At 37.1% G+C, this 72089-nt stretch overlaps 1 protein-coding gene across 1 annotated transcript; it reads right to left on the reverse strand.

The window, feature by feature from the left end:
- Positions 1-7947: 7947 nt before the first annotated feature.
- FTMT (ferritin mitochondrial) lies at positions 7948-42127 on the reverse strand. The gene has a single exon (XM_082456269.1). It carries the CDS (start codon positions 37087-37089, stop codon positions 36361-36363), a length of 729 nt encoding a protein of 242 aa, XP_082312395.1. The 5' UTR covers positions 37090-42127; the 3' UTR covers positions 7948-36360.
- Positions 42128-72089: the final 29962 nt, after the last annotated feature.

Here is a 72089-nt window from a genome sequence, read left to right on the forward strand (position 1 = left end):
CTAGATATCAATTACAGGAAAAAAACTGTAAAAAATACAAACACATGGAGGCTAAACAGCACACTACTAAATAACCAAGAGATCACTGAAGAAATCAGAGAGGAAATCAAAAACTACATAGAGAAAAATGGCAATGAAAACACGCCGACCCAAAACCTATGGGATGCAACAAAAGCTGTTCTAAGAGGAAAGTTTATAGTAATACAATCCTACCTCAAGAAACAAGAAACATCTCAAATAAACAACCTAACTTTACACCTAAAGCAATTACAGAAAGAAGAACAAAAAAAAATCCCCAAAGTTAGCAGAAGGAAAGAAATCATAAAGATCAGATCAGAAATAAATGAAAAAGAAATGAAGGAAACAGTAGCAAAGTTAATAAAACTAAAAGCTGGTTCTTTTAGAAGATAAACAAAACTGATAAACCATTAGCTAGACTCATTAAGAAAAAAAGGGAGAAGATTCAAATTAACAGAATTAGAAATGAAAAAGGAGAAGTAACTGACACTGCAGAAATAAAAAGGATCATGAGAGATTACTATAAGCAACTATATGCCAATAAAATGGACAACCTGGAAGAAATGGACAAATTCTTAGAAAAGTACAACCTTCCAAGAATGAACCAGGAAGAAATAGAAAACTAAACACAGACCAATCACAAGCATTTAAATTGAAACTGATTTAAGATTTTTTTAATTAAAAATCTTCCAACAAACAGAAGCTCAGGACAGGATGGCTTCACAGCTGAATTCTATCAAACATTTAGAGAAGAGCTAACAACTATCCTTCTCAAACTCTTCCAAAATGTATCAGAGGGAGGAACACTCCCAAACTCATTCTATGAGGCCACCATCACCCTGATACCAAAACCAGACAAGGATGTCACAAAAAAGTAAACTACAGGCCAATATCACTGATGATCATAGACGCAAAAATCCTCAACAAAATACTAGCAAACAGAATCCAACAGCACATTAAAAGGATCATACACCATGATCAAGTGGGGTTTATTGAAGGAATGCAAGGATTCTTCAATATACACAAATCAATCAGTGTGATACACCATTTTAACAAATCAAAGGGTAAAAAGTATATGATCATCTCAATAGATGCAGAAAAAGCTTTTGACAAAATTCAACACCAATTTATGATAAAAAGTCTCCAGAAAGTAGGAATAGAGGGAACCTACCTCAAAATAATAAAGGCCATATATGACAAACCCACAACCAACATCGTTCTCAATGGTGAAAAACTGAAACCATTTCCTCTAAGATCAAGAACAAGACAAGGTTGCCCACTCTCACCACTATTATTCAACGTAGTTTTGGAAGTTTTAGCCACAGCAATCAGAGAAGAAAAAGAAATAAAAGGAATCCAAATCAGAAAAGAAGAAGTAAAACTGTCACTGTGTGCAGATCACAAGACACTATACATAGAGAATCCTAAAGATGCTACCAGAAAACTACTAGGGCTAATCAATGAATTTGGTAAAGTAGCAGGATACAAAATTAATGCACAGAAATCTCTTGCATTCCTATACACAAACGATGAAAAATCTGAAAGAGAAATTAAGGAAACACTCCCATTTACCATTGCAACAAAAAGAATAAAATACCTAGGGATAAACCCACCTAAGGAGACAAAAGACCTGTGTGCAGAAAACTGTAAGACACTGATGAAAGAAATTAGGGACGATAGAAACAGATGGAGAGATATACCATGTTCTTGTATTAGAAGAGTCAACATTGTGAAAATGACTGTACTACCCAAAGCAATCTACACATTCAATGTCATCTGTATCAAATTACCACTGGCATTTTTCACAGAACTAGAATGAAAAATTTCACAATTTGTATGGAAACACAAGAGAACCCAAATAGCCAAAGCAATCTTGAGAAAGAAAAACAGAGCTGGAGGAATCAGGCTCCCTAACTTCAGACTATACTACAAAGCTACAGTAATCAAGACAGAATGGTACTGGCACAAAAACAGAAATATAGATCAATGGAACAGGATAGAAAGCCCAGACATCAACCCATACACATATGGTCACCTTATCTTTGATAAAGGAGGCAAGAATATACAATGGAGAAAAGACAACCTCTCAATAAGTAGTGGTGGGAAAACTGGACAGCTACATGTAAAAGAATGACATTAGAACGCTCCCTAACACCATATACAGAAATAAACTCAAAATGGATTAAAGACCTAAATGTGAGGCCAGGCACTATAAACCTCTTAGAGGAAAACATAGGCAGAACACTCTATGACATAAATCACAGCAAGATCCTTTTTGACCCACCTCCTAGAGAAATAGAAATGAGAACAAAAATAAACAAATGGGACCTAATGAAACTTAAAAGCTTTTGCACAGCGAAGGAATCCATAAACAAGACGAAAAGATAACCTTCAGAATGGGAGAAAATATTTGCAAATGAAGCAACTGACAAAGGATTAATCTCCAAAATATGCAAGCAGAACATGCAGCTCAATATCAAAAAAACAAACAACCCAATCCAAAAATGGGCAGAAGACCTAAATAGACATTTCTCCAAAGAAGATATACAGATTGCCAACAAACACATGAAAGGATGCTCAACATCACTAATGATTAGAGAAATGTAAATCAAAACTACAATGAGGTATCACCTCACACCAGTCAGACTGACCATCATCAAAAAATCTACAAACAATAAATGCTGGAGAGGATGTGGAGAAAAGGACACCCTCTTGCACTGTTGGTGGGAATGAAAATTGATACAGCCACTACGGAGAACAGTATGGAGGTTTCTTAAAAAACTAAAAATGGAACTACCATATGACCCAGCAATCCCACTACTGGGTATATACCCTGAGGAAACCATAATTGAAAAAGAGACATGTATCACAATGTTCATTGCAGCACTATTTACAACAGCTAGGACATGGAAGCAACCTAAGTGTCCATCGACAGATGAATGGATAAAGAAGATGTGGCACATATATATACAATGGAATATTACTCAGCCATAAAAAGAAATGAAATTGAGTTATTTGTAGTGAGGTGGATGGACCTAGAGTCTGTCATACAGAGTGAAGTAAGTCAGAAAGAGAAAAACAAATACCGTATGCTAATACATATATATGAAATCTACACACACACAAAAAAAAGGTTTCTATGAACCTAGTGGCCAGACAGGAGTAAAGACGCAGATGTAGAGAATGGACTTGAGGACATGGGGTGGGGGGAAGGGGAAGCTGGTACGAAGTGAAAGAGTAGCATTGACAAATATATACTACCAACTGTAAAATAGATAGCTAGTGGGAAGCAGCTGCATAGCACAGGGAGATCAGCTCCATACTTTGTGACCACCTAGAGGGGTGGAATAGCGAGGGTGGGAGGGAGATGCAAGAGGGAGGGGATATGGGGATGTATGTATATATATAGCCAATTCACTTTGTTATAAAACAGAAACTAACACACCATTGTAAAGCAATTATACTCCAGTAAAGATGTTAAAAAATAAATAAGAAGATTCCACAAAAAAAAAAACCCAATAAAAATACAAATTAACTCTGTGAGTACACTTCTGAGGAATTGTTTTTGAATAGTAATTATCTTAAGCTATATTTTATTTAAAGGAATTAAATTAGATAAATTTCAGGTTGGTTTCAGGTCGTTCAGTGAGCTGAGGTCCATGTCATGTCGTTATATCATAATTTATTCTTTTTCAAAACCATCATCCTCACCTCCTTCAGGACACTCCTCCATATTCAGAAAAGATTTTGGCAGTTAAGACAAGATTTTCCTTTTCATTCCGTCCTCTGCCTTTGCTTGGATCATTTGACGTGTTTCACCTTCTCAAAACCCTAGCCTTATGGTCCTTTGACTTTAGTTTAAAAATCTTAGAAATCTGATCAAGTTCAGCAATTCCCACTCAACATTTGAAACTTTTCATCACCTACAACTGCTGAACTTGAAAGATCTCATGTCTTTGATCTCAAACTTTCATTCTTTTATTTCTGCCACAGAACTTGTTCTTTTCCTTTGCCTGACCATCAGTTGCTTCACTGCATTACTAATCTCCTAGTCCTCCAGGCATTTCTAGATTTCACCTGTGTCTCTATTCAACATAGACTCTTCTAGCAACTGGATCATATTCTCTCACTCTTATAAACTTTTGGTGTTCCTGCTTTGTCAATATCCAAACATATTATTTGTTTGTACCTGCATTCTAGACTTATTTTGTGGCCAAAAGTCACATGACTTGATAAATTATCTCTAGCACAAACCCCATAATTTCCAAATAAGAGTATTATAAAAGGAATAGAGACTTGAAAATGGATTTTTTTTTTCAGAGAAGTGTGAGTTGTTCAGCTTGACAAGTTTGGTGGAGAATGAAAAAGAATGTTACTGAAATGGTGAATTAGACCTAAGTCATAGAAGGGTCTAAAGTATCATGCTAAGGAGTTGAAATTCATCCCATAAGTAGTAGGGAGTAGTTGAAAAACATCTAAGTGGATTAATAATATTCCTAGAGCTGCATTTTTAGAAATAAAATGGTGGCAATAGTGTAGGTGATTACTGTCCTGTGAAGAATAATTGAAAGCCATCAGACTAGTTTGGAGGCTATTGAGATTGTGCAATCATGAAGCTTTATGGCCTGAACTGGGAAGCTGGAATAGGAATGAAGAACTGTTTCTCCTTCACTGTGTTCTTCAGCAAATTAGTATCTTGCATAATATTTGTAATGGTCTATAGCTCTATATGAGACCTTCAGAAAAATCTCTGGCTCTTTAACAACATGACATGTCAGTTCATTTTTTTCATAGGAAACAAATGAGTTTACCATACTATCTTCCCTGGGTAAAACCTGCTATGTATCTTTCCATAGATGGAATTATTATACATACTGCAACAAGAGGATTTAACAGGTAATGCTTGTAAAATTTTTTGAGAAGTATTTTATTGTGCAGAAGTTATGCCAGCTTGCTATTTAATTTCTATTATAGAAGAGACATGGTCTTTCCCCTCGGTGTTCTAAATGAGGTAAGACCATTGAACCGACCTGAAACGATTTAAGAGGGTTATAATTGAATTGTCACCAAGATCATGCAATCTCTGCCAGGGAGCTAATAAAAACGTTTGGAAATACTTTCTACTTTTAAAGCAGCCACTGAACTTGAACATAGAGCCCGGCTAGGGGTTGTTGGCAGACCTCTCTGTGTTGCTCCTATGACCCCAGTGAGCTAGGCAAGTTAAGAGTCCTAGATAACCCTGGATGAAAACTCACAACTGTAGAAGAAAGATGGCAGCAGAAAGAATAGACAGAATGTTCCTTGGCATTGCCTTGGATAGGAAATAAATGTATAGTATAAGTTCTTTTGTGTGTCTCCTCTCTATCTTTTGTTACCCTGAACTTTCCAACTTACTGTAAAAGAAAAAAAAATATTCTAAGGTCTGAGCTGAAAAGAAGAGAAATTTCTAATTTTGTCAATACTGTCAGGTGCTACTTTTGTCATTGCTTATAGTCAAATGTTTTTTCCCTAATTTAAGATGATTTCTTGTCTGCACTGGTAGAATAGAAGTGGCTAGAATCTTTCAAATGGCAGCCTATTTTGAAAAATAATAACAATAAATCAAAATTGTATTCTGACTACTCTGACTCAAGTTCCTTGCTACATGACTTTAGTTTTATATTTTTCCATACTTTTGAGGATTTTAGGAGGGTGCATAAGTAAGTTTTTGTGTCCGTTAGCCATTATGGAGCAGAAAATCAATCCACTGATCTTTAACAAAGTCCGTGAAGCAGACATTTACTAAAATCAGCCTGCTCTAATTTGATGAAATTGATGCTTTATATAAAACTTTATTTATCTCTTATTGTACAATAATTCTCTTTTTCTCCCTTCTATTATGGTTTGTGTATACTTGCTATATTCTTCCCAGCCTTCTGCCATGCTAGTTGTTGGAAAGCAGGGATTGAATCTCTCATTTTTGAATCAGTGCAGCCTCTACACAGTATCACCACCTTTTTGTCATTTAATAGGATCAAAATAGTGTAAAATCTATCTCAATAGTGCAACTGTTATCCCAGGTAAAAAAGCATTTTTATTAATATGTTAAGTCACTTGGAGTTATGTCAACATGGTCATGTAAATATTTACAGGGCATCTTGTAAATTTCATTTTATTCAACAACACTGTCTTGAGCACTTATATTTCAAATTTTTTGTTAGGAACTTGAAATGCAAAGAGAGAGAAAATGAAGTCCTGGTTGTCTAGTAAAAGTAATACTTAATTAGGAATTGGAAATCCATTTAGTTTTTCTCAAAAATAATCTTTGAATTCTTCCTTGACTAGCTTCCTATTGCATGACATTAGGTACTTACTCTATAGAGGACTTCAGCATGATAGAAATACAATAATTAATTCTTGCATAGTGGACTGTGTGGAAAATAAGTTAGTCTATCTGAGTAGGGAAGAGTTATGAGTTCTGATAGTTTTCAGTATTTCAGAGCTTTTATTCCTTATCTCACACACACATACACACATAAACCCATACAAAAATGGCTTTATATATATGTATATATGTACACACATTTATATATATATATGCTTATATGTATATATATGCATGTATATGCTTACATGTATCTATGTATATGTGTATATGTGTATATGTAATATGTATATATGTATGTATATGTATATGTGTGTATATGTATGCTTTTGACCAAAGCTATTTCCTTTCTAGCATTATCATTGGAGTTGGGAGGAATATGAAAAGAAGAATGTGTGTTTTTCTTTCCAACAACAAATTCAACTAAAGGATGTATGAAATCCTAGGTACTATACAAGTCAAAATAAGATCTACTGGAAATAAAGGAAACATCCGTTGAAGTTTTTTATGATTTCAATTAATGAGATAGTGGGAATGAATATTTGTGGTTGAATTGGCCTCAAAGAACATGAACTATAGTCATAGCTTAGCTCATTTTGGGTTTGGATGCTTCACATTTTTTATTTCAACAATTTTCTATGGGTCTCATGCATTTCTACATGTCTTATGAAACAAGGCACTGTCTGCCTTATCTTAGACTATCTGTTTAAGGATTTTGTATAGCAAACATAGTAATGTTCATTGAACATTAGGTGAGGATTAAAAGAAAAATACTGTACGTTTTAAGTGTAGTGTGTGTGTGTGTGTGTGTGTGTGTGTGTGTTATGAACCCATATAGGAAGCTTGCAATGATTTCCCCAGGTCTATTATCAACACCTCTCTTTATAAAGAGAGTTCTTGACAGACAAATGCGTGAAAAAATACAATTATTTTGCTCTTTGTTTTCTCTGCATTGTCATTGACTATGGGCTGTTCACTGACACATTTTTAAAGTAAGCCTGTGAATCACATAGTGGGCTAAAGCAATTTTTTGGTGTGTAATTTGGTTCTGTGCCAATATCAATTTTTCTTTAGACCAGTAACTTTTTGAGGGCAGAGCCTCTGCCTTATTTATCTTTGAATTTCTACCCTTGACTCCATTGGCTCTGGATCATAGCATGTGCTCAGTGAGTGTTTGTTTAAATTAATGGAAAAAAATGTATTAAAAAATAATAAATGGGCATATTTTCAGATGAATTATTGCCAAGAGAGAATTAAGAAAATGGTTTACTTCTGGCAGAATAACGCCTCTCGTTTCAAATATCCAGTAATGTTTTAAAAATGTGGCTTCAATAATCTTCATCTGTTGTTTTTATAATCGTTTAATTTTTCCTCATTATAATGTGTCAACAACAAATAATTATAGCAAAAACTAACTGAGAACTTACCAAGTGCCAGGTATTGCTCTAAGCTGTCTCCATATTACCTCATTTACCCATCAAAAAGCTAATAGAACTATTATTTTTATCTCTATTGTGCAAATGAGGAAACGGGTTATAGGGAGGATAGATAATTTGCCCAAGGGCACACAACTAGTTTTCAAGACAATATGGAGTCAAAGGAAAACTTGATTCTCGGTTGGTGTCTTAATCCATACTGCCTCTTAGAGAAAGGTGGATGTACAAGTGCATACATTAAAGATCATCCACATTTGCAGGAACTAGCCAGAAGAGGTTAAAAAGAAACTGAAATGCGAACTATTTTGCAACTTCATTTTCTGTTGTAGCAAACTAGAATTTGGCTTTAAAATCATTCTTGTTTCTTCATTCTTGGCAAAAGTTTACTTTCCAGAGAATCTGGCTGGAGCCCATTAAACCTGTATACTGGTAGGGAGAAAAAGCACACATTGTACTTAACCCGAGATGGAACTTTATAAAGATCATGCCAGGGCTTCACTGTTGGCACAGTGGTTAAGAATCTGCCCGCCAATGCAGGGGACACGGGTTTGAGTCCTGGTCCAGGAAGATCCCACATGCTGTGGAGCAACTAAGCCTGTGCGCCACAACTACTGCGCCTGCGCTCTACAGCCCACGTGCCACAGCTACTGAAGCCCGTGTGCCTAGAGCCCGTGCTCCACAACAAGAGAGGCCACTGCAATGAGAAGCCCACGCACCACAACGAAGAGTAGCCCCCACTCGCCACAACTAGAGAAAGCCCATGCACAGCAACGAAGACCCAATGCAGCCAAAAATAAATAAATAAAATAAATTTAAAAAAAATCATGCCACATAACAGGTGTACAATAAATGCTTTTATGGTAGACCGAGGATGGTATTAGATTCTAAATTGCTATCTCATTTTAAACTAATTAGTTTAAACTGATTCCAGTTTACAGACTATCTCATTCTCATTACTGCTTTGTGGGAGCATATATCGAGATCTTAGGTTAGAATACAACATTGATTCTGCAGTAAATATTATGTGTCATTTGTATGGTATCATAGTCAATTAAGTAACTGGCAAATATTTTCTGATGGTGATTCAATTTACTGACATTTTAGAGTAATTCTATATGTGTATAAATATACAGGCTAAAAAATAAATAGGTCAAGAATCAGAAGTCCTAGAGTTTGGTGAGAATTTTATAATATTATGTAAGGAGATAATTTTGGGTCATCCAGAGGACAACTTATAACCTGAAACAAGATGTGACAGTTGGCAGTTCGCTTTTACCTTGAGTGGGTTTTTCAACTTCCACACTACCAACACTTTGGACTAGATGGCTCTTTGTTGTGGATCTGCCCTATGTGTTTTACGATGTTCATCTAGACACCAGGGACCAGAATCCCTGGTGTCTAGATGATAGTAGCCCCCCTTCCAGTTGTGACAATCAAAAATGTCTCCAGATGTTGCCAAATGTGCCCTAGAGGGCAAAATTGCCCTAATGGAGAACCACTGTTAATTGGTGTCTAACAATGTGTTTAAGCGAAGAGGTACTTTCTTTTCTTTTCTTTTTTCTTTTTTAATTTAAGTATAGTTAATTTAAATTATCATATTAGTCTCAGGTATACAGCATAGTGATTCAGTTTTTTTTTACAGATTATACTCAATTAAAATTTTTACAGGATGATGGGTATAATTCCCTGTGCTATTCAATATATCCTTGTTGCTCATCTATTTTATACATAGTAGTTTGTGCCTCTTAATCCCATACCCCTATCTTGCCCGTCCTCTCTTCCCTCTCCCACTGGTAACCACTGTATTGTTTTCTATATCTGTGAGTATGTTTCTGTTTTGCTATATACTTTATTTTTTAGATTCCACATATCACTGATATACATTATTTGTCTTTGTCTGATTTATTTCACTGAGCATAATATTCTCTAGGTCCATCCACATTGCGGCAACTGGCAGAATTTCATTCATTTTTAAGGCTGAGTAATATTCCATTGTGTGTGTATATATACACCACATCTTTATCCATTTGTCTGTTGATGGACACATGGATTACGTCCATATCTTGGCTATGGTAAATAGTGCTGCTATTGAACATTATGGTGCATGTATCTTTCTGAATGAGTGTTTCTGGTTTTTCTGGATTTATACCCAGGAGTGGAATTGTTGCATCATATGGTAGTTCTGTTTTTAGTTTTTTGAGGAAACTCCATACTGTTTTCCATAGTGGCTGCAACAATTTACATTACCACCAAAGTGTAAAAGCGTTCGTTTTTCTCCACATCCTTGTCAACACTTGTTATTTGTAGACTTTTTTTTTTTTTTTTTAGGTAAGAAATGGATTTATTTAGATACACATTCTATAGACAGAGTGCAGTCTGTCTCAAAAGGCAAGAATGAACGCCCTGGGAGAAACACACTCCACAGACAGAGTGTGGGCCATCTCAGAAGGAGAGCATCCCCAAAATATGGGGTAGTTAGTTTTTATAGGCTGGGTAATTTCATAGGCTAACAAGGGGGAGGATTATTCCAACTATTTTGGGGAAGGGGTGGAGGTTTCCAGGAATTGGGCCACTGCCCACTTTTTGACCTTTTAAGGTTAGCCTCAGACTGTGTCATGGCACCTGTAGGTGTATCTTTTAGATGCTAATGTATTACAGTGAGTGTATAATGAGGCTATAATGAGGTTCCCTAGAAGTCTAATCTTTCAACATCTTGGACCTTGTTGGTTCTAACCAGTTTATGTCATATCCTCAAGGGCTATGTCATTCTTTTAGAGGTTGTGCCCTGCCCCTTTTCCTCCTATTTCATTCCCCCCTTAGAGATTTTACTCCCATATTCTTATGGGAAACAGAGGGGTGACTTTTTGACAATAGCATTCTGGCATATGTGAGGTGATATCTCACTGTGGTTTTGATTTGCATTTCTCTGATGATTAACAATGAACAATGTTGAGCATCTTTTCATGTGCCTGTTAGCCAACTGTATGTCTTCTTTGGAAAAATGTCTATTCAGGCCTCCCTGAATGTTTTCAGGGAGAATATTTTCTCCCATTCAGTAGGTTGTCTTTTCCTTTTGTTGATGGTTTCCTTTGATGTGCAAAAGCTTTAAGTTTAATTAGGTCCTGTTTGTTTATATTTGCTTTCATTTATTTTACCTTAGGAGACAGATCCAAAAAAATTGCTATTATTTTTGTCAGAGAGTGTTCTGCCTATATTCTCTCCTCGGAGTTTTATGATTTCAGGTCTTATATTTAGGTCTTTAAACCATTTTGAGTTTATTTTTGTATGTGATGTGAGGAAATGTTCTAGTATCATCTTTTTACATGTAGCTTTCCAGTTTTCCCAGCACCACTTATTGAAGACACCATCTTTTCTCCATTGCATATTCTTGCCTCTTTGTCATAGATTAATTGACCATAGGTGCATGGATTTATTTCTGGGCTCTCTATTCTGTTCCATTGATCTATGTGTCTGTTTTGTGCCAGTACCATGCTGTTTTGATGACTGTAGCTTTGTGGTATAGTCTGAAGTCTGGGAGGGTGATTTCTCCAGTTTTGTTCTTTTTCCACAAGATAGCTTTGGAAATCAGTCTTTTGTGGTTCCATATGAATTTTAGGACTATTTGTTCTAGTTCTGTGAAAAATGTCATGGGTATTTTGGTTGGAATTGCATTAAATCTGTAGATTGCTTTGGGTAGTATGGTCAATTTAATAATTTTAGTTCTTTCAATCCAAGAGCATGGGTTATCTTTCCATTTCTTTGAATTATCTTCAATTCCCTTCATCAATGTTTTATAGTTTTCAGAGTATAGGTCTTTCACCTTCTTGGTTAAGTTTATTCCTAGGTATTTTATTATTTTTTATGTGATTTTAAACAGGAATTTTTAAACTTTCTCTTTCTGATAGTTCATTATTAATGTATAGAAAAACAACAGATTTCTGTATGTTAATCTTATATCCTGCAACTTAGCTGAATTCATTTATTATTTCTAATAGTTTTTGGGTGAGGACTTTAGGGTTTTCTATGTAAAGTATTATGCCATCTGCAATGAGTGACAAGGTAAGTCTTACTTACCTCTTTCCTTAAAATTTGGATTCCTTTTATTTCTTTTTATTGTCTGATCACTGTGACTAGAACTTCCAATACTATGTTAAATAGAAGAGGCAAGAGTGGACATCTTTGTCTTGTCCCTGATTTTAGAGGAAAGGCTTTCAGCTTTTCACCATGGAGAATTATGTTGGCTGTAGGTTTGTCATAAATGATTTTTATTATGTCGAGATATTCCCCTCTATACCCACTTTCATGACAGTTTTTATCATGAATTGATGTTGAATTTTGTCAAATTCTTTGTCTGCTTGTATTGAGATGATCATGTGATTTTTTTATCCTTCCTTTTGCTAATGTTCTGTATTACATTGATTGATTTGTAAATATTGAACCATCCTTATGTTCCTGGAATAAATCCAACTCCACCATGGTGTATGATTCTTTTTATATATTGTTGGATTCAATTTGCTAATATTTTGTTGAGGATTTTTGCATCTCTATTCAGCAAAGATATTGGCCTGTAATTTTCTTCTGTTGCAGTCTGTTTCTGATTTTGATATGAGGGTAATGCTGGTAATCCATCCTTGTAGAATGGATTTAGGAGTGTTCTGTCCTCTTCAATTTTTTAGAATAGGTATTAGCTCTTCTTTATACGTTTGGTAGAATTCCCCTGTGAAGCCATCTGGTCCTGGACTATTATTAGCTGGGAGTTTTCTAAATTACTAATTCAATTTCACTGCTAACAATTGTGTATGTCCTCCAGGAGTGGAGTCTCTGTCTCCCCCAGTCCTGTGGCATTCCTACAATCAAGACCCACTGGCCTTCAAAGCCAAATACTCTGGGGGCTCCTCCACCCGATGCCGGACCCCCAAGCTGGGGAGCCTGACGTGGGGCTCAGAACTCTCACTCCCATGGGGGAACTTCTGCTATATAATTACTCTCCAGTTTGTAGGTCACCCACCCGGCGGGTATGGGATTTGATTATGTCACAAGTGCACCCTTCCTACTGTCTTGTTGTGATTTCTTCTTTGTCTTTGGATGTAGAATATCTTTTTTGATAGGTTCCAGTATTTTTTATTGTTGGTTGTTCAGCAGTTAGTTGTGATTTTGGTGTTCTCGTGGGAGAAGGTGAACTCAAGGTCTTTTACTCCACCATCTTGTCTTCTCTCCCCATCATATTTCTGGAAGAAAGAGGAGCTGATTTGTTAGGATCCTTTGCTCCAGCTCTGAGGAATTTAGGGCTCAGTTGAAGGGGCCTGAATCATGGGAGGTGAGGCTCACAATGGTTTTAATAGAGAAAAATCTTAGAACACTTGAGTCATCAGATATCACAGGATAGTATAAGCATTCTGAAATAAGGTGACAAACCTGTACTGAAGCAGTTAAGTATTATATTTACATTTCATTGCAGTGTAATAACTTCATCTATCATACTAAATTAATGTTGTTAATTTGAATTTTATTGCTTTCATAATTTTGTTTGTATACATTGTTAACTCATTTCGGTTGTAGAATTAAAGCTCTAAGCATAAGGAGTTTATACTTAGTTTTGTGTTTATGCATATTTAACCACCATAATAGTAAAAATAATTTGTCAACACCAGAAAGCCTCAAAAATGATTTTTTTCCACTAGAAGGGATTAGTGCACTTCTGAAGTTTGAGAAATGCTGGATTTGAGGTATCAGAGGTTGAATGGAGGGAGGGGTAGCAGACCAATGGGAGGAGGTCAGTGTTGATAAATTTGGGGAAAACTCCAGACTTAGATGCTGAACTTATGCCACATCATTTTAACTTGTGCCAAGTACATAAGAAATAAAAATCAGTGTTCTCTTTTTATAACTAGCTCACAAAATTACAGAGACTGCTAACTGAGGTATTCTATGTTCTTCCTTTTGACAATATTAAAAAGTTTATAAACACACTCTTGCCTTGTGTAAACTGCAATGTGGAAAGAATGATTATTCAAGCAAGATAGCTTCAATTTTGATCACAATTGAAGACATCAGAATCAGAGATAGAATTGGGTATGTTTTCAGGTCATTTTGACAATTTATTGTGTCACACTGTACAAAAAAAATCACCCCTTGTGATTTTAGAGGTAGTGTAATGGCCTCACAGGCTGAAGAACATGCTTCCTTTATCTGATACACTCCCATTCTTTTCGGGTTTTGTTACTTTACTCCTCCGTTGTACTGATTTGCTTGAAGAATCATTGAGACTTCACTGCTCTATATACCAAAGGAACTGGAAAACCTTCCACTTCCAGCCATAATCCTTTGCCTCTTTTTTCTTTTATTATCTTCCCTTGGAGAGTGTTTTGGACTGGTGGTCAATAAAGTACAAGCGTAAAATTGATCATAAACTGGTCATGGTTTCAATGGTTGACGTGGAAGAGCCCAGTCCTTCCTACCGAACCCATCTCTCTCCATTCCCAGAGAGGGGAGATCCCTGGAATGACTGAGTCCTCCAGCTCCAGAAGAGCTGTAGATTATACTCTTCCCTGGGCTGCAGGACAAGAGAATGTGGAAAAGTAATTAGGTATCAGATAACATTTCTTAGCTTCCTGGGAGGAGGAGCCTTCCTTTTAACCTGTGTACCATGGAGATGATGGGCCGAGGGGTCCAGCAACAGGCTGGACATCTACATTGCCATAAAAACAGCCAAGCCAGAATTTCTTAGTTTTAATCTAAGCTCTAATGAAGCAACACTGGTTTTGAAGACTAAAGAGAAAAAACCCTGAAAGAAAGAGAAGGGGATTTCTGAGGAGAGAGTTTTGGAGAGTGTTTGCAGTACATTGGGAAGCTTTTTGTCCTTTCTCCCTTTAGGGGGCAGTAAGATGATCACTTGTTTCATGTGTCTTCATGGAATTTGGGGCCATCTGAAGATTTGTGTTGTATTGCATCTCTAAAAAGACCCAATAAAAATACAAGCAATAAATCAAACAAAAATTTTACTACATCATTAGGATGGCCCTCAGCTAATTAGGCTCACTCCTTCAAAAAAGTTAGATGACTCAGTTTACATTTTAGATGCAACTTTTTGGAAAGAAACATTCTTTGGTACTTAATTTGACATTATTATCACAAAGTCTTAATGAAAAGAAGACAGTTTATGAAGGAAGTTTTATCTGTCACTGTATAAGCTCTAATGTATAGTATTCATACTTTGAGGTCCTGATGTTTGAAAAAGGAAATTGCTGTGATTTTGGAATCAAGTCTCTCACTCTTATAAATAAACTAGCAGCATTATTTGATAGAAAAATTTGAGTCACTGTTTCATAATGTCAGACTCCAGTAAGACAAGTGAAAATGTAGGCCTAGTTTCTTGTAGGCACAGTTGTCTTGTAAACGCCAACATATTTGATGGGTGTAACTTGTACTGAGTTTGTTAAAGCTATAGAAAGAATCCCTGAGAAACAGGAATAGAGACTTTAACCTTCTGAAAGTTCATAAGCTCATTGAAAATTTTTTGGACTCCTGATTATCTTTGTAAAAGAAACAAGGTCTTATTTCTTCCAAAGGCCAGTCTTCCAGGAGATGCACAAGTGTGCTTTATATATTGACATATTTCTCAGAACTTTAAACTGTTAACACCAAGTTTATCTGAAATTTTATGAAACAACTTATCTCTTGACTATTTTATTTGTTGTCTCTTGAACTTTATGTATATTATAAGGGAACAGGCTGTCATGGTTACATTATGGGTAAATCTGGTTCTATAGGGATAAGAAATAAAGTTAAATGATGCAAAATTCACTCCCCTTAAAGATGCAAAAATCCCTCCTTTTAAACATATTTTTATTTTATGTTTTAAATAGAAGTAACTTCTAAATAGAATGCTTCCAGGTATGTGCATTACAAGCTACCTATTATTCTGTATCCTTGAGGAAGAATTCTTTTCTAAGAAGATAATGCTCATGACTGTGGGCATTAAAAACTGACATTTCAGGTATCAGAGAAGAAAAAATACTTTCAAGTCTTTGATCTGGAATAAAGAGCCATCTGAACAAAGCAGAGAATGATCCTTCATCAACCACAGAGTATCTAGACAACCCGAGCACCTTTTTTGTTCTATTGTAACTGATGTTCATGTTATGCATGTTTTCCAAATACAGACTAAAATACCATGTTGTTCTATTTCATCTCTGCACCAGAGAGGAGTACCTAAGGAATATGGAAATATATTTTCACAGCTAAGTTTTGAGACATATACTTCCTTTCTCCTCTAATCTTCTCCACTTTCTTACCTTTCTCCTCAATTTGGGGAGATTTCTCCATCAGTTATAGAATTAACTTTGTGTGTAAAGGAGGGCAAATGTTGTCTCAGTTGCTAATGAAGTTTAATTTCCACTGAAGCATTTTTCATAAGTACTTGAAACATTAAAGAGAGATCTCAATAATCCTGTCAGAGAGGGAATTATAACTTTCATGAACTTGGCATTCATTCATTCAACAACTACTTCCTGTATGCCTGAGATGTACAGGGAACAGTGTACAGGTCCATATATTAATTAGAAATTGTCCATGCCTTCTTGTAGGAGGAATAAATACTTAACTGAAATTAGAATTATGTAAAAGTATCATAAACCCATTTGAAGAGCCAAGGACACTTCCTAGAAAATAAATGGCATTTGAGCTGGATCTAATATATAAAAAACAATCTTACCATGGAAAATAGAGGAAAGGACAACCCAAGAAGAGAGAAGAATGTATTCAAATGCAGAATACATTTGAATGTATTCAAATTCAAATTAGTATCGGGAAATATCAAGAAGGGTGGTAGATTATATATTTAAACTTTTTTTTTCAGCTCAAGACAAATCTTATCACTGACGTTTTCCACTCTTAACCAACCATCTGTATCCTGTTATGGCCAGCTTCTCCCAGACCTACCTAGTCACCCCAGCTGAAAGACCTGGTGCAGCTTTGCCTAGCCCTTGGTACATTCCTGACTAGAGTTGAAAGTTTTATTGACTTCTTTGGTCCCAGCAACAGGGGAAGTCTGGAATCAATCCTGTTATCCTGAATCCAGGCTCAGCTGTACTAGGGTGAGCTCTTACAGTTAAGGGGACCCTGAGCTACATACCACCTCTACCCAATTCTTTGGTCCCTTGTGCTGAACTTCCACCCATGAGATCACTAATACACTGCCAGTCTCTTCCTCTAGCTAGGGGTCCTACTCCCAACATCCTTGTTCCTGGATGCCCTACTATTTTGAAGGGATTGATTGGTCCATACTGACAATACGATTGCTTATGTAAAAGTATAGTTCCTGCTATTTGTTCTCCTCCTAATGTGCATTTTTCCCTGCAGTGAATCTCCTTTGATGTCAAACCTTGACATAACCAAGACTGACGAGGCCTCATCACTTTGATACTACTCTTGGAACACTGACTTTGTCTATCAGCATCTCTTCTCCCTACTTCGAGGTCAGTTCTGGATGCAGGCCAACTTCTCAGTGAAACACTTAGGCTATTTGGATAATAGTAACAGAAACTTATTTGAGCTAATCTAAGAGTGAGACTAAGAAACATTTATTGGAAGAATATGGGAGTTTCTCACACACAGACAAAAAAGCTACAGGATTCGGTCTTTAGAAAGGTAATACTGAAGCTAGAGGCAGCAGGAAATGATGGGCTGTTTGTTCAGGATGCCATCACCATGGGGACGAAATCAGCTGCACATCTTTTCTCTTGAAATCCTGAGCTCAATTACAGGGAGTTAAATTCCTTAGAGTAATTGTGTATGGTTGAAGGGCCTAGATTAATCTATATTTTCCCCTCCCCTTTGGGCCCCTTAATTGACATCCTACCAAGATCACAGTCAGTGGGAACAGAGTAAGCCTCTAAACAAACTGATAGTGCTGCATACAAATGGAGTTGTAATGGAGATTGGGCGAACAATACCAATACAGTCAACTGTACTCAGCCTCTCTTTTTGTATCTGGTCTAAGTTGTTTCCTCCTCACTGGGTGACACTATTTGGGTCCAGATGCATCAAGACTAAGCTCTCCCAATTTATGACAGTATTGGAATCTCTAACATTACTTTTTTCTTTATAAGGCCTCTTGGAGGATTCTTTTAAAGTTTGGTCAGACTTGGGTTGCTTGCCTAATGAATCAGAATCCAAAATTCTCTAGTCAAGGGATCACATTTACTTTACTTCTGTTAGATTTGAGAGGAATAACAAGTTGTGATATCATATCTATCTGTAATTACAAAACTGCAATCAGGTTTTAAAACTCTTAGTTTCTGAAGCACAGTATCAAGATTTTCTAAGCCTCTAAATTTAGATTGGGTTAAAATTAATTACAACTAATTCGGATAATATCTACTGAAGCCTGAAATTGAAGAAAGTAATTTTAATACAAATTGCATTTGTGCTTGTTGTAGTTTAATATATTTTGCAACTAGTAACTGTATTTAATAAGATTTGATGTTTCTTCTTATTGACTTGAAAATCCAATACATATTTTCACAAATTCTTTTTCTTAAACAATAAAATTGTAACATTTTAAATATAGGAAGTCCTTGTTAAAAAAAGTTATTTCTCATACTTGTCCTAAAGCAGTTCTCCCTCTTCTCAATTTGATCAGTCATGAATTTATTTATTCTTTTATTTCACTCGAACAAAAGCTGAGTGGTTAACATATTAGGACAAGATGATATTTAAAGACATTTTCAGTTAAAATAGTCAGTGACTCTATGACTCTTCAGTATGTTGCTGGGCTTTTATCTTCTCCTGTTGTGATGATCATCTTCCTACACATAAAAGCGTGCTTGATTTAATAAATTATAGCCAACTTTGTCTCCTAATTTAGTTCAAATGTGATGCTAAGTAGGTCAAAATGATTAACTTTAACATTTTGTAAACCAAGTACTTTTGCAGAGAACTTCTTTCTCCTTTGATTACTCACCAATTACATATTGCCCCTCAACCACTTTCTATGTGTCAATGTGTGTATCCTGGCACCAGGAGAAGGAGTATCAGGTGGGTGAACAACTCAGCATAACCCATAACCAGGACTGGAGAAAAAGCAACTTAGACTTACTTTTTTCTAACAATAGTCTTGTAATATTATCTCAGCTGTTGGATTGTGGTGTACATGTGAAATGGCAGAATTGTCAGATTATAAGAACCTCAATTAAAAAATAAACAGCAGCAAGAAGACATTTTTAATTTATTTCTTTTATTGTAACTACTATTGATAGCAATAATCATCTGGTACTCTTTTTTTTAATCCCATTTTATTTATTTATTTATTTTAACATCTTTATTGGAGTATAATTCCTTTACAATGGTGTGTTAGTTTCTGCTTTAAAACAAAGTGAGTCAGCTATATATATACTTATATCCTCATATCTCCTCCCTCTTGCATCTCCCTCCCACCCTCCCTATCCCACCCCTCTAGGTGGTCGCAAAGCACAGAGCTGATCTCCCTGTGCTATGCAGCTGCTTCCCACTAGCTATCTATTTTACATTTGGTAGTATATATATATGTCAATGTTACTCTCTTACTTCATCCCAGCTTACACTTCCCCATCCCTGTGTCCTCGAGTTCATTCTCTACGTCTGCATCTTTATTCCTGTCCTGCCCCTAGGTTCATCAGAACCTTTTTTTTTTTTTTTTTAGATTCCATATATATGTGTTAGCATACGGTACTTGTTTTTCTCTTTCTGACTTACTTCAATCTATAAGATAGACTCTATGTCCATCCACCTCACTACAAATAACTCAATTTCATTTCTTTTTATGGCTGAGTAATATTCCATTGTATATATATGTGCCACATCTTCTTTATCCCTCTGTCGATGGACACTTCGGTTGCTTCCATGTCCTGGCTATTGTAAATAGTGCTGCAATGAACATTGTGGTACGTGACTCTTTTTGAATTATGGTTTTCTCAGTGTATATGCCCAGTAGTGGGATTGCTGGGTCATATGGTAGTTCTATTTTTAGCTTTTTAAGGAACCTCCAAACTGTTCTCTATAGTGGCTGTATCAATTTACATTCCCATCATCTGGTACTCTTGGCTAGAACTTAGCTTTCTGTGTAACACATTTCAGAAATATTTCATGAAAATTAGAAAAGATATTATATTGTCTTGGGTTAAAGACAGTGTACATGTTGTAAGGAGGCAGAAGGTGAAAGACGATCCTGATATTAAATATTATAAGTTTTATGACTGTACTTCTTAGAAAGCAATGGAGCATTCTTAATCTGGGCTCAGCTCCATTGCTTTCAATGAAGAATTCTTACTATAAATGTACTGGATCAATCTGGATTCAGTTGCAAGCAATAATGTAATATGCAAAATGTTTCTCTCAAATCTTTGCTGCCAGTGAATCAGCTCATAATAGAATGCACCATTGATTTCAATTAAAAAGTTGTTAAGTTGTTAAGTTGCATAGTGTGAGTATGTAAAAGCATAATTAAAAAGTAGCTTAACCAAGCAGCAAAAATGCTAATATTTGAAATTATTGAAAGATGTATATTAGGAATTACCTTAAAATATGACCTTCTGAAAAACATTCTTTTGCTATGAGACATAGTATAGAGATATGTTAACACAGGAAGAAGGAAATCTAAAATTGTCATGAAAGCAGTAGGTTCATGGAAAGTCCTTATGAAATCCACAAATCTATATTAAATATCTATTATAACTCAACATTGTGCTAACATGCTAGGATAATGATTTTCAAAGGGTAGGGGTGGGGACATAATAGAATTTCTCATTGATTTTTCAAATACACCTATTTTGGAAAATAATTTGGAACTATATTCCTGTATATTACCTTCAGTATTTTTGTGAATAATGTGAATCCAGTTGTGACTGAGAAAAATATGAAATGAAATATAATCCAAATGAGTTCAAATATTATGCATGTAGCAAATCCTTCAGTCTGAATATGAAAAAATATGTTTATACTTCTATGAACATGAAAAAATCAGGTTTTCTCCCTCCAAGGTAAATGCTAAATTTATATTTAAGGGCTATGGGTTTGATGGAATCCTAGGTTTTTAGTTTGCTTGGAGTGTCTTGATTTGACCCCAACTTATAAACGTGGAATCAAATCTAGTATAAAATGGCTTAGTACAGTCATTACTCATTGTGATGGATAAGGAAGAATTAAGGGAAATGTTGAGAATTGAGCTGACCCTTAAAGGGAGTTCAGAAATTGATTTAGAAAAGAAAAAAAAGGTGATGAGGGGCATGTTGACTTATTTCCTGAGACTTCTTTTTGTCCATTTATGAAATGCTTTTGTTTTAGTTGACTGCATTTTTAGTTCAATAAATCTATAGTCACATATGTGGCTGCAAACAATGCATTATCAAATTTCCAAAATAGCCAATTGGCTTTTTTGCTTTTTAAAGGATTGTATAGCAAGAGAGAGACTAAGAGTTATCTTTATATTGCTCTGTTTCCTTCACCAAGATATCTGATCACTTTTGTGACTAAGCTATTTGAACAGTCTGCAGTTTGCTGAACCTTGACCCCATATTAACTGAAGCAGTTTCAAATCCATTACAGGGAAGGTAAGTCACCTTTGTAAGTCAAAGATTCTCATAAATTATTTTCATTATAGACTAATGGTCTGTGGAGATTCAAATCTATCCAAGAGTTGAATGTACTGTTTTCTGTGTACTGTGGTGCAGTAGGGAAATTACAAATTGTTTTAAAGCTTCAGCCCTTTAGAGAAAATCAATTCAGACTCCATCAAAGTACCATTTAAGTCTTCTTCTGACCAGATATTTTGTGGGCATTAGTGCAGAACAGCATTATTTCTTTTACAAATATTGTGAATGATGGATATTTCATGCTCTGGTTTATTTTCAAGTTGGGAAAGAGGTCAAATTAAATAATATCCATTTATAATAATTATGAGAAACTATTATTTTTTGCCATATCCTACTTGACACACTCCAATCACTGTGATAAATGTGTTACACACTTTAAAGTAGCACTCTTCAGAACCCTTTCAGGAAAATTAGAAAACCAAGGGAGAGAAAGCTCAATAACTTACCCAAAGTAATCCAGCTGGTAAGTGAAGAAGTCAGATTTCAAACCCAGACCTGAATTTTTAATCCCTTCTCCATTAAATGGGTGTAATTTCTTTCCCTAAGTCACATGGCTGGTGTTTTGGCCAAGATGGTTTATTGCAAGTAATATACCCCGCTCAAAAAACCTTATGAAAAGGAAAAAAGAAAATGTGTTGGGAGCATATAGGGATGATCAGCAAAATTTTAAAAAGTGCCGAAGAAACCAGTTATTTCAGAGTTCAGGAACTGGAACCAGGAATAAAATCAGATCCATTCCTCTTTTCATTTCCTATATTATGGTAGGCTCAGAAATTTGACACATACTGTTTTATATCTTTGCAAGTATTGTTTGGTTAAGCTGCCATTATTCCTTTTGACAGCTGTGATAACTAAGACATAATATGTGAATTGATTTGTCCAAGGTGGGTGGCTGATTAGTTCCAGAGGTAGTGCCCAGCCCTCCAGACATTGTACTGTGCTCTGCTAATTTATTTCTCTTTTATAAAGCCCTAATGTATCAGTATTCCTGTAAGTATTAAAGACTTTGTAATTTTAGAGAGACTAATGGAAATATTAGTACATTTTAAAGAGAAAACCAATTTGATATTTGAGATTCTCATATAGCTCATACATCCTTATCGATATTGACCATATGAAACCCAGGGCAATTAATCTATAACTTAAAAAAAAAGTGTTTGGCACTAAATTATAGTATTAAATGAAAAGTTACCTTCACTAATATGGATTTCATTAATTCTCTGGAAAAATTTTTCATTAAAATGCTTTTCTAACAGATAGCTATTCTGAAATATAACATTTATTTTGCAGCTGATGCACAGTGGGAAAAAAGCTCTTTTGATAAAAATTATTCCGTATTCTTTTCTTAACCTTTACCTTATGTAGACATGCTAATAAAATAAAGGTGAAGCTATGGATTAGTTTCTATGATACTTAGAACATTTTTTACCTTTTGCTTTGCAAGTGATTTCACATAGACATGTTTCCAAATTAGATGCCTTACCCACAAGATGGTGTCCTAACATTAACAACCAGTAGGTTGAGCTTACAAATAGTATTGACTTTACTTGACAAAAATGTTTTTCAAGTTGAAAATGCCAAGTGCCCATGCATAAAAATAATTACTCCTCAGCCTGTGGTTTTGTGCAAAATGTACTTGGGAAAATGTATTGTTCAACTCAATTTGATTAACTCTCGTCATAGATTTGTATTTATTTACATTAATGCTACACTGGAATATTCAGTTCATTAACTTCTAATTTAGCTAAAACAAAGAGGAAAACTGTTTTCCTTGCAAATCTTGACAAATTTTCAAATGGCACAATAGTTGAGGTTTGTGTAATGTACATTTTATTTTGTCATGAGAAATACACTTAAGAACTTAATATTTTTATCATGTTTTTTAAAATTTCCATAATGGTTTGCTTTTGAAATCATGGATGGTCACATTTAGTTAATCTTGCACTTGAGTGCATTTAAAATTTGAATATGGTAAGTTGTATGTTGTTTTCTGCTTTTAAAAACCAACATTTATTTCCAGGATCCTGAGAAATCCCTGGTTCTAATAATTTGTACTGGTTATCCTGACTTTTGAATACATATAAACACTTTCTAATACCAATTCTTGGGGGAAAAGAGGTTGAATGCATTCTACTGCTTTTAAGAGCGTTTGAATAAAAAAAAGAAATTGTCTCAGATAAAATTAAGTAGACTGATAGCCTATAACTTTGTTATTTATTTATTTATTTTTGGCTGAGTTGGGTCTTCATTGCTGCACCCGGGCTTTCTCTAGTTGCAGGAAGCAGGGGGCTACCCTTTGTTGCAGTGTGCGGGCATCTCTTTGCGGTGGCTTCTCTTGCTGTGGAGCGCAGGTTCTAGGCACGCGGGCTTCAGTAGTTGTGGCTTGCAGGCTCTAGAGCGCAGGCTCAGTAGTTGTGGCACATGGGCTTAGTTGCTCCGCGGCATGTGGGATATTTCCGGAGCAGGGATCGAACACGTGTCCCCTGCACTGGCAGACGGATTTTTAACTATTGCGTCACCAGGGAAGTCCCTCTAACTTTGTTTTAACACTAACTTAAAAGAAAGCTAGACTTGCCCTACATTGAAAGCAGTACTTTTGCTTTTAAAAAGATATTTTCATATGGGAAAATAATCCAAAAAAAGAGTGGATATATGTATATGTATAACTGATTCACTTTGCTGTACAGCAGAAACTAACACAACATTGTAAATCAACTATACTCCAATAAAAATTAAAAAAATAAACAGATGTTTTCCATGTTCTGTTAGTTGTTAAAAAGTTGTCAAAGTGTGTTTTGGGGACCTTTCTGTATTTTCACCCTGAAAAAGAAAGTTCATACAAAATCACTTGGCTATGTTAGAGGGCAAGAAAGAAGTATATCAAAATGAGATATACAGAATCAGTTCAAAAGTTATCATCTGCATTAGTGTGAATTTTGTAGAGTTTTGAAAATAAATCGGGCAATATATGTTTGAAAAAGTATATACATACTCCTGAACTTTGTGCCACCGTTGGAAATCTATCCTACAGAAATAGAGGTACCAGTCTATTAGGGTATATGTACAATAATATTTATTCCAGCATTGTTCATGGAAGCCAAAGTAAAATAATACTGTAAGAAGGTGAGTGCCCATCAAAAGATGAATAATTGAATATATTATATATCTATACCATGGAATATCATTTAGCTGCTAAAAGAATGAACTAAAGCTATGGAGCTATAAAAATTACCTAGAGGAAATTATATAGGTATTGTTGAATGGGAAAATAAAGGAATTTATAATGAGACCTCATTTTTAAAAAAACAAAAATCATATATTTATTATACATATGTACATTTATATGTCCATATATGTTTGTATATAATTAAATATTCATGGAAGGGAAGCACGGAAGAATTCATATTAGCTTATTTACATGAGGTCCTTCTTGAGGGCTCTCATAGTTTCCCCAGAAAGCAGACTCTGAGATAGTGATTGGCATGCAGGAAGTTTATGGAGTGCTCTCAGGGTCAACCACTGAGGGAAATGAAGGAAAGTAGATTAAGCTGAGGGAGGGACTGGGCCGTGATACAGTCACTGCAGCAGCTCAGCTGATCCCATGGAGACCTCTGGAGCTGGGATGTTCCTGCATAGTCATTCATAACTAGAACAAGGGAGTCATTTTGCTCTACATTCTCTATTTGCCTTCCTCCTCCTAACCCTCCACACTGACTAGTCGTTGCACGTGGACTGCCCCCAGGAAGGAGGTGTGATATAGCTACAGCTCTGCTCAGCTGAAGGTGATCCTTAGAAAGGAGGATTCAGCTGTGAGCATCAACTGTCAACATTCCCAGCAATTGAAGGAATAAGCGCTCTACTCCTGAAAGTGGTAAGGAAATTTAGTTGGCACACCATAACATTCTCTAAAGAATAGGGTGAAGAATAATGTGGTTGAATGGGGAACGAGAGAGGAAGAGGTAGCCATACAAGAGAAGAGAAAATAGTTTTAATAAAAGCATGTAAACAAGTGGTAAATGTGCATCAATACTGCAAGTGGTGTGGGAGTAGCAATGCTATGAAAAATTCATAATGTTTTACCTAGAAAAACCTTCCAAAACCTTTCTTGACCCAATTTTTGGGGTTATCTTTGCTTTTCAATGTACCGGATTTTCTTTGACAACACTGAAGGGATAAAATGCTCAGTGAAGAAGGATTGAGAAGTAAGCTTAAAGATTTTATTTTCAGAAGGAATAAATGTCTGATGAAGGAAATGACATCATTCTGTACACTTATTGCAGTATTTTGGCTATGATAACTGTATTCTTACTAAGATGCTATATTTGGAGAAAAAAATTGTCTTGGGAAAAGAGATAAACACGTTGATAATTTATTGTTCCTTAATGTATCATAGTAAGGCTCTGAACTACTTTAGCTCGACTTTATATACAGCTTTGTAGTTTTCATTTATTGAATAGCTATCATATACCAGGTAGTTTATTAGGCCCTGGGGGACTAGAAACTACAGAATTAGTGGTTCAGAGCCTTGTAGGAAAGGCAAACGAATAATCAATCACAGAGTGATAAGGTTATGGTATAGATAGAGTGTTATGGGAGCTCAAATGACTACCCAAACCAGAAGATTGCAGGCTGAGGATGTCAAAGCTTTCAGGAAGAGAATACATCTGAATTGTGGTGGATACTGGGGCAGGTGAATAATAAGGAAGAAGATCTAAGTGTAAAAAGGGCACCGTCAAGGAGCTGTAAGTAGTCCAGTATATTGCAGTTGAGACTGTAAGCTGTATGGATTGGGATGAGGGTCTAAGTCTTAGGAGACCATGTTGGAGAAAAAAGCAAGAACAAGATCATAGTTAGGATCCTGACAGGAAACACAGGGCACAAATAAGGTAATCTGAAGAGAGTATAATAAAGCACCTATGTTTAAAGAAGTGGTTGGGGGGTAGGGCAAGGGTTGGACATTCCCACCCTAGGCCTAATACAGCAAGAGTTAGAGGGGCTTATTAGAGCCTGGAGACAGCTGGCTAAGTAGAGGGAGCTGCCTTCCTCACAGGAGGAATGTTACAAACCTGCAGTGACATTGAAAAGAGGGAGCTGGGAGAACAAATAACTTGATGAGACCACAGGGAAGGTGAGCCCATTGTTATGTCCTTGCAGGTTAGCATGGAGAAAGGTGGAGAACAGCAGAATGCAGTTCTGGAGGGGCAAACAGAAGATCTCTTCCTTGCATAAGTGACAGTTGCAGAATTGGAGATTAAGTAGGAGGTAAGTAGATGAAAAAAGGGAAGGAAGCAAATGGAGCAACATGGCAAGATTCTGTAGCAGGAGTGTGCGTGGTGAATATAGAGACTAAAATAATGCCAGTACAGCTAGGGTAGAGAGCAAAGACGTGGGACATGAAGTTATAAAGGCAGACTATACAGGGCCAGTCATGCCAAATTAAATACTTGTTATATGACCATTAAACATTTTTTTGGTAAAACATTAACTACTCCCTTACTGTTGGTTATAAATGTAAAGGGAAATGAAAAAAAAATGGTAAAACCAATATTCATTTAATACTCTGAAATTTAAAACATTAGACACATTGGGAATTAAAGTGTTTTATTTCTTTGAAAAAGAGTCAACTGTAGTTTGATCAGTGTTTGCATTTTTCTTCTTATAATGTAACAGCATATGGGACAAGAATCTTTTTTTCATGTCTTAGTGAATTGTCATTCTCCTTTCAAAATTTGGATTCATTTCCAAAATTTTATCTTTTGCACTTTGAATGTTGTGATATATCTCCAAGAGCTCTTTAAATGAGGAACTTTTGGCAGGTGTCACTTCTCTGGGATATCTTAATCTTTTTCATTGTAACTGCTCATTTAGGACAATGAGCTCTAATAATATCCAATTTCACTTCTAGTAGTATTGCTTTTCACTTCTTTCTTGCACTTTTATATTTTGACCAATTCTCTCTTCAGATTATTCAATATTATAAAATGTTACTGGGTTTGTCACTGAGAGACAAGGAGACAACACAACTAAGTGCTTTACTATCTGAAGGTAAAGTGAATGACAGATGCACAATGACCAATCACCAACAGACTTTAAAAGAGTTGACATGATTGGTAACTGATCATGATGTGCAGTTGCTATTTATACAGTGATTTGTAGGCTAAAGAGCTGGCAGCAAATCTGTTCTTCATGCAATTTATTCACAGTAAAGGTACCACGGTAACTAAAATTTGAACCATTTTGTTGAGGGACTGTTGTTATTTAAACTATATTAACTGAAATTCATACATTTGAAACAATGTGAAGCCAGGACTACCTATGTATTTAATCAATGGCTAAGCAGAGAGCAAAAGGAACAAACAATTTTGGGAAATGTATTAGGGTAGATAAAAAAAGAGGGAAATATGAGTCCTCGTCTAGCTTTGTATTTGGATTACTCCTTAATTTAATGTGGGACACATTATACAGAAATGCATCATATGTGCTATGCTTAGAAGTGAGTAAAATTAATAGAAGCTCCTATTTGCTACATTTAAATTTTATGATTCTTTAAAAGGTGATAATTTCAAGTGGTTAAAATTTCAAGAGACACAAAAGGCTATACAATGAAAAAAGTCTTACTAGCACCCCTTTCCCAGCTACCAGGTTCTCTTCATTGAGGGCAACTGACATTATCCTTTCAGGGGTAGTCTTTGCATATACAAGCAAACATATTCACAAACACACTGACAAAATTTTCTCCCTTTTAAAAACACCCATTCTAAGCAGCTAATATTTATTGAGCATTTGCTATGTACCAGACAATGTGCTGACCTTTATATTCTTTATTTCATTTAGTTCCCCAATAAACTTTGAGATAGGTTGTTATCATGGCAGAGGGAAATCCATCTCCAAAAGTTTAACTTCTTTTCCAAAATCATGCATTTGGTATGTGGTGGAGCAGTTATTGTCATGTAAGTATTTTGAATTCTCAAGTGCAGGCTGTTAATTACCAGACTACACTATCTAGGATCTGTGTAGAGGTCATGCAATACCATTTTATTAGCCTAACAGTCCTTTTACAGTACAGGAAATTCTTTTTGCTAATTCAGTCTATGAAAATATGGTGCTCAGGAGGTTTAAGAGAGACTGAGGTTTGTCCAAAAGCATTAGATATCTCTCTCAGGAGACTGGCCACCATCTGTACTGGGAAATCGGCCAGGTTGCTTGGAAGGAGCCCAACCCTGAGTGCATGTCTATGGTCTGTTCTCTGAGACTGTCAGGCAGTCCCTCTCCCTGTTGGTTATTGGCATTCCGCCTGACACTCAGCAAGCACGGGAGCACGCACACACACCACACACACACACATATGCACACACACAAACATATCATTTTGTTCATTTATTCATTCCAAAACAAATATACCTATTAAGTGTCTTAAACTTGCACAATAGAAATATGAAGTTTAGGAAAACTAACAACCCATGCCAAAGCCTGTGAACCTTCTTGATTTCATAAACTGAGTGCTGCTTGGCAGTTTATGCTTAACAGTCTGTTGTGAGCAGAAAGACTACCCTGGTCAGGTCTGGTTAGCAGTTGTGCATGTTTTCTAGTTGTCTGCTTCTTGAATGTGTCTTTTGGAGTGCTCTTGGAGTGTCTCAGGCTCCCTTTTCTCCACCATGGACTCCTCTCACCTTTCTTTGTTACAGTGGTGTTGCTGAATGTTTTCTCTGATGCTTTTATTTGAGAGTGGAAAGCTTGAATGAAGGTGAAGTTCAAATTTTTAAAAAGTCAAGTGAGCTTTATTGGCTTCAGGAACTCTGGGTCAAATTTCGGTAAGAAATTTACACACACACACACACACACACACACACACACACACACACACACACACTCTGTTCTGAGATATCTTGTCATGCAGTGCTTCTCCAAGGAAGCTTTTAAATGAACTGCACAAAACCTGGTTAACAGTTGAATGTGAAAGATGATGATTTTCAATAGCTGCTAATGTTAGGGGGAATGTGCTGTATTTTCCTGCAAGTCTGAAGGCCTTGGATCTTGGCATCATTTGGTGTTTGTGTTCCAGAGCAGAACAATGTCTCATGATATTTAGGGGTTTGGAGTCATTTCTTTCTGTAAACTAGGTTTTTGTTTCAAAATCTAGTCTCCACTTGGCTGGACTCCAGGTGTATGCTTTTTGATTTGTAGTTTTATGAATATTAGACCAAGAGTAAAGATTATATCCCATCTGTAAAATGACTTATATTTACTATTTTGTAATAATATCTGATAAATGAAGTTAATTAAAATATTTCTAGATAGAAGTAGCTGCATATCAGTAGATGATCTCATTTGCTACTTTTGATCTCGGGTGGCCTCAGCCTGCAGCGGCTTGAAGCAGGATTTCGGTTCCCTGCAGAGATTGAAGTTAGCCTGTGGCAGTGAGAGCACTGAATCCTAGCCACTAGACCACCAGGGCCAGTAGCCAGTGGTAAGGCCCTGGCCCTTCAGCTGTGTAGAAATGAATTTCCACATAGAGACAGAAAGCAGTGAAATGAGTGAAGTGTTTATTAGGAGGAGAAAGAGTACGTGTGGATAGAGAGACGGGTGGCCTCAGAGAGAGAGTTTCGCCCTCGTGGTAGTTGGAATCACTTTTATGGGACATTTCTTCTGGGTTTCCTTTGGCCAATCATCTTGCTTTGCCTGGTTCTGAGTCCGTATTTGGTATATCTGAGGGTCCTCCCATGTGTGAGCATGCATCTCTTAGCCAAGATGGATTCTAGCAAAGAGGCCTCTGGGTAGGTTGACATCACTTACTATGGGGTGGCGCCCCCTCCCTTTTTGACCTCCAAAGAGTGTTTCTGCGCATGTATAGTTGGGAAGGTCTCCTTGACTTTGAGAATGAGAAATATGTGGTCTCTTATCTGGGCAGGGCTTAGCTCCTCCCTCCTCTTCATCTTGGAGTATCTGTCCACAGTGGACAAACTGCAGCTGTTCAGCCTGGGGCCCATCTATCTCCTGCCTCACTTTATTTGGAAGTTTGAGCTCAGCCAGTGTAAGTACTCTCAATTTGCCCTCTTCTCATCTTAAAGTTTATGTTACTTGCTTCCTCTTTTATGCATTCTGTTTTCAGAGGACATGTCCTTCCAGATCATACCTAGGTTCTTTACCTTGTGTTCCATTCTCCCCCGGAACCTCATTCTATCACTTGCTTCTCAAGTGTTTCCTTTTTACTAGCTTCTTGTCTTGTCCCAAAAGCAATCACAGCCATCCTGTACCCTCTAGTATCTTCAATTACTTAAAAAAGAAAAAACTTTTCAAATGAGAACTCTATATTCTCTGTTTACCTTAACCCTATGAATATGGTCTTCTGTCTCCACCACTCCTAAAGCCACTATTCTGAAATAACCTATGAGCTACAGAACTGCCAACTCTGATGGCCTTGTTTTTTAAAAAAATTTGAAGTATTGTTGATTTACAATGAAAGCAAACTACTGGTTACCAGTGCGGAGAGGGGAGGGGGGAAGGGCAAGATCGGGATATGGGATTAAGAGACACAAACTACCATGTATAAAATAAATAACCCACACGGATTTATTTTACAGCACAGGGAAATATAGCCACTATTTTGTAATAACTTTAAATAGAGTATAATTTGATGGCCTTTCAATCCACAACCTCATTAAGCTCTGCAGCATTTGATGGAAACTCTTTCTCCTTCCCTGGTTTCCAAGGCAAATGTTGTTTTTTTTGGTCTTGCTATTTTTTTGTTCTTTTTCTGTATCCTGTCAAGGCTTCTTAATCTAATCACCCCTAAATATAGAGCTCCTCTAATTTTCCAAGTGTCTATATTTGGACCCCTCTCCACTGTCTCTCTTTTATCTCCTCTCTTCGTCAGTTCAGCCTTTTCAGTTTTACTTATGATCTCCATATGAATAACTTCCAGATTCACTTCTCTGATACTTTCTGAAAGATGAAGACCAGCACTACCAACTGGCTTCTGGATGTCTTCACTCACTCACTCCCTCCTTCATTCGCTTACATTCACTGAGAACCTATAAAGATAAGTACTGCTGTAGAGCTGTGGAGTTGGTAGTGAATAAAACAAAGTCCCTGCTCCACAGAACTTACATTCTAGTGAGAAAAGAAAGTATAAGCAAATAAAAAAATGTGGCAGGTGGTGGTAATTGCTGTGGAGAAAAGCTGAGTAAGAAGATGGAGAGTGATGGGAAATGTGGTGTCTAATTTAGATTGGATAATCAATAAAGACTCTCCATAAAATGCCATTTGAGCAGAAACCTGAAGGAAGTGTGAGTGCAAACCATGTTCACATCTGGGGGCAAAGTGTTCTTTTCTAGCAGAGGGAATAGGCCTGAGGGGAAGAGAGAGAGAGAGGGAGAGATACCTCTCTGACCTCATTTTAAATATGTATCTTATAATCATACCACTTCTTACACTTTTACACACACACACACACAGAACACATCTATGTTATGCATAGTGATGATATCAGGGTTTCAAATCACATAGGGCCTTGTGGGGCATGTTAAGGACATTGACTTTTGCCCCAAATGAGAGGAGAAGCCATTGAAGGACTTTGAATGAAGAAGTAACAAGATCTGACTTACACTTACAAAGAAACCCTTTGGCAACTTTGTGGAGTAATGATTGCATGTGCTCAAGTGTGGAAGCATTTAGACCAGTCAAAAGTGTAACAGAAAATATAATAATGCAAGGAAAAAAAAGAGGGGAGTTTGTGCCAAAGGGGCAAAGACGAAGATTGTTAGCACTGGTTAAGATTCAGGATATTACTGAAGGTCTGTTATAAGGTATAAGAGAAAGAGAGTAGTCAAGAATGACAGGGCATTAGAAACTGGTAGAATGGAATTTCCTTTTATTATGATGCAAAAGAATTTGAACAGGTTGTAGAGGATGGTGAAATCAAGTGTATGGTTTTGAACATATTAAATATGAGATGTCTATTAAACATCTGAGGGGAAGTATCAATAAATATTTAGATATATAAGTCTGGAGGCAAAATCAAGCAAACTATATAAGCATGTTATTTGTCAACAGATATATAGTTAAACAAAAGTCACAGGACTGGATGAGATCTTTAGAAAACAAGTATAGATAAAGAAGAGAAGAGATCCAGATGTGAAGACAGATTCTGAAATGTTTAATGTTTAAAGTTCAAGAAGATGAGGGGGATTAGAAAGGGAGAGGGAGATAAAGAATAGTAAGCAAGGGTTTTAAGAAATAACAAGTCCCGCTAGCTGGTTGAGTGAGAGGAAGGCTGAGAAATGACCACTAGATTTATTATTATAGAAGTCACTGATGATCTTGACAGAAAAATAACAAGGTTGGTGTGGTGAACAGTGAACACAGCCTTACTTAGGAGGGACCAAGAGAGAACAGAAAAATTGGAGACAGGAAGCAGAAATAACTTTTTCAAGAACTTTTGTTTTAAAAGAGAGAGTGGTAACTTAGTGTTTGCTGAAGGGAATGTAGGTCCAAAGGTGACATTTAAAAAAAAAAAAATTAGAAGAAATAACACTATTTTTGTTTCTCATGGGAACCAACTAATAGAAAGAGCAGAATCGATGATGCAAGTGAGAGAATAATTGTAGGTGTGATGTCCTTTTGCCCTTGAGTGTGTGGGAGGGTTGGGATTCAGGCACAGTGGGAGATTGGTTGGTTTTAGAGAGCAAATTAGATGCTTCTACCATTGTATCATGACAAAGTGCTTTGTATGTGAATACAGATGCAAATATGTGATCAAGTCAATGAGGAGAAAGTGTGAAGTTCTCCTGTGATTACTTCTAAATTTTCAGTGAAATAAGAGGATTATCAATTGACAGTGGGGAGGGGGAGGAGATCGAGAGATCTGAGATGAGAATGTAAAATAATTATGTAGGATAATAGCTATTGAATGTTTTTGACAGCAACATAGAATAAGACATATCACTATCCAGGATGTAAATACATGAACACACACACGCACACACACCCAAAAACACAAAAACTAAGAATTTCAGGAGACAATATTCTTACTTCACTTACTTTCACTTCAATTCTATTTTGTTAACAAAAAGTGAATAATAACTCACTAAATAATTTCATGACCCACTAATAGGTTGCAATATGCAGTTTGAAAGACACTCAACTAGGAGAATTGAAGAGGACATTTTCTACAGAAACGTAACAGCATTCCTGTGCAGCAAAATAAACCAGCTTAAGTATAGAATGTATAGTGAGATTGATCTGCATAATCAAAAGCAAATCATTATGCACTGCCCCACCCCAATTATTCCTCCTATTGTGATTCCTATTTTTTTTCAAGTCCTCTATTCTCTGGTAACACAGATTTGAGTTCTATTAATTTTCTTCTTATACCCCATTTCTTTTTTTTTTTTTTAAACTTTGGGTTTATTTATGTATTTATTTTTGGCTGTGTTGGGTCTTCGTTTCTGTGCGAGGGCTTTCTCTAGGTGCGGCAAGTGGGGGCCACTCTTCATCGCGGTGTGTGGGCCTCTCATTATTGCAGCCTCTCTTGTTGTGGGGCACAGGCTCCAGATGTGCAGGCTCAGTAGTTGTGGCTCACGGGCCTAGTTGCTCCGCGGCATGTGGGATCTTCCCAGACCAGGGCTCGAACCCGTGTCCCCTGCATTGACAGGCAGATTCTCAACCACTGCACCACCAGGGAAGCCCTATACCCCATTTCTGAATTCTCTTCATTGAATCATTTGCAAAATTAAAAAGATTCTACCTCTAAGCTCTCACCAACATTTCCTCGTTTCTATATCCATTGATTTTACCATGGTTCAGGACCTTTTTGCTTTCTTTTTATTTTATATTTTTATTTTTCTTATTATGATAATAATTGGTACCCATGATAAGAAATTTATTTAAAAAAGAACAAGTAGCTTAAGAAAATAAATATCAAACACAATATCACTAAGAGATTATCTAGCTACATTTGTTGGTATATATACTTCCATTTTATATGCATATATTTTATATAATTTTCCCTGGAATTCTATATATATGCAATTATATAATGTAAACCTGTCTTGTAATAAGCTTGTTTTTAAGATAACACATTGTGAATTTCTGTCCACATCATTATGTGTTTGATAAAATCATATTTAATAGCTGCAGAGAGTTCCCATGCATGCCATTTTAATTTAAACCATTTTGTTGAGTTTGTGCAGTCGTGTGTGTGTGTATCTCTCAGATCTGGTACTGCAGGGTGTACAATTTCCCAAGGACCCCAGCTGCTGTGCTCTAAAATCCATTCATCTCTTAGTTTGTTGCAAGGCTGCACTTCCTGTGGGTCACTCCCAGTCAATAACTGAATGCCGGAAATGTACTTAAGCAGGCCCATTTGGACACTTAGGATTCCTCTGATGAGCGATTTTGGCTGGAGGTCTCCCAGACGGCCTTGCAGAAATTTCTGGAGAACTATGAACAACTTTCCTTTCTTCCTTCCCTCAGAATCAGATTCACACGGAGTCTGAAGGCTCTCCCTGCTTCTCCCAGCTCTTTTCCCATTTTCTCTCAACGTCCTTTCTTTTTTTCCCCTAATAAATTTCTTGTGCACTTAATCCCATCTTGGCATCTGTTTCTCAGAGGACCCAAACTAACACCAACATTGAGGTTGTTTTCAGACTTTTATTCTGTACAACTACACTTGTGATTGCTCAACACTTAAGCACAGCATTCTTCTGTTGGAAGCCCTTTGAAGCATTGCCACTGCTCACCAAATTGAACCTAACCCTTCCTTCTCACGTCCATACTTGGGCTCTAGCCCATCTTTCCAAACACCACCCAGCACTCTTAGTCTAGCAGAAGGCCCACTGACCAAATATTCTCCTACTCACTTTATTGCACCTCCTCCCCCCACCCCAAGAAAACATCTGCCCAGCTGATGTCTCCTTCATTCTGGATCCCTTCTTGACTTTTCCATCCCAGTGTTCTTTCCACTCCATTTTAAAGGCCACAGGAAGGTGTTTTCTGCAGCGCATTCACTCTTTTTGGTATATTAATATGGAGGCTGTATAGTCTTTTATCAGACATATCTGTATAGTTATATTATCATTGTTAAAACACATGCACAAAAAGCTAGCTGAGATTGGGTTTGTTTGGGAAACACTGAGCTAAACAAAAAAATGATCCAAGATTTTTTGTTTGGTTTTTGTTTTTAATTTCAAGACTTCCCAGAGCCCTTAAAATGCTAACATACATCGTGACTTTTCAAGACCAGCACTGATACCATTTGTAGCTTCTCTTGAATTTATTTGATCACAAAATCCTTAAAAAACAGATCACAGATTTGAGAAATCTGGAACTGGAAATAGTTGCCAGTATATTGGGCACATTTTCAAGAGTCTGTAATAAGATAATCCTTCAAAAACAGATCACAGATTTGTTATAGAATTTTGTATGTATGATTTTTACAGTAGTATATATTCTTCATCTTGTTATAGTTCTTTGCATATTTATCTTACACATTTTCCCACTCTAGCCTTTAACATAAGGTCTTGAAAATAACAGGCATTTGTTGAGTTAAATATCATGGAATTTTAGTGAAGGGTCATGGTCTGGAGTAATATTTGGTAACCAGAGAAATTTAGTTTGCATCTATTTCAGTAACGCTTTTTTTTTGCAGTCTTTTTTATACCATCTCATCCTGGGCTGGGAAAATTATCTTGATGCTGGGCAAAAAGCCATTGTTAACATGGGGCTACATACATATTCTCTATAATCACTTTATTGGGACATTGTAACAGAAGAATATAAAAGGAAAGGAGGAACAATTGGTATAAAACTATGGTTTGAACCACATTTCTCTGAACACTGTCCATAAAATAAGCCGAGGAAGCAGCTGCCTCTGGGTCCTGGCACACCCTGGGCGGTGGAGAAGGCAGCCTATGGGTTAGTTCTGATTGTTTTCCTTTCCAAGGGTATGTCTGTCAAAAAGGTACTCAGCCAGGCCAGAATCCGGGGCTCCCATCTTAACCAAGTTGTGCACGTGGTCACCTAGTTGTTTGATAGACTTCACCTGCTCATTCAGATAGTGGGTTTCCAGGAAATCGCACAAATGGGGGTCACCTTTGTCTGAGGCCAGAGTGTGCAATTCCAGCAACGACTGGTTCACATTCTTTTCCAAGAGCAGAGCACACTCCATGGCATTCAGCCCGCTTTTCCAGTCGTCCTGGTCCGGTTTCTTGATGTCCTGTAGGCAGATCTGTCCTCCCCGCTGGTTCTGCAGCCTCATCAGCTTCTCCGCGTGCTCGGTCTCCTCCCGGGACAGTCGAAGGAAATATCTGGCGAAGTTGTGCAAGGCCACGTCATCTCGGGAGAAGTAATAGGCCATAGACAGGTACACGTAGGACGCACAGAGCTCCAGGTTGATCTGGCGGTTGATGGCGGCCTCGGAGTCCGGGTGGAAGTTCTGGCGCACCCTGGAGGGGGCGCCGGCTGGCCCTGCTGGTCCCCGCGAGGAGGCGGCTGCGGCCAGCGGGCGGCGGGGGGCGGCGGGCGGGTAGCCCCAGGGCCGCCTGGGGACCCAGCGCGGCGGGAGCACGAAGCTGTGGCGCGCCCTGCGCAGGGACACCAACGAAGTGCTGATGTGCTTGGAGAGGAACAAGAAGCAGGGCAGCATGGCCCCTTCTCTTTAGAAGCGGGGAAACTGAGCCCAGGCCGGCTCAGCGCGCCGGAGCGTCAGATCTGAATCATAATGCAGCTTTAGGTGACGGCGACTGCGTCACACGCCCCTTCCAGAGGCACCGAATTCCAGGCGGAGGGAGGCTGGGGGCGCGTGCCAGTCGCGGTTGGGAAAAGGCAGATGACAGTTACAAACATTGCCCCCATCGTCGCCGAAAGACTTCTGCTCTTGGGCGTTTGTAATTTACTATTTCACATAAGTTAAAAATATTGTCAAAAACTAGACGCTGTGACTTGCAAAAGAAAGGATGGAGGCAAGCCACACTTGCCCTCCCTCTCTGACCTTTTTCTGTCCAAGGACCAAGGGGTGGGAGAGGCAAGAAAGTGAAACAGGGTAAAACAAAAGTCACCACCAATTCATCTGAGAGTAAATAAAAGTCTACACCCAAAGAGGATGTTTATAAATTGACTTTCTGGTTATTTTAACAAATTTAAGTATGGAAAGAGTTGCCAGTATATTGGGCACATTTTCAAGAGTCTGTAGTAAGATAATGCTTTCTTCTAAAAGGACATATTTTTAGATACAAAATTTATCTTCATTGTAAAAAATCAGATATATAAAATGTAGGAAGAATATATAAACTAGCTCTAAACTTGTTACTTGATGTACATACATATCTATGATGTAGAGACGTATTTTTAAAAGGACAGTTAAAAAAATTTAAGATAGCCTTTGGTTTTAAAAGAATATATATAACTGTTGTAGTGTATTGAGAAAATGATAATTAACTCACAGAAGAAAATTGAAGACATTCCTAATCCTTCCTCTACCCAGAGAGAACCATTGTTAAAATGTTGATGTTAATTCTCACAGATTAAAATAACATAAAAAAATAGATATCACAGATGCACCAAAGTAAATATATACACTTTTAACAGCTTATAGAGGTACAATTGACATAAAATAAACTGAAGATACTTAAAGTGTACAACTTGCTACAGTTTGACACACATATATATATATATATATATATATACACACACATCTTGAAATCATCACCAAAATCGAGCTAATGAATATATTCATCACCTCTCAAAGTCTCTTCATGCCCCTTTGTATTTTGTAATACCTCTTTTCTGCCTCTCTCTGCTTCACCTCATCCCAGGCATCCACTGATCTGCTTTTCCTCACTAAATAGATTAATTTGCATTTTCTAGACTTTCATATAAATGGAATCAGTATGTATACCTTTTCTGCCTGATTTCTTTCATTCAGCATAATTATTTTGAGATCCACTCAAAATTGTAGTGTGTATCAATAGTTTTCATTTCTGAGTAGTATCCCATTGCTGAGGACATACCACCGTTTGTTTATCCTTTTACCCACTGATGAACATTTTGGTTGTTTACAGTTTTGGGCTATTAAAATAATGCTGTTATGAACGTTCCCGTACAAGTCTTTGTGTGGTTATATGCTCTCTTTACTCTTGGATAAATACTTTGTGTGGAAAGGCTGGATCATATGTGACACATGAATGTTTAACTTTTTAAGGAATTTCAAATTGTTTTTCAAAGTGGTTGTACCATTTCATATCCATTGATACTAGGGAACCCAGTCCTTTATCTGTAACAGCACCTTTTCTAGTCGGTCCTGGCCTATGCTGCTGAGCTTCTGATTAAAGTTGGCGACTGCCTCACCATCACATCCTTTTTTGTCTTGTGCAAACAGTGAATGCCACCAGCTGGTGGAGTCTTGGATCTTATGTAACAGATTCAATCTAGCATGCTCACTTTCTGAGCCTTTCCTCATTTAGAATTCTGCATTCTCCATTCTGCATAGGTGGCTCTGCTCTTTCCACCTCATTTAACGTGGACTATCAGTATTTTCAAACTCCAAAGAGCCATCGCAGTAGTGTATTAATACTGGCTCTAAGGTCTATTGTCAGGAAATTAAATCCTGAGTGTCCCCACATCAACAAAACTCTACCTTACTCAATCTTATATTCCAACCTCCACTATCCTAGAGTCCAACACCCTCAGAATCCACTCCTAAGCCACGCTCTCCCTGTTCATGCCAGTTTTTAATAACCAAGTTTTGTCACTCCTTCTAAGTATAATCCCTCTATTCCTTAGCAGGGCCAGCATTTTCCTACTTAGGCCATGCTGAGATAAGAGCTTAATTATTGATGTAAAGGTGAATGAGTTGAATAATATTCCCTTAAAATTCATGTCCACCCAGAATCTGTCAATGTGACCTTATTTGGAAATAGGGGTTTTGCAGATATAATCAAGTTAACATGAGATCATACTGGATTTCGGTGTGCTTTATTTCAGTGACTAGTGTCCTTAAAAGAAAAGGGCAATTTAAAACTAACACATAGACACACAAGGGAGAAAGCCATGCAAAGTCAGAGGAAGAGATTAGAGTGAAAGATTCATTGGCTAAGGAATGCCAAGGATTACTAGAGACTGCCGCAAGCTATAAGAGATAGGGAAGGATTCTTCTTTAGCATCTTCAGAGACAGAGAGTATGGCCCTGCCAATATGTTTTGAATTCCTCGAATCCAGAACTATGAGAGAGTTGAGTCTCAGTCCTTCTCTATCAGGGCCCTGATTTTGGTGAAGGCTGCAAATTCAGGCTTCACTGAAATTCTCCTACTTTTATAATCAAGTCTTGTGTCTTGTCTATAGCTCAGGCTACTCTCAGACTCTAGGACAGGGATTTGCAAACTTTTTCTATAAAGGGCCGATATGCTCCAGTCATTATGAACTTCTTTTTAGACCCTGGAATTTACCCTTTGTTCCTTTCCCACAGGCTTCTGCATGCTGTGTCCACTACCTGGAGCACTGTTCTACCCAGAAGTAATCAGAGAGGGTTTGTGGGCAGAGGGTTAATAAAATCTTCTCCTCTTCTGCATGAGATTATGACTGCTGGTTAGTCTAGTTCTGTTAAGATGTAGATTGTATGTCTAGGCAATCTTGCTTGTGGAAAAATGACCCCTGATTGGCAAATTAACATTGAACTTCCCTGAGTGTGGTAACTCTTGTTCCTGGGAATGCCCTTAGTGGATTTGCTACAAGAGATATTGGCTCCTCTGGGACATGAGGCTTTTTAGCCAGGTTATCTTACATACTCATTTTATGGGGATCTTGAGAGGAAGTTTGGTATTTTCTTCCAGGAAGCTGTGGTTCTTATTCTATGTCCTTCTGGGTGGCACGGCACTAGTCTTGTAAGTACGAATGTTTAGTTGAACCCAAGAAGGCCCTTTGGTGGTTGCTACAGGGAATAAAAAAATTTACATGGATTTATCTTCTGACAAGCCCCTTGCTGCTATTGCTTTCCCATAGCTATGCAACTGTGTCTACCACTCCTCCTTTTGCATCTGTGTCTTCTGGCTCATTTCCACTGTCTTTTTTTTTTTTTTTTTTTTATCACATTTTAGATGGTTCTTAGAAGCCTTCAGGGAGTCCCCCACTCTTTCTACTTACCCTGTTGTGAGAATGAATTATAATTATCTATTTAGGGTTTTTTTTACCCCACTAAATTGAAAAATTCTGATTCTTAGGGGAATGTCCATCTTTTTCACTCCTATGTAGCTAGTGTTTAAGATGCACTCAATAATACTGTTAATAAAATGAATTAGGGACTAAAATTTCCTCAAGTCTCCAAACTTTCCTGGTTCCAAATAATACTTAAGGAACAAAGTTGAGGGGTGTTATAATTTGTTTAATAGTTAAGTTGTAGTTCATTTAATAGCTTAGTTTTTGTCAAGCTCCACTACTAGTAGAGGCCAGTGAATAATTATTAATTTTGAGTCTTATATTCTTAAAGGTTGAATAAAGAGTCATCTTCAATTCAACTGACTTGATTGGATTCAGTTCCATATATATATATATTTGTTGACCAACTGATGCAGGAGTAGTAAGAAGCACATGATATGGTTAGAGTAAAAGAGACTTGGATTTTAGGGCCTCTGTGGATTCAAGATAAAGTGGCAGAGCCACATTCAGTCATTGAAGGTCAACTGTATTAGCATCTCAAACCAAGTGCAGGAGGATTGTGACTGCCTTGTAGAGAAGGTCAGGTTTGACTATGGTCTTAAAAGAGGATGGGAAATCTATGCAGAAAAAACATCATGGGAGGCTCCCAAAGGTGAGAGGGTAGAGTTTCATTTGGAGCAGAAAGAGTGTAGACAAAACTTCTGTGGTGTTTGGTTGCAATATGGACAGTGTGTATATTGTACCTTAGGAGAGGATTGATTTAAATTGGATCAAAGTTTTGAATCTTCTACCTCTAAAAAATTTAATGATTGACTCACATCCTTTCTTGCTGTAATATGGTGCAGTTTGAAATCTTATGAAATAATAAAGTGCATAAAACATACATGTGCTGACCTTTATATACGCTTGGGGTAACTATTTTAAGTGCTAGAACCCTGGGATGCCACTTCCACCAAAGATGTGGTTTGCCATTATTACTTAAGTTATATAACACAGGTTTCTTTCAGTTAATGGGTTAGACACTGACAATGATTGATGACAGTAAGTGTATTCTTTTTAAGTTCTTATGCTCTCTCAGTATTAGCTCAGGAATAAATATGTTTGAAAGTATTATTTTCTTTATGAAAGGAGCTGGACGTCACATATTTTATGTCATAAAAATTTTTTGATACTGATTAATTATTTACTTCTGCTATTCTGAATAATTTTATAATTTAAAACAGGATATAGTGATACAGCATTTACGCATAAGCTCTAAATCTTCTCCAATGATTATAATGAGAAAAGTGGTAGTCACTGATTAGCTGTATGTGGTAAGCCCTATACAAATTATTCTAAGTACTTTCTCTCTCTGTATCTTCACAAAAACACTGTAGTAGGAATCAGTACGTCCATTTTGACAGTTCACAAATTACAGAGAATATACGCACATTTATCCCCATTTTTATACAATCTGAAGGAATTTAGGAAAAATGTTTCTAATAATTCCATTTTCAATCAAAATAGAAGGAATATTTTAAAAGTTGAATAGTATGGCAATGATCTTATTTTATGAACGAAGAAGCTGTGTGCTACAGAGTACTGGCACAGAGTGACAAATCTGCATAGCAACAGGCTTGCCTTAAGACAATATTCTTTCAAGTATACTACACTCACCTAATACATGCTGTATTTTCTCAGTAATGCTGTAAAATCATGAGATGTTGGTGCTCACTCAGTGACAGTGGAGTGTGGCTTTCCTTTCTATCAAACAGAATAAAGCATTGCTTTTCAATAAAGAGTTGCCTATCACCAGAACCTCCTAAACTGAAGATTTAGATGGCTGTGGAGAATCTATTGCTGTAGGGAAAAGTGAAATGGCCATTCAATTGTATCTGTTCAGATTGTTTACAAAGGTCAGTGTAGTCAACCACTAGTACCATTTAGTAACCACCATATTTTAGAGTGTTATATGAATCCTGTGGGAATCTACAAATAAATCCTGGTCTCAAGAATCTCATAAAAGCTTTTGATTTAGCAATCCTATTTTGAGAAATTTATTATATGGAAAAAATATGGTACATAGTGAGTACATAAAGACATACGTTAACTTAATTGCAGGGTTGTACATAAAACTAAAACTAAAACTGTCTTTCAGTGGAGCACTGATAAGCTATAGGAGAGTCATACAATGGAACATCATACAGCCCTTTAATAGAATAAAGTAGTTCTCTTTGTGTTAATATGGAGAGGTATTCATAAGATATTTTCAATGGAAAAATCAATATATAATTGTGTGTGTGTGTGTGTGTATGTATACAGTCCCATCTTTGGAGGAAAAAAAGAGTGTATATGTAAGTGTAAAATATTAGTAGAAAATTAAGATAGAATAGGTGTGAGAAAGATTAAGAACAAGTGTGCCTGCTGGAAGGGGGAATGAGAAGTTGTGATAGTCTAGAATATAGATGTTAGATGATTGCCCTAGAATCTAGTGCTATTGTATGGTCATAGGTATTGCAGTGGTTTTGATTTTAATCACATTTTTAAAATGTTATTCATATTTTGTCAGCATATATTACCAGAGATATTTTCTATTACTCTTATTATAATTTGTCCACCTAAATATGACTTATAGTTAAGAGAGTACAGGTTTTACTAACATTTTTTTCTGGGTTAAAAATAATATCAATACAAATTTCAGTTCAATAACCTTTACAATAATTTCTTCTTGCTTTTGAACATGAAAAACTTTCTGTCCAAAAATCTGAAATGTATTTTAATAAATGAGTTTCGTGGTTCATTTAATTATAAGCCTAAAGCTAAGTTGTGTATTTATCTTCATGATATAGAAAAATGGTGTTATCAAACTACTCACTCACTGAATTGATGACATGCAGTCATGCATGCCTACTGGAAAGACACTAACTAAAATAAATGAAATATGGAGATATTTTAGAATAGTATATGCAGGACACTTTTGAGACCGCTCCTTTTCACACAATAATTGTTTCCATAACTGTAGAGATTAGTCATTTTTACCCAACTGATTAAAAGAAAAAAGCTCACTTTCTCTATTTTCCTCTGCATAAAATAGGATTTTATTGCTTTGCATTTAGTAAGTACTCATAATGTACATGGCATTCATAGCTTAGGTCTCTGTTCATTTGTAATCCAACCCAGAAAATAGCTGGCTGGGACAAGCATGCTATAAAGGTACTCTTCCTTTCTTTTTTTCTCTAGCAGATGAAAGAAATCCCTGGTATAAAATCAATCACAAAGCTTGCTGGAATTTCATTGCTGTGGAATTCATAGCTATTCACATTTTTTGACTTTTGGATTCTCCTGACTATGCTCCCTGATCTCTGGATTGGCCTCAAAATCTCCTAGACTTTAATCTTCTCAGCTTAATTGTCTGGATTGCAAGGGTGGCATTAAGTTGGAATGTTTTCTGGGGGCCTGTGTTGCTCCTCAATACGTTCTAAGTCCCACCACCTGGAAGACGACTGCCACGTATGATTGATTGTGCAGTTTATGTTCTGTGGACAAGAAGGTATAACCAAGGGGTCTATAGGTGGCCAAAATCCTGCATGGACGTCCTGCTTAGCTTGTGTCCCTTGAAGAAAAGGGTGTTCATTGTACAACAGCATTGTTCATGTGTCAGTCTGGGCCAACTGGGGTTCCCATTTTGTCATGAAAAAATGAGGGGTTCCCATTTTTTAATTTGTACAAAGGCGCTGTATGGCTTAGCAGGAGTCCTGACTTGGAAGAATTTTAATTTTGATCCACCTTTTAATGGTATTGAAATTGAGATAGTGATTATGTACTTCAAATTTAGGTCCAAAGGTCCAAATTTTAAAAGTTCAAATTTAGTTCTCATTTATGAATTGTTCAAGGACAGGGACCTTATCTTCCTTGTCTCTGAATTCCCAGTGTCTTGGATATTGACTAGCACATTCAACAATAAGTAGTTGATAAGTGAATGGGTAAATGAATAAATGATTGATTTACTCAGATGGCTCCAAATATTACATGTATGGATGGATATTTATGTGATGGGGAGTGGCACCCTTATAGGATAGTACCCTGGATTTCTGTGAGTGACTGGTAAATGATTTGCTTTATTTCCTGAAGTGTAAAGGAAAGGTTACAAGAGTTTACTCTAGAAGTGCCACTGGTTGCTACAATTATGCAAAGACACGAGTCCATATATACTTGGTCTATATACTAAGACACAAGTCCAGAGGTAGCTGAAGACCTGTGATGGGGTTAGCAAATGGAAAGCCACAGGCCTTCTAGAGCTGAATGAATCCTAGATGAAGCACAGAGTTTCCTGTGGGACCCTAAAGATTCGACATCACTATGAGCCAGCCCTTTAAGATTCCAGCATGTTGCCTAGTGTTATGCACTGAATTGTTTTCCCTGCAAATCCACATGGTGAAGTCTTAACCCCCAATGTGACTGTATTTGGAGATAGGTTCTTTCATGAGATAATTAGGTTAAATGAGATCATAAGGATGGGGCCCTAATCTGATAGGGTTGGTGTTCTTATAGGAAGAGGAAGAGACACCAGGAACGTGTTGAACAGAGGAAAAGCCATGTGAGGACACGGGGAGAAGATGGTCATCCGTAAGCCAAGGAGAGAGTTCTCACCAGAAACCAACCCTGCTGGCACTTTGATATTAGATTTTTAGCCTCCAGAACTATAAGAAAATAAATTTCTGTTGTTTAAACCACCCAGTCTGTGGTATTTTGTTATGACAGTCCTAGCAGACTACTACAGCTAGTAATCCTTTGTTACTAATAAGATTTAACTTACTTTCACAAAAAAATCTGTAGAGACTACTCAGGAGCAGATAATACTACTTACAATGGTTTGTCTTATGATTTTTTGACTTTACGATGGCGTGAGCTCTATAAGCATTGAGCAAAAACTGTACTTTGAATTTTGATCTTTTCCTGGACTAGCAATATGCTGTACAATACTCTCTTGTGATCCTGGGCAGTGGCAGTGAGGTGCAGCTCCTAGTCAGCTCTGCTACAGAGACATATACAGTCATTCTGTAATCCATATAGCCATTCTATTTTTCACTTTTAGGACAATATTCAATAAATTGCATGAGGTGTTCACTTTATCATAAAATAGGCTTTGTGTTAGATGATTTTGCCAACTGTAGGCTAATGTAATTGTTCTGTGCACATTTAAGTAGGCTAGTCTAAGCTATGATGTTCCGTAGGTTAGGTGTGTTAAATGAATTTTCAACTTACAGTACTTTCAACTACGATGGGTTTTTCGGGACTTAACCCCATAGTAAGTCAAGGAAGACTTGTAATTTAAATATGGACTCATCAAGACCATGTAGGACCATCACAGAAATATGAAAGCAGAGTATATTAAAGCTTTTTCGATTCAGGCTTTTTCCAGAGATTAATTATAGTAAGAAACGGAGGAAAGTTAGTAAAGGAGGGGAAAACTACTGAAACTATCAGTTCTCCCCAGTTAAAATCAGGTAAGTGGTATGTTACATCAAGGAAGAGTAATGGCTGAATTGAATTGTTAGGGCAAGACACACAAAAGGGCAGTGTAGAGACAAAATATAGTAGGCAGTTCAACACAATGTTCACTGCGACACTCTTATCTTTGGGTAATATATGTTCCTATATGTGAAAGTTGTTATTTTTGGGAAAGCTGGTAAATAACTGCGAACTCATATAAGATACTCTTTCTCAAAGCACTAATCTTCTCATTGCCAGGGTAACCTAATCGCTTATGTTTTTTATAAAGGTCTTGAATGAAACTTTGTTTTCACGTTAAGGAATCACCACCAGAGAAAAGGATAGCCATACGGTTTCAAATTTAAAGCTGATGAATTCAAACAACAGTTAAAAGAGTTATTTTTCTCTTAGGAATTAAAATTTTATGTTATTTTTTTGGTAATCAGATTTTTTTTTGGTCCTATGGAGTGAACTTGAATTTTTAAGTGACACTTACTTCTTAGCACTCATTATTTCCTTTTAAAATTGTTTAACTTGTAAATCTTAGCGGTTTGATGCACATAAATTCATACATGGGTCCTTTATGCTTTGGTAAAAGTACATTTCAGAATCATTTTAGATGAAAAGCAGTTTCATTATTCTTCACAGTAAGTGCAAGCCTGAATATACAATGTATGTGTGTGTATATATATATACAAATATTACATATATACATTTGTGAACAATTCTTATGTCAACTTGTATTATCATTTATTAATAACTTCTAAACAAATCTTCCACTTATATAATGAAAGCAGTTAGGAAAATAAAGTTGCCTCTATGTATTTAAAATTATCTAATTCTTAGCACTCTCAGCATGTGCCTTACGTGGTTGCTAGAAAAATTTTAAAATGGTATTCTTGAAAGTGATAAATCATTTCAACAGAGGGTATTCTGAAAGCCTTGAGAAGACTATTGTGTTATGAGGTGTGATTTTTTGCAGATATGCATGATCATTAAAATCTGTTTTTTTGTCACATCCAACAGTTTCAATTTAGGGCCAACCACAGGCAAGAGCCAGGTCAGGGAGACAGATGTTCTGAAATGAGCACGACATCCTCTGAAATACCAAGGGGTCACAGGATTGGTCTGACCCCTTCTTACTTAAAGAAATAAATAAGTAGTAGGGATCCAATGTGATTCTGATGGTCTGATACCATTACTTGGCTCAAGAAAGAGAGCTAAAAATGTAATAGCCTGATACAGAATGTATAGAGAAAGATCCCTTAGAAAACTGTGAAGGGTCAGAGGTGGTGACTCATTATTAATATTTAAATTTAATCCTTGATGATGCTTATATAAAGAGTAATATGAGTGACTTGGAGCAAGACTTGAATAACATTTTTTACTTTGAGAAATAATGAATTGAATGACAGCTATATGAATGGCAGATATGGATATTATACATATTTTTGATTGGTACTCATTTTCCATTTTTTATTTTTAAAAATTAGAGGTAATGATATATGTGGAATGAATCAAGTTTTCCTAGTCTTTTCCATTTTTGTCTGTTTCCTTCTACAACCCCTCTCTACTGAATCAAAAGAATATTCTTGCCAAACTGAAAGAGAAATTATTCTCATCAGATTTGATTTATGGTTTAAACTTAAGTTTACTAATACTTTACCAGAGGATTTCATAATCTCATTTGCAAACAATATAATGACATCTAACAATTATTTGATAAGTAGAAATTACTTGTGAAGGCGATTATAAATAGTACAAAAAGTTCAAATTATTGTCTTACAGTGCTAAAAATGGCCCACATTGGAAGATATAACTTACTCTATATAAAAGAATAAATTATATTTAAATGTGCTTATTGGAGCCCTTAGTCCAGGAGGTGCAAATAACTGAATTAGTCATACTGATATAGGATATTTTAATCAACTGTCACAAATGAGCAATGGCTGCTCACTGAGCAAAACTGAGACTTACAGGATATATTTCCAAGAGAGTTTCAACACAATATATGTGAAAGGCAGCCTTTACCTTCACCCCAGTTATCCACACTTTTGTGTAATTCCCTTCCCTTGAATGTGCGCTGGACTTACTGACTTGCTAATGAACAGAATATGGTAAGCAATATGGGATGACACTTCCAAGCTTGGGTGAAAAAAGACTGACTTTTAGTTTGGATGTTTTTTCTTGCTCTTTCCACTTAGAAATAAAGTAGAAATAAATTGCCATGTTGTGAGGCAGACCTGTGGGGAGGGACAAGTGAGTGAGCTTGGATGCAGGTGTTCTGAGGCCTGCCGGCAGCCACCTGATGCACCTTGGAAAGGCATCCTCCCCGAATCCAGTCTTGTGATAAGACCTTGACCCCAGGCAGCAGTTTGACTGCAATTTCATAAAAGACTCTGAACCAGAGGCACCAAGTTATGCCGCACCTGGATTCCTGATCCACAGAAACTGTAAGATAAATGTTTATCGTTTTCAATCACTGATTTTGTTATATAGCAATAGATAACCAATACACCATGTTTATTAATTCATTAACTAATATTAACTTATTAAGCCATGTGTCACTTTCTTATTTTAATTGATATACTTTTCAAATGTTTTCTTACTAAAGACAACATGAGTTGGATATTGCAGACATTCTACATAGCATTTGAATTGATTAATATTACATGTTACTGGAGAAATTATGTTTATAAGGGAAAGTCTTATATTTGTTAGAGTACATTTGATTCCTAAATTTCAGGCATGCTTACATCCAGGGAGGGAGGGGTGAAAAATTTAGAAATGGAAATTATAAAATGGTGAGATTAAATCCATTTGCTTTAAAAGACTATTTGTCTTTTAATCTATCAGATCACCTTTGGATATCTCTTTATCTAAAACTAATTTTCTGTGGCTATTTATAGCATAGAGTTGAATATGTTGTTTATACCCAGAACATGATTTTTCTGGCCCTCCCTCATAAATTGCTTCAGTGGATCTGTCTATTGTTTCTCAGGATAAATAAATAGAAATATATTTCCAAGTATGTTCTACTAAGGGCTTAGGTTACAGATAAATGAGTATTTTACATGAGAACATACTGTCTTCTAACAAATTACAGAGTACATAAAACATTCATAATATTTCTGAATGTATATCAGTATAATAAATGATGACAAATTGATTATGATATTTTCCACAAATGATCTCAAAGCACTTTTTCAGAGTAAAATTCCTATTTCTGATGCAGTCTGTAAATAGGGCAATGGCCGTTATCTTTATGAAAAATACACCTGAATTTTAAACTTCTATTAATAAAACAAAGAGGAGTAGCATAGAGTGAGAAGGATACAGTGACACGTGCATATGCTTGACACCTCTCAACTTCCAGAGAGAACCTAAGCCTTAGATCATAATGATAGTTTAGCTGGATCCAACAGTCACCCTACCCCTGACAAACCATTACTCTGTTTTTCCCACGGCTGCCAAGTACCCTCTGGTTAGGTCTCCATTTCTAAAAGTGAAACAGACACTTAATGTCCTTGAAATGGAAGTCAGAATATAAATCAAGGAATTTAGACAAAACCTTTGACCATGGAGAATGCAGGCCATTTTGGAATAAAGTGTAGACAAAGCAAATGTGCTTGGCTTTCTGGTTAAAGATCACCCTGAATTATCAATTATGTAGGCTGGTCTGGTAGCGGGTATTCTAGGAGCTGTCCATGGTTGTCTGAAAACTGGCTCAGTTGCTGCTTCTCGTTGGTAACTGTCATAAATTGACCTTAGCTAGAAAGTATACATTAAGAAATCTGTCACTTGCTTTCCTTTCCTTTCTTTGTTTGTACTGTGTTGTGTATTGGGCAAAATCTCATACCCACCGTCCAGTGTAATCATAGGCTTTTAGTTTGCAACAAAGCACTGAAATGTCAGGCTTGATGAGAAAGGAAAGGATCATGCAGAGTGTGAGCACTTCCACTCTTTAGGAAAAGCATCTTCTTAACCAGGATAATCAGGTTTCGCCGTGACACCTGTTGTCAGGAGCATGAAGAATCTGAAATGAATTCTTATTCTTCTTCTCTCCTGGTGCACTAAGTGAGCTGTCAGAGGAATCTGTCTCGAAGAAACAGCTAAATAAGTGATTAAATTTCTTGATATAACGTGAAACAAAATGTAATAGTCACAATACTCTGTATTGAATCATTGCTTTCTCCCAGAGCTATTATCAGCCTTCTGTCTATCAACTCAGTGATGTGACAAAGAACAGTGAGGTACGTGAAGCCATAGATTTGGGAGAGGTAGTATGGCAGAGCTCTGACACTTGCTGCTTCTACAGCATTGTCTAAAACCTGTCATAATTGGTCATTTTACCAAGGCACAAACTTGAACTGTGTGCACGGTTTGTTAGAATGAGGTGGGGAACGTGTGGCCTAGCTTTCTCGGGAGCCTTGTCTAGTGTTAATATCTGCAGTTCAACCAAGTTACACTGCTCCTTACTAGAATTCAGTATTGCTTTGAAGTGCTCAAGTATTTGATAATTTGGGGAAGCACCAAGTTATTCAGATTAATTTCATATCAGAGGCCTACTGGCAAGTAGAATTAAGGCTGCCAGAGATCCTCTGAGACCAATAGAACCATCTTCCGGGATTGGGCATATAATTTATATAAAATTCTAGGAAGACATTAGGCCTTTACAATTGGCTTAGAACATTCTTTCCAATTAGAGAACTGCACAAAAACTGGCCAAAGACAAGGCTGCTTTCTTGATTAAAGATCTGTAAGGAGTAAGCTTTCATGACTCTCTGGATACCCTATTATTTGAGTGCTGCTATCCAGAGTGAAGAAAGTGGCCAGAGAGTTTCTGATGGTCATAGTTTTAAGTTTATAGAAAATGTAAAATTTTATGGTCTTGTTTTGTACTTCAGGGTCTACTTAGACAAGCACATTTTCTGGCACTGACAGGGTCCTTGAGAATCATGGTATATTTTTGTTCTGTTTTCTGCAGCTATTCAGTGGAAAAAATTTCCCTCTCAAAAAATTTCAGGGCTTCCCTGGTGGCGCAGTGGTTGAGAATCTGCCTGCCAATGCAGGGGACACGGGTTCGAGCCCTGGTCTGGGAAGATCCCACATGCCACGGAGCAACTGGGCCCGTGAGCCACAATTACTGAGCCTGCGCGTCTGGAGCCTGTGCTCCACAACAAGAGAGGCCGCGATGGTGAGAGGCCCGCGCACCGCGATGAAGAGTGGTCCCCACTTGCCGCAACTAGAGAAAGCCCTCGCACAGAAACGAAGACTCAACACAGTCATAAATAAATAAATAAATAAATAAATAAATAAAAGAACGTGAATTTCTTTAAAAAAAAAAAAAAAAATTCAAAACATATTCTTCAAGCTAACTTTTGGTGTTTTCCTGGGAGGTAATAACAGTGGCAATTTGCAGAAACTATACTGTAACTGTTAAAGAGGTATTGTTTTCAGCAGATGCTTTGTAAATCAAAGGTAAGCAAAAGACCATTTTGGGAATCTCGTCATTGCACTGTTGGATGATAATCCAAGAAAATATTGACATCCTTGATAGAAACCTACAGTCTATATTTATTTTTTATTTTAGATATGTAGAATTCAAATACAGTAATTAATTAACAATAAAAAGAGAAAGAAAATAGTTAAATTATGCTTAGCAGTGATAACAAGATTTTGAGGAATATGTGTGATGATGGCAGATCCCAAATGGAGAAAATAGGACTCTATATCTTGGGCAATGGTTGTTAATGTTAAAATTACTATCTTGTGGGCTTCCCTGGTGGCGCAGTGGTTGAGAATCTGCCTGCCAATGCAGGGGACACGGGTTCGAGCCCTGGTCTGGGAAGATCCCACATGCCGCGGAGCAACTAGGTAGGCCCGTGAGCCACAACTATTGAGCCTGCGCGTCTGGAGCCTGTGCTCCGCAACAAGAGAGGCCGCGATGGTGAGAGGCCCGCGCACCGCGATGAAGAGTGGCCCCCGCTTGCCGCAATTAGAGGAAGCCCTCCCACAGAAACGAAGACCCAACACAGCCTAAATAAATAAATAAACTTAAAAAAAAAAATTACTATCTTGTTCCTAAAAGGGCAAAGTATTAAAAAAGGTCAGTAATTTACTGTGAAGTTCTCAAGTTTGTTGGCTAGGAAATTTCTGTGAATATTGATGGTGCAATATTGTGTTACACATATTTTCTCCACCAAACCCTTGTAACTATTTCTGCCTGGGACAAGAAAAATGTCTATGTTAAAATGGGAAAAATCAAGACAACTGTAATGGCTATTGCTCTGTAGTAAGGAGCACTGAACACAATTGTAATATCTCTTAATGGTCATAAGTGATGAGTCTTAAATGGTATCCTAACTCAGCCATTCTTTGAAAGTTCAAAAGGAACTTTATGGGAACTGTCACATTCCCAGAATGCAAAGGATATATCTATTTACTTATCTCAGTCGCATCTACACACCGAATTCGTCCCTGGTGCTACAAGACATCCGCTTCCTGAAGCTTATGGGCCACTGAAAGCAAAGGACAAGACTTGTTCTGTTATTTCCCATTAATGGCCCTTTGAGAGGTATATCATCTCTGTCCCTGTGGATCTTCTTTCTCTATGACAGCTCAGTTATGGTAAGTACACATAGCCTCAGCCAAGAGCAGAAACGTAAATCAAATTGACGTAAGTCCAATTCAAAATCATAAATCAGTCTGACAGAAGTTGAATTTAGAAATGTATGAGTTATCCAAGATTAACCATGATCCTTTGAAGCTGTTTAAATAGAAAGATTTGGGCATGGTAAGTCATTTTGGGAAGATCTTAGGAAAGGTTGAGATATATGCCAAAAACTCACTTGGGCCTCTAGAAAACGTAGCCATCATTAAAATAACTCCTCTATAGCATTTTTCTTTTTAAAATTGATCATGGAAGCAATTACAGTGACTTACTCTTACATTTGACTTCATTCAAGTATATATTTAGTATGTTAGATATCTTTAATGAAAAATTCTATTGTTCACCTTATTTTAAAAATTTCTGTTCACCTTATAATGTATCCTTAATTTGCAGATGTCTTATTTTTTCATGTCATATTTTTACCTTCATATATAAATTATTGTCCAGGCAGAGAAAATAAACTTTCAAATTGAAGGTTTTAATATTTCAAATCTTCCTACACTCCTTGAATAAATCACTCTGTGCCAGCAGAATCTCTCCAGTGACTAAAGCCGTGTTCTCATACTATATCGAGATATAATTTTAGACTGCAAGTAAAATACAGTTCTGAGAACTTTGTCCTCTTAAAAATGATTATATGTTGTGTTAATATTGATTTTTTTGACTCTTTAAATCATATCCTAGGAGCCCATGATGTATCTGAGTTTAGTAGAATTTTGTTCCTCTGTTAGATGCTTATTCTTTGGAGGATTACTGGTACATGGCTGCACTTAAAATTTTAGTCTCACTCTTTATTACCAAACTGGGGAAATCCAGTTTTTCTCCCTTAAATGCTATATACCTTAATGTACATATAGAGCACAGTAGCAGAATTGTCTGGAAATGTTTTTGTTGTACTTCTTCAGAATTATAGAAGATATGAAAATGGAGAAAGAGGGAGTTCTTGCAGGAAAATATTTATATACATTTTAAGAAGGTGGAGGTCTTTTCATTCTGACTGCTGACTTTTGTCTTCACTTGTAAATCCATTTTCCAGGGACTGATTATGTCCTGTCTGGATGAAGATGATCATGCCGATCCCCATTTCTTCTTCTTCTCCTTCTTCTTTTCCCTCTCCTTCTCTTCCTTCTTCTCTTCCTTGTCCTTCCCTTCCTCCTACTCCTCCTTCTTCTTCTTCTTCTCTTCTCCTTTCCCCCTCTCCTCCCCTTCTTTTTCTTCCTCTTCTTCTTTCTTTTCAAGGTGAAAGCCATGTTAGTGAAGAAGAATGTAACGGTAAAAAGAAGAAGACTGTGGCAAATGTTAGGAGACTCAGACCCCTGATGGCTGTGAAATTTTGGACAAGTGATTTAACTCCTCTCAGGTCCAGTTTTCTCAAGTAAGATGGTAATGGAAATATTGAGTGCTAAAACTTTGTGAATCTATGAATTTATTTTGAGAGCTACAAAGCACCAGCTCTCACCATATCTCTCCCCTTTTGGCCATGGTGTTCTCCAGAATTTGCTTGTATCCTCATCTCCATGTCATTATCTCTCTCAGCTCAATGAGCCACTCAATCAGACACTGTAGCAGACAGTGTTTGTGCCCCTCTCCCATCCCCTCAGCCACCCTGAAATTCACCTTCAGGGAGAAATGTCAATGGCTTTCTTGGTCTCTGCTTGAGGCATTCTCTGGTCCTCGAGTATGCTGTACCCACAGATGAGCCAGACCAGCAGTACTGGGGAGTTATCTGCCCTGGAGCAATCCCAAACCAATGAAGGATGGGAGTTTGTGAGACTACCTCAGCGTTCTTACCCCACAGGAGGCAACTCTGAGGGAGTGTTCCATTCCATCTCTCAGAGGGTCCCCAGTAGGAATAAGTTCCAGTTACCCATGGAGCAACCTTTATTAGCTATCGTCCTTTCCCTGTCTTACATTCCCATGAGCTTCCTGCAATAAGTTCCAAAATGAACTCCTTGAACCCAAATCCTTATCTCCCATTTTGTGTTTGGGGAAAATACTTGTTTTGTCTGCTGTCTGCTCCTTCCTTCTTCTGAGACCGCACTGCTGGTTTGCAGTTTTAAGTCATCACATTCTCATGTGTCAGTCCGAACCCACTTTCTTTTCCCCTAAGTATGTTAGCATTGGCTGTGTGTTACTCACATAGTCAGTATCTGTTCAAGAGTCAGTACTGCAGCCCATGCTCTTCTCTCTGCTGTGAATGCCCTGCCCTTCTGCCTTTTCTCCATGTCTCTGTGCAACCTGTTCTTCTCCCTCCCACAAACCAAGAAACAGTTTACTTAACTAACTCTTGCTCATCCTTCCAGTTTCATCTTAAACATTCCTTCCTCAGGGAAGTCTTCCTATACACACTTCAAAGAGGATGAAGTGTGTAGGAAGACTCCCCACCCCCAGGGGCTCCCATTGTCTCCTGTGCTTCTATTATGGGATGAACTACATTTGTAATTACTTATTGACTATTCTTCTTCCTAATGGCATTATAAGCTGCCTGTTGATTTTGTCCACCCCTGTAATTTCAGGATTTAGCACATTCCCCAGCCTCTAACAGACACTAAGTATATATTTATTAAAGAGTAAATAACTGGACTTGAGGAATCACAGAGCAAACCTTCATTTTGTAGATGAGAAGATCAGTGCCCCAAAGATATAAAATTAAGATGGAGAACAGAACAGAGTTCAGAAACCCTATCTCCCAGTCCAGGGATTATATTAGCATATACAGGAGTCTCCCCCCATCTGCAAGGGATAAGTTCCAACACTCCCAGTGGATGCCTGCAACCGCAGATAGTACCAAATCCTATATATACTATGTTTTTCCTATACACAGTGTAATTTATAAATTAGGCAGAGTAAAAGAATATCTGAATTGCCAGCAACACTAGTCTTGCATTTGGGAGCCATTATTAAGTAAAATAAGAGTCGCTTGAACACCCGTGCTCTGATAACCCAGATGACTTCTAAGTGACTAATGGGCAGATATGCTAGACAAAGGGATGATTCACATCTGGGCAGGACTAAGTGGGACAGTGTGAGATATCATCAGGCTATTCAGAATGGCTGGCTACTTAAAACATAAGTTATTTATTTCTGGAATTTTCCATGTAATATTTTTGGACCATGGTTGACTACAGCTAACTGAAATGTTAGAAAATGAAACGGTGGATTAAGGGGGACTATTGTATACTATGCAATACTTCTTCTTTTCCATTCCAAGATCCCTAACAGACATCTTCAGTGTTTTGTCAGTGGAATCTCGTGAGATGATGGAGCAAGCACAGGGGCTTGGAGCCTTGGCTCCCTGCAGTCTCCCTGGCTGGTTCTCTCTGCTCCCTGACTCCCTGGCCACCTGGGCCCTACTCACCTCCTTCTCCCCACACCTACCCTGTGATCTCTGCCATCCTCCCTCCCTGACCGGGGCCTGGGTGTGGGTGCAGGAAGGTCGGGGTGGGTGCCTGGAACTTGCAGCATCTTGGGGCCTGTAATGACATTAACCATCCCTACCCCAGACTAGCAGCCCTTGCTCCTTGATCCATCCACTGGAGACTGCGTCTGGCCTCTTGCCCACCCTTAATCCAGGTATGAGTGCCTCCCAGCACAGAAGTTTAAAGATCCTTCAGGGTCGCCTGTGTGTCATGGTGGGCTTGCCCATGCACCAGAGGGACACGGGGCTGACTTCTCCAAATCCGCCTCCTCCATGGAACAGCTCTGGGATCTGCTGCAGGCCAGCACTTATGCCCTGCATCACTGGACAACCCCACACCTGTCACCTGTTAGGGTCTACACTCTCCCCACAGTCCTTGTGCCCCAGAACACTCCCTAGGCTGGCTTTACCCTGGGGTGGGCCAGGGTCCTCTCTTTTTTCTTCCAGGTTTTCTCAGTCTGGCTTGCATCTCTCTCTTCTATCAGCCTGTGGTACCCTCTGGGAAGGAGCCATATAATATGAATTGTGTAATTTTGGTGATTCCACATATAAGTTCAATGCTTTGATATTTGCATTTGAAACTAGCATCGCATAATACAAACAGTAAAAATCATGCGCATCATTTAAAATGTTAATTTTTCTTTACTGAAAATGGCATGAAATAGCAAATAAAAAAACAAAAGGTTAAAGAATCTGTGAAAGAAAGCCAGCTTTCCATGTGCATGAAGAGCACTTTTTTCCTGCTTTCTGAACAAGGGTCCACACATTTTCATTTGGCACTGGGGCCCACAAATTACGTAGCCATCCCTGCCATTGTCTCACAATCCTGTTCACGCACAATGAGGCTTCAGACTTCACCAGGTAGTACATATTTATCATCTGGTTGGTTTCCACAGAGAACCTACAAGTTGAACTAGTTGCTTTCTGTAACAAAATAATGCAGGTAAAAAATGAAGTGCTGGTTGTTCTTCGCTGTAAAACAAATTACCCTAAAGCTTAATGACTTAAAACAACAACAATTATTTGATTCCTTATGGCTCTGAGGGCTGACTGAGTTCGAGGTGGCTCTTCTCACTCGGGGTCTACATGTGTTGCAGTCAGACAGTGCCTGGCCAAGTCTTCCTCACTCACATTTCTGGAGATTAGGCTGGATGTTGGCTGGGATGTCAGCTGGGACTGTGGTCTAGAACAATTACATACGGCTTCTGTATATGGCCTGAATTCCTCAGAGCATGGTGGTTGAGATGCTGGAGAGAAAGAGAGAGAGAGAAGCAAAAACACTATTGTCTTTTCTGAGCTGACCCAGCCTGGGAGGTTATACAGCATCACTTCCACCTCCTTCTATTTATTAGGGGTATTGACAGGAGGAGGCTATTGATTATATGAGCACAGGCTCATATAATAATACATGGGTCCTAGGACTCACCAGCTGGCTTGGGAGACCTCTCAGAGAGCAAAACACTTACCACACAGTTGGTGCTCAACAAATGGCAGTTAATTCCGTCTTCAGAACTCATTTTCTAATGTAATATAGACCAGAACGTCTTCACCTTTGGTTCTTCAAAGAGCACTGTTTCGAACATTTGGCTTCAAGTTCTGGCTCTATCCAACATCTAGCTGTTAGCCTTTACTCAAGTCACTCAAGCTTTTTGAGCAGCTGTTTTCTACCCAAGTTTTTTTTGTGTGAATTAATAATAAAATGTGTGCAAAATCCCTTTTAAACCATTTTAGGATGTCTGAGTGTGAGTTAGTAAAAATTACAGTTCCATTGACAAACTTGGTGGCAATTCTAATTAGTTCTATAGATTTGAGTTTTGTCTTTATGATGAACCATTGATATTTTGTATGGAAAAGTTGCCTCCTGCCCTTTCCTCTCCTTCTCTGCCCCTGTCCACTTATTTGGTTGATTGTTTCTTAGAACAGACTACTGATGATACCCTGTTCTCTTATCATTTACTCTCTTTATAACTTTTTAAATCATATTACCTCTACCTTACCACTGTAAACTCTTTAATATTTGTGGTTTGGGGAGTGTGGGAAGAGAAGGAAAAGGAAAGCAGCAAGAGAGATAATGATTTTATCCTTAATAAACAGCTGAAGAAGGAATCCCACACCAACTTAACTTTGGTACCACCTGCCAATGTAAATCTTTTTTTGATTGATATTGACCCCTGTAGCCCTCATCATCCATCATAAAATTGGCACTTACCTTGTACTGAGTTTTTTTATACATATCTTATCCTCCCACCCATCAGAGAAGAAACCTAAGCTTCGCAGGCTTTTGTTTCCTCCTTCTGTACATGCTAACATGTTCTGGAACAACTTACGTGGCTCTGGAGTTCAATAAATTCTCCTGATACATTGCTTCTTATTTACAGTTTCATTATCATATGTCCCATAGTCTCCCACTGTTCCTCATTAGGTGACTTAAATCCTCTTACGACAAACTCTGAAACCTTTGTTGTTATCACAGTGGACAATTGTGTCTTCTCTTTTTCTTGTTCAGTAACTCCTTCTCCTTGGTATATTAACACAGCCATTTAAGGAGCTGATATTTCCAGCTTGAAAGTAAAGATAATAGAATGTACTGTAAGGTTTAATAACAATGCTTACAAAGCACCTACTATATGTTTGAGGCATTATATACCAACATCATCTTATCTTACTGGATAAAATAGAGCTATTTTTGTGGCCCATTGGAAAAAAACTGGCTATGATATTGTTCCTTAGAGTATGAAATTCATGTTTTCTCTCTAGGGCATTTAATATGCACTTTCATTGCAAAGGAGATTGTGTCCTCTGTGAAAACAGGAGCTATACTAGATTCTAATTCCCAAAGTGGCTAATACTTTGCTATTCCCTATACAGATGCTCAATTGCTTTTAAAAATGGTAATGTAGACAGTACCTTGGCAATAGTTTAAGACTGTAATTCTTTTTTTAAAATTTTATTTATTTTTTATTTGGTTGCACCAGGTCTTAGTTGTGGCAGGCGGGCTCCTTAGTTGTGGCACATGGGCTCCTTAGTTGTGGCTCATGGGCTCCTTAGCTGTGGCATGCACACTCTTAGTAGAGGCATGCATGTGGGATCTAGTTCCCTGACCAGGGATTGAACCTGAGCCCTCTACATTGGGGGCATGGGGTCTTATCCACTGCACCACCAGGGAAGTCCCTAAGACTGTGATTCTAAATTCCCTTTGTCTCCCCCTTACCCCTGCCTTTACTCTGCTTTTAATTTACAAGTGTGTCTCTGAATGGAAGTTAAATTGGGAAAATCAGTTCTTCCATTTTACATATAAATTATTTTATGCAAGCTCCTCCTTAGATGAATTTTGTGGCTTTGTAAATCTTTATGTACTTGAAATGAAATTCAGTACTAACCTTTTCTTCAACCTTCAGTTTTTGGCTTTTTTTCTTTGGTGACTTTGCCCTGTGTACTATGTGATATTTCTTGTTCTCTTCACTAAAACAACAGTTATGAAAAAAAGGGAAAAAAAATATGTTTAGCATAAGTTATGTGGTAAAACACATTAAAAAAAGTCCTGCCCAAGTGTTTGAAAAAATTTTCCTGGTATAACAGTTCCATTTTATTGTTTTTAGAAAATAAGACTGAGCTTGCCTTTTTGTATTTTTATTTTTGTAACACAGACATACCTCAGAGATATTGTAGGTTCAGTTCTAGACAACCGCAATAAAGCGAGTCACATGCATTTTTTGGTTTCCCAGTGCATATAGAAGTTATGTTTACACCATACTGTAGTCTGTTAAGTATGTAAATAACATTATTTCTAAAAGAACAATGTACATATCTTAATTAAAAAATACTTTATTGCCAAAATACTAAGCATTATCTGAGCCTTCAGTGAATCCTAATATTTCTGACACATAACATCAAAGATCACTGATCACAAATCATTATAACAGACATGATAGTAATAAAAAAGTTTGAAATATTGCAAGAATTACCAAAAGTGGCACAGAGACACAAAGTGAGCAAATACCGTTGGAAAAATGGCACCGGTAGACTTGCTCAACGCAGGGTTGTCACAAATCTGTAATTTGTAAAAAATGCAAAATCCGCGATGTGCAGTAAAGCCAAGTGCAATAAAATGTGGTATGCTTGTATTGGAACCAATTCCCAAAATAACCCAAGAATTGTCATTTCCTTTCAAGGTAGAACAATGTCATTCTTTTGGAAGTCTGAAAGAAAAGCCCTTGAGGAGCACAAAGTTGCTCTAAGCCAGGGTTCTCCCAATTTAGCATGCAACAGACACACTTGCAGAGTTGATTAAAACACAGATTACCGGGCCCACTTCCAGAGTTCCTGATTCAGCAGTTCAGGGATAGGGCCTGAGAATTTTCGTCTCTAACAAGCACCCAGGTGATGCTGATGCTGAATCCAGAGACTACACCTTAAGGCCTACGGCCACGGGCTTGTGCTGAGAATCACTTCCAAGGTGAATTTTGTGGCACTATAAACTACTAGGCTCTGTTAACAAAAATAATCAATAAACAATCTATAATAAGAATAGAAAAGAGTTTTATTTGAGCCAAACTAAGGACTAGCCTGGAAGCCATCTTTCCAGATTACTCTGAGAAGATGCTCCTGAGAAGCAGAGTTTTCAGCTCAGTTTTACATCTTGTCAGAGCAAAGAACATTAAAAAAGTCGGCATTACATTTCTTCAATATTTTGAGAAAAGAACAGACCAGCATGTTACACAGTGAGTCAGTATGGCCTTGGCACCTGGGAAAGGAGTGTTTTTCATCAGAGGAGTACCAGCATTGGCATCCCAGGAAGAGGGACATTTAATCTTTATTTTTAACATGGACATTTTTTACTTCTGGTCCATGTGCCCTTTTCTTAAATAACTAAAGCAGATGTACAATGTACGTATGATGGGCCACAAATAGGCTATTTTAGCTAGCATAAAATTCAACTTAACTCATGTATAAGCTAGAAATGACTACCCTATATCTCAATATGTGAACATTTCATTTATTAGCTCCAAATAACTTCAAAGAGAAAATTTCTGGAAACCTAAATTTATTATTAAATAAATGTAATTTCTAAAACTAACTTGAGATGAGTTATTAATTTTTTACCTGCAGAACTTGTTTCATGTGTGTACGTAGTTAAAAAAATGAACTCCCATCTGAATAATAGTTCCTACTTAGCTTTGTACTTTTTAATATTGCCTTTAGTATCCTACAGCATCTAAAATTACTTTCAACATAGTCAGTAATTTATTCCAAGAATACTCACTGGGTGCCTACTGGGTGTCAGTCTCCTGGGAGAGATACATTATCACACAGCACAGATAGGGAGTTTACATGTATATGCCTATCATAATGCATCAGCTATGGCTATATAGATTCTAACAGCCATTTGAAAGCAGAGTAAGCTCAACATGAGCATTATGATGAAAATATGCCCTTCATACTTCTTGTCATTAGAGTTCATTCATAATATAAACTACTATGACAAAACTGCATTGGAATATTTGAGGCAATAAAAATTTTAAGGAATTTTGTCCAATTCTGAAAACTGATTAACAGATGGAGTACGAAATTATAAACAGGAAGTTGGCTGGCTTTTTAAATTAAAAATTTGTTAATTTTTAAAATTTAAGGCATAGGTGGGCTGGGTTTTGTTTCTTCTCAGAACAGTTCATGTGGAGTAGCTAATCATTCCCAGCCACTTACTGTCTACATTTAGATACACGATACTTACATAACATTTTCTCTGTGCTTAGGACTTCATATGTATTAGCATTTAAACAGTTGTAGGCCTTTTGTATATGTTAATTCTCTATAATGGTCTATGAGGTGGGTACTGTTGATTTATATATATATTTTATAGATTAGGAAATAGGCCCAGAGAGGTCAAAAAACTTGTCCAAGCTGCACATCAGGTAAGTGATGGAGCCAGGATCAGATTTCCCCAGTCTGGCTCCGGAGCTGACTCTCTTCACCATTAAGCTCTACTGACCTATGTGATATATCTGGTACTTGTCATGTATTATGTTTTAGCTTGTAGTTTGCTTTCTAATAAGTAAATATGTTTGTTTTCCAATTAATAGTAAGGTCTTTGAGGTCAATTTCTAGGTCTAACACCTCTTATATCCTATGAAGTGTCAAGCACAATACAGTACATGTAATAGGTATTTCATAAATACTTTTCAATGGACTGATTGGTGAAACTACTAATTGCTTAATATTAGAAAATACGGATCTCTATTTCTCTATACAGATAGATAAATAAAGTTAGGAATGTGCATATTTTCTTTCTTGAAATATATATATAAATCTTCCATACATACCTCTAGCAAAGAATATAGTTACATGAATTCAATTGCTATGGAAGACATTGTTATTAGCATAATGGTCAGACAGGCCTCAAAATTTGAAATGGAATCGGAAAGATATTTTAAAGCTAGATGGAAAATCAGATTTCATCTCATCCAATCTCCCTTATTTTACTTAATAAGCAGCAGAGGAAAAGAACTGTCAAGTTACATACTCTAGCTCACCTGTATATTTATTGGTTACTAGGTCTTTTGTTGGTTTGAAAATTGGGCCCCATATACAGAGGGCAAGGAGAGACCAAAGAAAGGCAGACTACTTCAGATTGATAGGTGGCAGTTCTAATAAGTAAGAGAATTTATGTACGATTCTTGTCTTCACCCACCTGCCAGAATCTACAAAGTTTATATAGAGGCCTTAACTGGGTTCAGTTACATATACTGTCCAGATGGTCTCAACAACATATTGTTCTTTCAAGGCTGCATCCTTGAGAACGACTCCCACTGTGGAAACAGTGAGCATAGTGTACTTTCCAAAGACAGGAGGGGGCGAGGAACCTCCACTTGCCTGGGTTCAGCTTTTGCGTCTACAGGCAGTCACATCCTCTGAATGACCTCCTCCAACATTTTTCAACTCTAACTCTACGTTTTTTTTCCCCCAATATAATTTATTCTCTTTGGTTTTTAAGATAGTATTTCTCGGGCTAGTGTCGATATATGTTTTAAAACAAGTTTCAACTTTCCCCCCCAAAATGTTTTCCTTTTAACAAACAAACAAAAATATCTAATCTTCAGCAATCTAGATTTCCAGACTTCTCAATAGGACATATAGAAAACTTTCAAGTTATTCTTTCAAGATTACACCTAGGTGTCTATATCGAAGTAGATTAGTCCCGTGTATTTTCTTGTCTTTGCTGTGGAACAAACTAGTGTAACAAATATAGTGGCTTAAAATAACTTTTTGCTTAGGTTAGGTAGTTTCTGCAAGGCCATCCTTGAGCTGTGCTGCACTCAGCTGGGCTTACTAATTCCTCAGCTGTTAATTGTCAGGCCATTTGGGCCTGGCTGATTCTGGATAACTTTATTCACATGTTTGATTCTTGACTCACTCTCAGATGGGTTATAAATACGACTAGGTCACATGTCTCTTATCAACCAATAGGCTAATCTAAGTGTATTCACGTGGTGGCAGTGACAGAAGTCCTCAGTGCAGGTTGCAAGTAGGTAAGTTCAAACATGCAAGAGTTTTTCTACCCTATGCTTGTGTCATGTGTGCATCTCATTTACATGGCAAATTACATGACCAACCTAGATGCAAGAGGTGGGAAAATAGATTCTGCCTTTATATGATAGGATCATTGTGAGCATTTTATTAACCCACTACAGTCTGTCCTTTGATTGCAATTAATTCACTTTCCTCTCACTTTCAAAATACCCACATCTCCTCTCAAGACTCCCCAAAAGCCTCATTGAGTTCCAGCTTTAGATGGAAGTCTAGAATCTCACGATTTAAAAAGGTCTGAATATCGTTCTTGGATGTGTTCCTTTTGCTCTCATGAACTAAAGAAAACTGTGAACTAAAATTACAAGTTATTTGTTCCTCACATGCAATGGTGAGACAAGGATAGATAAGGTAATTATAGTTGACTTTTCCACTCAAAAAAAAATGAAGAGCAGGAGACAGATAACAGGCACTGATTCATGCAATTCTGAAATCCCACAGGCCAAATGCTGTCGGGTCTCTGACTCTGGAGCCAGGAATGTTTTTCTGACTAGGGCTTAGTTCTGCTCTATAGAAGTCACTTCCCAGTGCAAAATTTCTAAGTTTGAGTGTGGTTTCTTGGTCCATAGTTCTCCATCAATCTTGACACCATCATGTGGGCTCTTGCTTCTATCTTCTTAAATGTTCTTGCTTTTCCCACAAAAATTGCCTTGTTTGCAACTGAGTAGCTTTCTTAGCTTGCTTCCTCCCATAGAGTGTTGAGATACAGAGGATTTTTCGTTGTTGAAATTTTAAGTCTCAGTTTCTTTTCAGCTAAACTAGTGGCCCTTTTTACTGATAAACCTCCCATAAATTTTTTGTGGGTTTTCAGATTCTAGTCCGCTCTAATCAATAAAATCCAAAATCTCAATTGTTTTTGAAACTGCCTCTCTCTGTAGAGTTAATAAATGCCTTTTGGGGGGTTAAGCTTTTGTGTGACCACGCTCATTATTTTTAGAGGCCTTGTGTGTATCTCGGAGAGGCCATTCAACACTCCTTGAGTCTTTCAGGATTTTAACAAAGGGTTTTACAGACACATCCTTGATTTGATCTTTGTTTTCATTTTATTTTGAAAATATTTTGCTGGTTGGACATACTGGAAATGAAAATCAGTTTTGTTTTCCAGGCCTAGTCCTACAGCTTCATTTTCCCTTTAAATTCTGCCTGAGAACAGAATGGTTCCTTTTTATCATATCTCTCTCTTGCCACACTTTATTCTTGAAGCTGAAAGAAGCCAACTGACACTTTTAACATTTTGCTTGGGAGCTATCTTGTAATGCCAACAAGTGTATCAGTAAGTTTTCTGCCTTCTGTGTCACTGCAGGTGACAGTTTTGCCAACTGTTCTTTTACTTCAGCTTTTGCAACAGTTTCCTCACTGCTTTTCCAGCTTTAATTTACCACCCAGTCCTAAATCCAGTGCCACATATTTCAGGTTAGTCAACAACAGCACACCGCTTATAGGTACCTATTTATATATCAGCTAATTTGTTTGTGTAAAAAACCCTCAAACCTCAAAACTTAGTGGCTTGAAAATACAGCCGTTTTTTAGCTCATGATTCTGCGGGTCTGCAATATGAACCGGGTTCAGTGGTGTCTCTTTTGATCTGAGGTGGCCTTGGCTCATCTCAATTGGACTAGCTCATGCATCTGCTGTTAATTGGCAGGTTGACTGGGGGCTGGCTGATCTAGGATGACCTTACAAATTTTTCTGGTGATTGGCTGGCTGATATCTGGACAGATAGGGTAGCTGAGTCATGTGTTTCTCATCATCTAGCAGGCTGACCAAGGCTTATTCATATGATGATGATAGCAAGAACTCCCCAAAGGGGCAAGTGGCTAAGCCTCAATGTGCAAATGATTTTCAAATCTCTGTTTGTGCCACAATTTGCTAATAACTTATTGGCAAAAGCAATTCACATAGCTCATCCATATTCGTGGATTAAGGAAATAGAATCTGTCTCTTCATTGGAGAAATGAAGAATTATTATCTTGTCAAGCTACTACATCCTGAAAATATTCTCTGTGACTACAGTCCATTGTCCACTGTCTAATATTTTCAGTACCCAAGGAATTCACAAGGGAAGAAACGGGACCTGCCTCGTATCTACATTTTTGAGGATGCATTTGATAGAATAGACTTCAATTCTATTTATTGTATATATAAAAATAATCTGAATATAAAATAACAAAACCAGTATTCACCTGACCTTTTAAGTCTTACTATGCTATTGATAGTCAATATATACATTTCCTTGGTTACTACTGAGTTGCTCTCTTTGATTACTAATCTAAATATCTACATAAAACAATACAGGCAAAGCCTATACATGATAAATATTGTAGGAAATACTACTGCTCCATAGGAGGTCAACTTTTCATAAATATTTATGTGTAAATTTTAGTGTTTATAGTATATAATGGTATGCTGGCTCATGCAGTATCTGCTTTATCCCCTTCGGGTATGTTTTCCTAAATTATTGAGGCTTAAAACCTAAAACTAAATTTTCCAAACTCCTTGCAGCTTATGTTCTTCATGTTATCTGAGGTCTACCAGGCAGATTGACTGTTGAGATTTGGAAGCCAGGGATAAGTTACATTATACATAGCTGAATGCAGGGAGAGAGCATCTTGTGGGGGAGAATTTTGATTTTTCTGGGATAGCTAAACATGTCTTCAATAACAAAAATGAAAATCTGGTTTTGATCAGTCTGAGTATCAACAGGAGACAAATGACCCACTGTCTATTTACAAAGGTACTAATTGTAAAGGTCTGAGTGGTATGTAAGAGATCTCAATGAATACAGAAAGAACCCTGGTCTAACAGCAGTGGAGATGTACCTCGACCCTATCCCAAGGGAAAGAGAAATGTGCTAAGGTTACTGGAATCCAGAGGGAGAGAGAGTTGTGTAAGGCAAGTTGCCTTGAGGACCACAGCCATCCTGAGGCAACCTAACAGAACAGGGAAGAACCTAAACGAATAAATGCCACAAATTCACTCTTTCTTCTTTCCAGTCTTCTCCCAATATCCCCCTGGTCTATCCAAGGAGAAGCTACAGGGGTCATTAGCCTGTTAATGGAGTCTGGAAGATCAGCTTCTCGGGGCAGAAGGCAGAGTGGAGAAGGGTAAGTAGATCTGGAAGAGCAGATATCTGTGGCAGATATCTGGCACAGGTGCCTTGTAGCTGTCAAATACTTGATCCATAGTGTAATAGGTGGCAGACAGAAGCCACAGTGGAGTTTTCACTAGAAAAGTACTGAAGTTCTGTTCTGACTGCAATTTTCCTAGCTGTCTAGCATCCAAATTTGGTTCTTTGTCTGAGATAGAAATTCTTTAAGCTACCTAATGCCCTTAATAAATCCTTTCCTGCTTAGAAGGTATTCTGTTGTTGGGAACAAAAAACCCTAACTATATAGTGGTAATAAGGATGAATGGATGAAAGAAATAAATGAAAATAACCTATGGCCTTACTTAAAATTGGAAAATCAAATTAAAGATAAAATCAAATTAAAATATAAGATAAAGTATAACATAATGTAAAATTATGTTAACTTAAAAGACAAAGTATTAACATTAATATAGAGATAAAATATTATTTGAAATGACCAATGTGTTTAAATAAATCTTAGAAAATGTATGGGAAAAATGCCCTCTTATAAAATTTCAAAGACTTGTGGAATCCTTGAAGGGTGTCTGTGAACTCGAAGTTAACATTGTTTTGAAGAACCACGAACAAATGAGATAATTAGATATATATGAAGGTTTGTGGTTATCACATATTCAGTGTTAATATCCCTTGCTATAGCAATCTTAAAGTTATTAAGTGCTCAGTTCCTCCAATATGAGCTGGCATATTTTGTGGCACTTAGTCGAAGGAGAAAGTACCTTGACCTACAGGTTTATCAGCCTATATAAAAAGAGTTTGCTAACAAAAGCTGAGATGCCCCTGAAGTTGCTAAAGAGCAGAACTTATCATTTTCTTCATTTTCTTCTGAATTTATAACAATTTGAGAAGTGTATGACTTTGCATCAGAAACTATAATTTGCTTTTAAGTTTTTGAGCTCAGCAATTCACATATTTCCTGAAGTCTATTTGAAGCAAGATAGCAAAAGCTGGTATAATTTATATATAAAATTGGGAAAGTATATTGAGTATGAACCATTAAGTTTATATTAAGTTGTGTTTTACATTTTAAAACTGTGAGCAGTAGAAAGAAAATATATGTGGTAAGGAAGATACATACATAATGGCATATTATGAGTACATTTGAACATTTGTCTGTCACTTATAAATCGGCCTTCAGCAACATGTCTTCAATAACAAAAATGCAAAATATCTGCTATTTTAAGTAATCTTGCAGCAAGTAACAGGGTATGTGGTACATATAACTGTTTTTCCCCTTCCCCCTACATGATCCACCATCTGGACTCTCAAGTAGTTCTTAGGTGGTTGAATAGGTTTTTGTTCTGCAGTCTTTTTACTCCTTTTTAAAATTGTTGTTTTGTTGAGAATCAAGACAAAGGAAGATGAAGTGAACTAAAAAACAAAAAGCAGTAAAACTGTGCATCAAAAAAAGATGTTTTCCAGATTAGAAACTAAAAAGAGAAATTATAGAAACATGGGGGATATGTGATAAATATAATTATTTGATAGGTGATAATAGTGCCTCCCACTTTGTTAACTAGAGACATTAGTTATTTTTTAAATTTAAAATATAATCATTAATGTACCAGTACAGCCATTATGAGTTGTCATGTTTAGTTTTTAAAAAATAGTTTTTTTATCATAAGCCTCTGAATTGGCCAATCTGTTCATTTATTATTCTCTATGCAGTAGCACTGATCTTCCCACATTATAACTCAGTCTTTTCGGAAATTAAACAAGTTTTCATTAGCTAATGACTTCTTTTATATGTAGTTTTAAAAGTATAAGTTAGATTCACTTTATAAGAGAGGAAGGAAAATGAGAGGGCAAGTTAGTTGGACTTTGAAACTAATTTGTTAATTAAGTTCTTCTTCACCATCAATATGCACTTGAGAGACTGAATATACAAGTAGACAATGTATAAAAACAGAACTCTGATCCACAATCTGTAGCAATCAGTTAGACAGCCAAACAACAACCCTTGTAGCAATCAGCAACCAACCAACCAGTTCTTGATCAATAACTGACAGCTTCCCTAATTTTTGCCCCCGCTTCCAACTTAGGATCAACTGGAGAGAGCCAAATATGCACCCCTAATCAATCACAGAGTATTCCCCACTTCTAGTTAGTCCACTTATAACTTCCCCATGCCAATAGTCTCCAATTAGGGCATACTGAAACCTTCCCTTTTTTCCACTATAAAGCTATTTCTCTCTTCTTCCTGTCTTTGGGTGGCTGCCAGACACAAGTGATGGTGGCTGGGCTGACTTCCTTTCTATACCAAACAATATTGCTTGTTGTCATTCACGTGATCTTTAATTATTTTTGTGTTTATTAAGGTCTTCCTCTCTTAGCACTCTGAGAATACATCTTCACTGACTCTCATCATTATAGAGAGAAATAGTGTGTTTGCTTATCTGCCTTCCCCATGAGCGTGTGATACCCTAGAAGGAAGGGCGCCTCATGATATCTGAAAATGTCTGTTACGTAGTAGGTTCTCGGAAATACGTATCCATTTATTTGTTGAATGGATGGATTCTATTCTTAGTACTGTGTTAGTAACAGGACACTAAGTGGTAGAATACAAGGACTCTAGTCTCAAAACACTTAAAATTTCTCATTATTTTTCTAGGTAAAACTTGCCTATGCAATTTTAATAATGCCCAAAGATTATTGGATTATTTCTGAAAACAAGATAGCATCTTTTTGGATTCAAGGACTGCTATTTAGATATAGTAGTTTTACTAGTTTCATAAAATTTCATGACTCATTAGACCATTTTACTCTTGCTCAGTTTTAGATCGACACCCTGTTTAGTAGTTTCATTTAGGTTCACTCTTAATGGAAATTTATTCCTGCCAGCCCTTTAAAATTCCAATGTTCTGCAATTACAGGTTTACAACCATATTTATTCTGTTTTCTTTTCCTTTGTAAGATAGTCTTATGCTAGAATTTATTCATAAATGACTACTTTAGGTGAAAGAAGTTGATCAACATTTACAGGAAATATATTATTCCTCAAATTCTTCTTCTGTATTCTTTCTTTAAGGATGTTTTACTCCTATTCTATTCTATTCTATTCTATTCTATTCTATTCTATTCTATTCTATTCTATTCTATTCTATTCTACTCTGTTCTATTCTATGCATAGCAATAAACAATGGAAGAGCAAAGCAAACATTTTCTTTGGCTGTGTTCATTCTTCTCTTCCGCCTAAAAGTCTTTTCTCTCAGTTCCTTGTCTATTTTTTTTTAAACATCTTTATTGAAGTATAATTGCTTCACAATGGTGTGTTAGTTTCTGCTTTATAACAAAGTGAGTCAGCTACACATATACACACGTTCCCATATCTCCTCCCTCCTGCATCTCCCTCCCTCCCACCCTCCCCATCCCACCCCCCCCAGGCGTTTGTTCTTTTTATTTTTCTTCCTCCACCTCCTTTACTTCCTGTTTTTCTTCAAATATATATATATATATGTATTTTAACATCATTTTTTTAACATCTTTATTAGAGTATAATTGCTTTACAATGGTTTGTCAGTTTCTGCTTTATAACAAAGTGAATCAGTTATACATATACATATGTCCCCATATCTCTTCCCTCTTGGATCTCCTTCCCTCCCACCCTCCCTTTCCCACCCCTCTAGGTGGTCACAAAGCACAGAGCTGATCTCCCTGTGCTTTGTGGCTGCTTCCCACTAGCTATCTATTTTACGTTTGGTAGTGTATATATGTCCATGCCACTCTCTCACTTTGTCCCAGCTTACCCTTCCCCCTCCCTGTATCCTCCAGTTATTTTAACATCTTTATTGGAGTATAATTGCTTTACAATGGTGTGTTATTTTCTGCTTTATAACAAAGTGAATCAGCTATACATGTACGTATATCCCCATATCTCCTCCCTCTTGCGTCTCCCTTCCACACTCCCTATCCCTCCCCTCAAGGTGGACACAAAGCACTGAGCTGATCTCCCTGTGCTATGAGGCTTCTTCCCACTAGCTATCTATTTTACATTTGGTAGTGTATATATGTCCATGCCACCCTCTCACTTCGTCCCAGCTTCCCCTTCCCCCTCCCAGTGTCCTCAAGTCCATTCTCTATGTCTGCGTCTTTACTCTTGTACTGCCCTAAGTTCTTCAGAACCATTTAAAAAAAAATTTTTTTTTTATTTCTTAGATTCCGTATATATGTGTTAGCATATGGTAGTTGAGCACTTACTCTTTGAGGCATTGGTGATACAGGGATGAACACGATAGTTTCGATCCTTGCCCTAATGAAACATATCAGAATGGAAGAAGATTCACAGTAACTTGACAAATAAAAAAGACAGCTAAAAATTGTGAAAATTTTTAATTAAATAAACAGGGTGATGCAGTAGACAGGAACTGAGAATCAATTGCAACAGTTCTTCAGAGAAGGCTGTCAGAAAGCCTTTTGGAGGAGCAAATATTTAAGATAAAAGTACTTTGTCCCTTTAATTTTTCTTATTCATCAGTTTCAAATAATACATTTCAAAATACAAGTTTCATAGATTACTTTACTTTAAATTTTCTAAAATTCACATGTTATGACTTCACTGTTTGCTGCAAGATGTGGGCCATAGAGGGAAGGGCTACACATTTTCCTATTGAGAGAGTTATTATATGGTCGTTATTTAACCAATGAATGTTTTGGTTTTTTTATGGTTAGTTATAGAACATTGCCTACCACAGTAGACTGGATACCTTAGTTTCCTCAACGTAAGAAAAGCAAATCAATAAATCTATATTAGGAGTTGGCAAACGTTTCCCGTAGTGGGCCATATAAGCAAATAATTTAGACTTTGCAGAACATATGGTTTGCTACAACTATCCAACTCTGCCGTTGTATGATGAAAACAGCTATAGACAATATATAAATGAATAAGCATGACTGTATTCCAGTAAACATTTCATTACAAAAACAGGTGGCAGGTCAGATTTAGCCCCCAGGCTCTAGTTTGGCAACCCCTGACCTATTTGACAGTGGTGAATGAGGTAACACACTTAAGATACTAAGCACAGTGACTGTTACATTGTAAGTCTTCAGTAAATATGTTATGACATTTAGTAAAATTATGATTAGCATCATTATAGATCTTACAAAGACTAAGAGGTCAAATGCTGGGCAAAATTCTTAGCTTGAACAATCATCAAACATTTACTTTTGTCCTCTCTCTCTAGTTTTTCTCTCATTAAAATTCAATTA

Source organism: Balaenoptera physalus (genome assembly GCF_965194825.1).
Source record: "Balaenoptera physalus genome assembly, chromosome: 3".
NCBI lineage: Eukaryota > Metazoa > Chordata > Mammalia > Artiodactyla > Balaenopteridae > Balaenoptera > Balaenoptera physalus.

Bases quoted from the DNA above. Each gene is read 5' to 3' on its own strand.
- FTMT (XM_082456269.1), bottom strand. From the start codon at position 37,089: ATGCTGCCCTGCTTCTTGTTCCTCTCCAAGCACATCAGCACTTCGTTG.